This window comes from Dipodomys merriami, unplaced genomic scaffold (genome assembly GCF_024711535.1).
Source record: "Dipodomys merriami isolate MVZ:Mamm:240054 unplaced genomic scaffold, mDipMer1.0.p SCAF_6, whole genome shotgun sequence".
Classification (NCBI taxonomy): Eukaryota; Metazoa; Chordata; class Mammalia; order Rodentia; family Heteromyidae; genus Dipodomys; species Dipodomys merriami.
Window position 1 is genome coordinate 10,683,876 of NW_027206179.1, and position 67,584 is coordinate 10,751,459.

Consider the following 67,584-nt stretch of genomic DNA (forward strand, 5'->3'; position numbering starts at 1 on the left):
CCCTGTCCAAGCCAGGCCGACCAGATAATGATGCTCCTGACCCCCCCTCTCGGTTCCCCACGCGACTCCCATGCCTCTGTGTTCCAGGCGGAGATCGTGAAGCGGCTGAACGGGATCTGCGCCCAGGTCCTTCCCTACCTGTCTCAGGAGGTGAGCAGAGCCCGCCTCGCCTGGGCCAGCCCGCCCCTTCCCATTCGGGCTTTCTTTTGAGAATGAGCTTCCTGGTAGCCCAGGCAATAAAGGGAGATGGGTGGATCCCGGGAAGGCAGGTGTTGAGAGAGGACTGTGCCAAAAGAGTCCATCTTGTGAGCGCTGATGGGCGCCCTGCCCGCCGGGCGGGTGTGGGGTGTGGGGGCGCCCCACAGGGTCCCCTTTCTTTTCTTCCCCTCCTTCCCGCCCGCCAGCACCAGCAGCAGGTTCTGGGAGCCATCGAGAGGGCCAAGCAGGTCACGGCGCCGGAGCTGAACTCCATCATCCGAGTAGGTGGCGGGGGTGCGGGGTGCGGGGGGGGGGGGTGCGGGGGGGGGGGTGAGGGGGTGAGGGGGTGCGGGGTGAGGGGGTGCGGGGTGGGGTGGGGGGTGCCGGGGGGGGCTCTGGCGCCCCGGGCGGCGGCTGACCCCCCTCTCTGCCCCCCCTCTCCCCCCCCCCCCCCGCCTCCGAGCAGCAGCAGCTGCAGGCGCACCAGCTCTCGCAGCTGCAGGCGCTGGCGCTGCCGCTGACGCCGCTGCCCGTGGGGCTGCAGCCGCCCGCGCTGCCGGCCGTGGGCGCGGGCTCGGGGCTGCTGTCGCTGTCGGCGCTGGGCTCGCAGGCGCACCTGTCCAAGGAGGACAAGAACGGCCACGACGGCGACGCGCACCCCGACGACGACGGCGACAAGTCCGACTAGCGGGGCGCGGGGACCCCGGGGCGGGGCGGCGGGGGCACCCCGCATCCACACTCCCGCCGCCGGCCCAGGGCGCCCCCGGCCCAGGCCCTGCATGGAAGCCGCGGAGCTGCCACCCCGACCCCCTGCACCCCCCCCCCCGCACCCCACCCCCCTCTGCCAGCTTCTGACGCAGCGCCCCTCCCCCGCCCCCCCAAAACAAAAGGGATCGGGGCGCCCAGCCCCGCGCCCTGCCCCCCAATAAAATGAGGGTTCTGAAGGTCTCGGTTTCGTTGGTGGTTTGTCTCTCTCCGTGTCCCGCACTCGCCCGCCTTGCCCAGACACGCTGTCCTGTTTTCTTTCGAAGTGAACCCCACAAGCCCCCCAGCCTCCCCGAGCCCGTCCCGGTGCCGAGCGCCCCGTGGCTGCCACGTGGAAGTCTGTACTGCCGGCGGGCTTCGCTGTGCCTTGCAAATAAACATCCAGAAGGTTGGCCTCCGTGTGTCTGTTGAGGGGACCCCTTCCCCGGGTGGGGGGCTCCCGCTGCCCGGCACCCTCCAGGACACAGCACCCCCCCCAGGCTTCAGCGCCTGGTCTCCTTTGCCTTTGATACCTCACCCAGAGGAGGTGTTCTGGAGCCAGGGTCGGCCACACAGCACCAAGTTCAGCCAGACTTTTTCTTGCCTTTTTTTGTCGGTCGTGGGGCTTGAACTCTGGGCCTGGGCGCTGTCCCTCAGCTCTTCAGCTCAAGGCGAGCGCTCTACCACTTGAGCCACAGCGCCACTTCTGGTTTTCTGGTGGTTTACTGGAGATAGGAGTCTCATGGATTCTCCTTCTTAGGCTGGCTTTGAACTGTGATCCTCAGATCTTAGCCTTCCTGAGTAGCAGCTAAGATTTCAGGCGTGAGCCACCAGTTCCTGGCTTTTTGTTATTTGCTGGTTAATTAACGAGATGATGGAGAGTCTTCAGAACTGTCCTGTCCACGCTGGCTTCCAACCTCAGTCCTCCAGATCTCAGCCTCCTGAGTCACAAGGATTACCGATGTGTGTAAGAGACCCAGCCTCCAAAACCAGCCCAGGCTGACATGCCACACATCTGCGCAGCCTCCCGGCGCTGGATTACAGATGTGCACGGCCACACCTGGCTCTAGGTGACCCGGTGTTTTTAGAGGCAACTCCTGCATCTGTTTCTCCCAAGGGCACAGCCTGCCTGCGATTCATTCCAGCGGCCCACCCTGGAGGGAGCCCCACAACACCCCTGTGGCCCGGGCCGCTGGACCCGAGGCTGCCCATCCGGGGAACAGGCGAGGGCGCAGGGCCTCGGAGCCCCTGCCATGGTGGTTGGGCATCAGACTGGACTGAGACCTGGGGGGTATGCGCCCCCCCACAGCCCAAACACGTGAACCGCGTGGGACGCCCAATGAACCACCAGAAAACAGGACGTGGGGCTGTGGCTCAAGTGGTGGAGCGCTCGCCTTGAGCTGAGGAGCTGAGGGACAGCGCCCAGGCCCAGAGTTCAAGGCCCACGACCGACAAAAATAAGCAGCAGCTGAGCCGCTGTGTGTGAGGCCCTGGGTCCCATCCCCAGCACAGGCCTAGATGGCCGCGTGGCCTGGCCCTGCGGGTCAGGGTCCGGCTCTGACCAGCTGTCATGACCAGCTGATTCCATCAGGAAGAAGCTGCTCACGTTCTAATAATCCACACGCTCTGCAAGTTGCTCATCCATCTTTTTCCCCTCCAGTCTGAGCCCTTGGCCTGGCGCCGTCCCTCAGATTTTCCCCTCAAGGCTGGTGCGCCACCACTTGAACCGGGGCGCCACTTTGGCTTTTTGGTGGTTCAATGGAGATGAGAGTCTCACGGGCTTCCCTGCCTGGGCTGGCTTCCAACCGCGATCCTCGGGCCTCAGCCCCTGCGCACGAGCTGGGGTGACAGCGTGCGCCCCGGCCCCTGGGTCCCTGCACAGCGCGGGTGGGCCGCGACCTGCCCAGCGCCTCCCTGGCCAGCGTGGGTTCGGATCCTGCTCTGCTTTGACGCGGGTGGCGTGGGGGGCCGTTGGGGGGCACCCAGGACGCCCCTCTGTGAGGCTCTGACCCCTGCAGACCCTTGCCCCTTCCCCCCTGCCCCTCCCGCCCCCCTCTGCCCCCCCCCAGCCCAGCGGGCCCTGCAGGGACAGCGCCTAATTGATGCGCTAATGAGCCTGTGGTGCAGCCTAATGAGGCGGTGGGAGGAGGGGAGGGGAGGGCAGGGAGGAGGGGGGAGGCCTGGGAGGAGGGGGGAGGCCTGGGAGGGGGGAGGCCTGGGGGGGGCCTGGCAGGGGGGGAGGGGGAAGGAGATCTGGGAGGGGGGAGAGCTGGGGGAGACCTGGGAGGAGAAAGGCCTGGGAGGGGGAGGGCTGGGGGAGAGGGCTGGGAAGGGGGGGCTGGGGGGGATGGTCTGGGAGGGGGGAAGGAGGTTTGGGAGGGGAGGGCTGGGGGGGATGGTCTGGGAGGGGGGAAGGAGGTTTGGGAGGGGGAGGGCTGGGGGGGATGGTCTGGGAGGGGGGAAGGAGGTTTGGGAGGGGGGGGGGCTGGGGGGATGGTCTGGGAGGGGGAGGGGGAACTCCCGCCCCCTTCCCCGGTTCCCACCGCGACTGGCAGAGGGGAGGGCACATCCGGGGCCCAGGCCCCGCCCACTCCCTGGGCCCCGCCCACTCCCTGGGCCCCGCCCCGCCCCAGCTCCCGCCCCGCCGCTCCCCCCACACCCGCCAGGGGCGCCTCAGGGCGTCCAGGCCACAGCCCTTCCCTCCCCGAGGCCCCACGCGGGCAGCACGGCCTCGGCTGGGGGGCCACCCTCTGCTCAGGGGCTGCTGTCCGCCTGTCGCCTCCTAGACAGACTGGGGCGTCCAGGCCGATCTCCAGAAAGAAGAAGAGCCGGCGGGCACGGCCCGCGCCCGCTAGGATTAGTAATGATTTATTATGACATTATGAACGGAAGCCCAGAGATGCCACGCAACTTGTGAAAGGTCACACAGCCTCGCCGTCGGGATCCAATGAAGATAAGACCAGTCGGTGTACAAGAACACGAGAGTTTGTGTACCCAGTGATGGACAGAAGAGGGAGGACTTGGAGGTCAGGGGGCCAGCCAAACAGGGGTGAGGCTGGGGCGCCCTGCCCTGCCCTTCTCTTGGCCTCTTTGTTCCTGACTGTGGCCCGTGACCCGGTGGACCAGGCCTTCTGGCTGGAACGCACTGTTCCTGCAGCCCGCGCTCCTCCCCTCCAGCCCCGGCCTGCAGTCTTTTCTCTCTCCCGTGGTGCCGCTTTCTGCACAAAACAGTCAAACTTTCATTGCTTTGAGCTCCCCCGTGGCTCACGCCTGTCACCAGCTACTCAGGAGGCTGAGAGCTGAGGATCGCAGTTCAAGGCCAGCCCGGGGAAGGAAAGTCCGTGAGACTCTTATCTCCAACGAACCACCAGAAAACTGGAAGTGGTGCTGTGGCTCAAGTGGTAGAGCGCTGGCCTTGAGCTGAAGAGCTGAGGGACAGCGCCCAGGCCCAGAGTTCAGGCCCCAGGACTGGCACACACGCACACACACACACATGCACACACACACATGCGCACACACACGTGCACACACACATGCACACACACACATGCACACACACACACACATGCACACACACACACACATGCACACACACATGCACACACACACACGCACACACAGGGCCTGACTATTGACTGCCTGGCAGGGCAGCTCAGTCTCTCTCTTGTGGACCCGGCCTTTCCCTTCTCTCTCCTCCCTCCGCCCTTCATTGAAGGGCTGTTTCTCCCCTGTCTGTCTGCTCCCCCCCTCCCCTCTCCCCCCTCCCCTCCCCTCCCCCCCCTAGGCCTCCTGGGCCACGTTTGCTGGCTGGCTGCCAGGCCAGATTGTGCCCTTGAACTTGGCCCATTGCCTCCTCCTCCTTCCAGCCTCTCCCATCTCCTCTCTGCCCTGTGCCTCCGCCCCCTCAGTACCCATCACCCCCATTCCCTCCTCCCTCCTCCCCGCCCAGCATCCAGCTCGGCTCCTCTCCTCTGTCTTGCCTGGGCCTGTTGGGTAACTCAGTGGGCGGGCATCCTCGTGGTGAATGGCCCGCTTCCCAGCTGTGGCTTGGGAGAAGTGGATGGGTGACTTGGCACTGGGCCTGGGATGTGGCCACAGCAGCTTTTGAACCACAGCCACAAACCCACCACCCTCAGGACTTTGCTGTGTGACCCCAGGCAGCTCGCTAGGTGTCTCTGGGCCTGGAAAAGATTTGCCTAGCTACTGGACCTACCTGCAGGGGGAGGAGGGAGGGGGGGCAAAGGCTCAATATTTTATTATCAGGCTGCTGTGTGTCAGGCTAGAGTTAGGTACCAGGGACCTCCCCCCCCTTTTCCCTTCAACCCATTGACCTTTGGAGAGAGAAACAAGAAAAATTAATATAGCAAACACCAGCTCACACCAGCCATTCTAGCTACTCAGGAGGCTGAGGTCTGAGGATTATGGTTCAAAGCCAGCCCGGGCAGAACAGTCTGGGAGACTCTTGCCTCCAATTAACCACTAAAAAGGCAGGAAATGGAGCTGTGGCTCAAGTGGTAGGGCAGCAACTGTGAGTGAAAAAGCCAGTGAGAGTGAGACCCTAATTCTAGTCACACACACACACCCCAAACAACCAAAAAAGTCTGAGCAGAGGGATTAGCACGTGTGCAAAGGCCCTGGGGTTAGACCTAGACCAAGGCTAGACAATAGAGTGTTCTGGGATGTCACTGAGCCGGAGAGGAATGGGATTTGGTTCACATCATTTCAGTGGATGAGCAAAGATATGGGAAGAACCGAGGTGTGGCCGTGCACACCTGTAATCCCAGTGGTCTAGGACCCCTGTCTGAGGCCCAGAGAGGTCAGAGGGAGACTCAAGGGGCTCCCTGCTATTGATCGGTTACCAGGAATGGGCCCTGATTTGGGCGAGAATTCTGGTGCCAGGCCTGTTTTCCAGGTGAGGAGACCTGGCTGTGTGAGCATGCTTGGCATCTGGTCCCTGGGCTCACGGGGAAGCCCTTTCTCTGCCCAGATGCCCTGTTTCTGTCCAACATGACACTGGTACCCCGACAATGCTCAGGACTCCCCTCAGTTAGTGGCTGTGGGTTCCGACACCTGTGGATTTAGGACCAAAGACAAGAGAGGCTTGGCCATTCATGTGTCCAAATCCTGCCCGCTCCTGCCATTCCCAGCACAAGAATGCTGAGACTCCCCCAAGCCAAATCCCCTTGTCAAACCAGGACCTAAGCTTACGCCCTATCTTCCTCTCCTGAGGATGATGTACATCTTGCTTGACTCAAAACAGACAAGGCAACTCCTACACGCTCTGTAGAACCCCAGCTGAAACACCCACGGAGGGGGCCCAACATCTACAACGTGTGGCTTCCCAAGCAGGGCTGTCACCCTTGGTTCAGCTGGCCTCCAGGTCTCCCCTCCCAGGGCATGACCTCAGGAGGTTCCTTCCCCCCCCACTCCCAGATTTGGGGTCCCTCTTGGCCCAGACTCCTGGGCCTTGGACGGCTGGGGCCGGAAGCACCGGCCAGGAGTACTGAACCCACCATCCTCATCCTGTACAGTGGGTACACTGAGGCTCAGGTGTCCAGCTTGGAGGAAGAGGGGACCCCCCCCCCGTTCCAGACACAGGCATGGGGGGGCGAGGCCCAGGGTCACCGTGAGGGGGGGGTGAGGGGGGCCGAGGCCCAGGGTCACCGTGAGCGGGGGGGGCAGGGTCACCGTGAGGGGGGGGCCAGGCCCAGGGTCACCGTGAGGGGGGGTGAGGGGGGGCCGAGGCCCAGGGTCACCGTGAGCGGGGGGGGGGGGGCCCAGGGTCACCGTGAGGGGGGGAGGGGGGCCGAGGCCCAGGGTCACCGTGAGCGGGGGGGGGCGCCCAGGGTCACCGTGAGCCCGGAGGGGGGCCAGGGTCACCGTGAGCCGGGGGGGGGGCCAGGGTCACCGTGAGCCGGGGGGGGGGTGCAGGGTCACCGTGAGCCCGGGGTGGGTGAGGCCCAGGGTCACCGTGAGCCGGGGGGGGGGGGGGGGGCCCAGGGTCACCGTGAGCCCCAGGGGGGGGGGCGAGGCCCAGGGTCACCGTGAGCCCCGGGGGGGGGGGGCCAGGGTCACCGTGAGCCCCGGGGGGGGGCCCAGGGTCACCGTGAGCCCCGGGGGGTGGCGAGGCCCAGGGTCTCCGTGAGCCCCGGGGGGGGGGGGGCGAGGCCCAGGGTCACCGTGAGCCCCGGGGGGGGGGCCCAGGGTCACCGTGAGCCCGGGGGGGGGGGGGCGAGGCCCAGGGTCACCGTGAGCCCGGGGGGGGGGGGGGGCGAGGCCCAGGGTCACCGTGAGCCCCGGGGGGGGGCCCAGGGTCACCGTGAGCCCGGGGGGGGGGGGGCGAGGCCCAGGGTCACCGTGAGCCCGGGGGGGGGGGGGGGGGGCGAGGCCCAGGGTCACCGTGAGCCCGGGGGCCGAGGCCCAGGGTCACCGTGAGCCCCGGGGGGGGCCCCAGGGTCACCGTGAGCCCGGGGTGGGCGAGGCCCAGGGTCACCGTGAGCCCGGGGTGGGTGAGGCCCAGGGTCTCCGTGAGCCCCGGGGGGGGGGGGCGAGGCCCAGGGTCTCCGTGAGCCCCGGGGGGGGGGGGCCCAGGGTCTCCGTGAGCCCCGGGGGCGAGGCCCAGGGTCACCGTGAGCCCCGGGGGGGGGGGGCCCAGGGTCTCCGTGAGCCCCGGGGGGGGGGCCCAGGGTCACCGTGAGCCCGGGGTGGGTGAGGCCCAGGGTCACCGTGAGCCCGGGGTGGGCGAGGCCCAGGGTCTCCGTGAGCCCCGGGGGGGGGGCCCAGGGTCTCCGTGAGTCCCGGGGGGGGGCCCAGGGTCTCCGTGAGTCCCGGGGGGGGGGGCCCAGGGTCTCCGTGAGCCCCGGGGGGGGCTGGCTGCGGCCCCGCAGCTCGGCGGGGGGCGCGGGAGGCCGGGGTTGGCGGTGTCGGAAGCCAAAGGCTTGGCCTCCCCCGAGGGAGCCGCTTTCCCGGCCCGGGTCGGATCAATGGGCTGTAATTATACCGCGCCGGGCCCGGAGCCGGCGGGGAGGGAGCGGGAGCTGGCAGCAGGGCCGCGCGGGCGGGCGCGGGCGGCGGGCGGGCGGGCGCGGGCGGCGGGGACCCCACGTTACTTTGATTGACAGCCCGCCCCGAGGCCGCGCGCGCAGGCGCACGCCCGCGCAGAGCCTGCTGGGACTTGTAGTCCTGTTCGGAGCAGACGCTCAGTTCCGGTCTCCCTCGGCCCTACGCGCTGGGGAAACTGAGGCACACCCTTCTAGCATTATTTCACCCCCGTCCCCCGCCTCGGTCCTCCCCCTCATCTCCTCCCATCTCCTTGGAGTCCTCCCTCGCCCGACCCCGTGTCTAGGACCCCCGGGACTGGAGGGGAGAATCTCAAGCTCTTCCCTGAGGCCTGCAGGAGACTTCGTGGCTCCTGCCTCCGTTTACCTATCTGTAAAATAGGGCGATCCCCGCCCCCCAAGGCTAGCCGGGCTGTGAGAAGGGAGCAGGTTGAGCAGGGGACTCTTGCTTTTGAGGGGTGACCTGGCGGGCTGAGAGGAGGGCTCGCTCCCCCCAGGTGGTGGATAACGGGTGAGCCGAGCCCCCGCCCGCGCCGGGCCTGCCCACCCAGGCCGGGGTGTCCACGAGGGTCCCTGAGTCTCCCGGCGCGGGGGGCGGAGCGGCTCTTGCCTCCCACCGCCACCCCCGCGCCCGGAACGCCGAGCCGCCTTGCGATTGGCTCAGCCGAGCCCACGGCCTCACGCCATTGGTTGCCGGTATCTTGTTCTCTATTGGCCGGTTGCCGTTCTGACATCACGGACCCATGTGGGAGCTCGGCGAGCTGATTGGCTGGCGCCCCCAGCCAACCACCGCCGAGAAAGGAATTTCCACAGTAGCAGGGGCGGCGAGGCTGATTTAAGGTGGTCTGAGCAATCCCGAGTCCCAGCGCTGCTTCTCGGCTTTTCCTTTCCTTTTTTTTTTTTCCTTTCCTTTTTTTTTTTTTTAAACCCACACGCACATCATAAAAACTCAGCCAGAAACCAGCGGCTGAGCCTTTGCTGTAGAGTTGGGAGGAGAGATTGGAAGGAGCTCAACCTCTTTCATTTTTTTTTTCAAACCCCTTCCCCCATTTTGCAAATGGGGAAACTGAGCCTCCCAGCAATCCAGTCAAGGGTGTGTGTGTGTGTGTGTGTGTGAGTGTGAGGCTGGGGATTCCCCAACATCTCAGCTGCACCCCACCCCTCCCCCAGATCCCAGCTCACTGTTGGGGTGCTGTAGTTGAGAGTATGACAGTGTGCCACCTTCTCCCAGCTCTACTAGTGAAACCCCAGAGCCAGGGTTTGTGGGGTGTGTGTGTGTGTGTGTGTGTGTGTGTGTGTGTGTGTGGTCTTGTAGCTTCCCAGATTCTCTGGCTGGGAAAAGACCCCCTCTTCCAGGAAGCCTCCTCAGGGGATTCCCACAGCCTTGGCTTTTCTCCTTTTGACCTGGGAGATCTGTTCTTAGGGTGTCCTTCCCTCCCCTAGCCATCCTGGAAACCCCTTTCTGGCCTGGGCCCAGCTCTCCACATCCTACAACAGAAGGTAGATCTAGAAGTATTTGCATTCAGGGTGCTGGTGGAAAGCAACCCCGAAAGCCCGGGAGAATTGGGCCTGGTCCTTGAAATGCCAAGCTAAAAAGGAAGGGGAGGAATTCCAGGAAGAGAGAGATAAGACACCAAAGAAAAGCCCTCCCCATCCCCATGAGAAAGAAAGCGAATTAGATCATCTCGTGAAGGCCACTGGGGCTGTGGGGTGGGGTTTTCTAGGGGTGCAGGGAAGCTGGCTGGGCCTAATAGGGCTCCCACCCCTCTCAACTACACTGAACTGAGTTGCTAATGTATCCCCAGGGCAATAGGAAACCAGGGGAGAGTTTTAAAAGAGGGATTAAACTAAAATTAAAGGGGGAAGTCACCTCCTAGAGATGAAATGATTTGTGGCCTGGCAGGCAGGGGAGGAAGGGAAGGGCTTGTGTGTGTGTGTGTGTGTGTGAGAGAGAGAGAGAGAGAGAGAGAGAGAGAGAGAGAGAGAGAGAGAGAGAGAGAGAGAGAGAGAGAGAGAGAGAGAGAGACCAGGCCCAGAGATGGTCAGGAAAACTTGTCCATTTGTCCATCTGAGCAGAGCCTGGAACTGAGGGCTGAGAAATGGGCCCTGAGTTTGAGGTCAGGGGCTTTGGCAAGAGAAGGCTCACTCACAGAAGGGGTTTAGGGGTGAACTGATTAGAGGTGTCATTATGTGTTCCAAGAAGGAGTGACACTGGAGTCCCTAGCAATGGTGTAGACTGGGGATTTCCCAGACACCAAGGGACCTGGGACCACAAACTTGTTACTGGGGACTCAAGTGGGAAACCCCGTTTCTTAGATTGACAGGACATTCAGAGAAGAGAGCTGTCTGGGGATTTCTTGTTTTAGCTAGAGAAGCCAGGTTCTTGTCAGCTCTCCAGGTTCAGACCCTACAGAGCATGGACTGAGGGGACAGAGACATCCTGTGAATAAATATAGTTAAAATATCATTAAAAAAAAAAGATCTCTGGGCTGGGAAGGTGGCTTACTGCTAGAATGCTTGCCTTCATGAAGTCCTGGGTTCGATTCTTCAGTGCCACATACGCAGAAAAGGCCAGAAGTGGCTCTGTGGCTCAAGTGGTAGAGTGACAGCCATGAGCAAAAGAAGCTCAGGCCCCAGGACCAGCACCCTGTATAAACTCAGGAGGCTGAGATCTGAGGATTGCAGTTTGAAGCCAGCCTGGCCAGGAAGTTCTATGAGACTCCAATTAACCACTTAACAACCAGAAGTGGAGCGTTGCTCAAAGTGGTAGAACACTAGCCTTGGGGGGCGGGGCTCAAAAACAGCACCCAGGCCCTGAGTTCAAGCCCCACTACTGACTCCCCCCCCCCAAAAAAAGATGAAGTGTTTTAGAAGAATAAGGTGAGCCTGGCACTGATGGCTCACGCCTGTCACCCCAGCTACTCAGAAGGCTGAGATCTGAGGATTGCAGTTCAAAGCCAGCCCAAGCAGGAAAGTCTATGACACTCTTATTTCCGATGAACCACCAAAAAACTGGAAGTGGTGCTGTAGCTCAAGTGGTAGAGCACTGGTCTTGAGCTGAAGAGCACAGGGACAGCGCCCAGGTCCAGAGTTCAAGCCCCATGAACAACAAGAAAGAAAGAAAGAAAGAAAGAAAGAAAGAAAGAAAGAAAGAAAGAAAGAAAGAAAGAAAGAAAGAAAGAAAGAAAGAAAGAAAGGAAGAAAGAGAAAAAAGGCGGAGAGTACAAGGGTGCAAGTTACTTAAAGGGGTGACCAGGAGGGGAATAAGAAACAAGGGACGAGAGATCCGGGAAAAGGGAACAGCATGTGGAAAGACCCCGAGGTTGAGCCCAGCTTAGCGTGTTGGAATCTCTCTGTGACACATAGAACTAAAAGTAAGTGTTATGGAGAGGAAGAAAGAACGAGGGTTCATGTTTTTAAAGAGTCTCTTGGGAAGAGAGAGGCAGTTGAATGTTATTTGCAATACAAGGGAATGGACCGTAGAACCTCATGTGTATTATGCAAGTATTCCATGAACTCCACCTCCAGCTCTAGATTTGATTTCTTCTTAATTATTTTTATTGGTACTGGTCCTGGGATTTGAACTCAAGGCTCGAAAGACAGCCCCACGTCCAGCTTTTTCTGAGTACTTTATTGGAGATGAAGAATCTCATGGACTTTCCTGCCTGGGCTGGCTTTGAACTGTGATCCTCAGATCTCAGCCTCCTGACTAGCTGGGCTTTATAGGCATGAGCCACCAGCGCCCAGCTTTAGATTTGATTTCTGTGGCAAGAAGAAGCCATTGAATCCTCTAGCATACCCCTGCCCCCCACCCCCACCCCCAGTGACCAACCTCAGCATCTTGCTTCCTCTGATTCTTCTTACAGCTGCTCATCTCCAACCTGCTCAGAGAAGACCCCTTTCCTGGCTGCACAGGAATGAGGATCCCATTTGGTGATCTCTACCACAACTCCCCTCCATTCTTCATGTTTTTGTTTTTGCTTTTTGTCGGTCATGGGGTCTGAACTCTGGGCGCTGTCCCTCAGCTCTTCAGCTCAAGGCTAGCGCTCTACCACTTGAGCCACAGTGCCACTTGCGACTTTTTTTCTGCTTATGTGGTGCTGAGGAATCGAACCCAGGGCCTCATGCATGCAAGGCAACCACTCTACCACTGAGCCACCTTCCCAGACTCAGTTCTTCTAGTACACAAATAACTGTAGTAGGCCTGGGGCTCCTCTCCCCTGAGCCTGATCTCCCAGCTCTCCTTGGATCCTGTGGGATAGTGGTAGGAGTGGTGTTGAAACTGGTGTGTGTGTGTGTGTGTGTGTGTGTGTGTGTGTGTCTAAGAGCCTTGTACCCTTTGGCTTACCTACCTGCTGACATCCAGTTGTGGCCACAGTGGCTGAAATTGCCCTGCTTTTTTTTGGCCTCTGTGCTCAGTCCCAGCCCTAGGCATCCCTGGTGTTTGCTGACTGGCTTGGTGACTGGCTCTGGGGCTTCTCCTTGCAAGATGGGAACAAGAACTCCCCTGTGTGGGTGGCAGGCTGGCCTTCAAAAGCCAGGCCCTGGTCCAGCCAGCCCGTAATCGCAGATCTGAAGATGGAAGTTTCCAGCCAGTTCTGGCAGGAAAATCTGAGTTTGAACTCCACTGGCAAGAAAAGCCCGAAGTGGAGCTGTGGCTCAACTGGTAGAGCGCCAGCCTTGAGTGAAAAAGCTCAGAGACAGCAGCACCCAGGACTTGAGTTCGAGCCCCTGGCCTGGTGTTACACACACACTCTGCCCATAGTCTGAGAGAGGAGGCTTGCCCAGTCTGCTGGTGGTGGCGGCCACTCACCCACCGAGGGGACTGACCACAAGCCCAGGGTCTCCTCCTGACAGGTGGCCCTGCTTGCATTTCCCAAGCGGCTACCTGCCGACCCTTCCACGGCCGCCCAATGTCACCGGCTGGGGGGAAGCCACGGCCGACCCCTCCCCAGCCCCCCGGTGTGAGGCGGCAGTGGCCCGGTGTGGGGGAGCCTCAGTTTCCCCGGTGGTCAGGGGGCGCGGCGCGGAGGTGCAGGGGAGGGGGGGGGTGTGCGTGCGTGGAGCGGGGGCGGGGCGGGGCGGGGGCGGCGGCGCCACCTTAAGGCGGCTCAGCCCGCGGCTCCCGGCCGAGCCCCGCCGGAGGGAGGCGGCTCCGCGCGGGGTCCGCCGCCCGCCCGCCCGCCCGCGCGCGCCCGCGCGCCCGCCCGCACCGAACCCCGGCCCGGCCGCCCCCGCCGCGCCGCGCCCCGCGCCTGCGCCTCCCGGGCCCGGGGAAGCGGGGACCCCGCGACCCGAGCGCGCCCGCCCCGCCGGGCGGGGAGTGCGGTGGAGGGAGGGGGACGGCGGGGACCCCCGCCCCGGGTCTCCTGCCCCGCGCCCGCCCGCCTCTTTCTTCGGGCCCCATCCGCCCCCTCCCACGCGAGCGCGCCCCCCGCACTCTGCGCCCCCGTGTGCAGCTCTTCCCTCCAATTCCACCCCGCCCCACTTCCAGCCTCCCGCACCCCGCGGGGGGGCTCCCGGATCGGCAGGATGTACCCCCAAGGAAGGCACCCGGTGAGTAGAGGGGCCCGGGGCTGCAGGGGGCTGGCAGGGACCCCCCTACTTTTTCTCTCCCAGCGTCCTGGGGCACTCACCCCGGTGTGCCCCCCGGGCCCCCCGCACCCCCCCCCCAGACCCCGCTTCAGTCCGGTCAGCCCTTCAAGTTCTCGATCTTGGAGATCTGCGACCGCATCAAGGAGGAATTCCAGTTTCTTCAGGCTCAGTACCACAGGTGAGGGCGGCGGGGTGGGGGGACCCCGCCCGGGGCAGCGCACCTGGAGCCCGGGAGGGGCGTGGCCTGGGGCGCGGGGCGGGGCCTCGGGCCAGGGGCGGGGCCTCGGGCCAGGGGCGGGGCCTGGGGCGCGGGGCGGGGCCTGGGCCTGGGGCGGGGCCTCGGGCCAGGGGCGGGGCCTGGGGCGCGGGGCGGGGCCTCGGGCCAGGGGCCAGCGTCCGGCTGGAGACCCAAGTGGGAGGAAGGTGGGGACTCTGGGGGGGACCTTTCCGTGTGGGGCGTTTTGAACCCCGGAAATGTGGAAGGCATTGGTGGGTGTGGGAAGGAACCATGGGATCTTGGAGGTGTGAGAAGACGAGACCCCCCCAGACTGTCACTTTGTGCACCCCGTTTTACACCTTCTCTCCCCCTCCACCCCCCAAGCTTGAAGCTGGAATGTGAGAAGCTGGCCAGCGAGAAGACGGAGATGCAGCGACACTATGTTATGGTCAGGCCCGAGAGCCGCTGCCCCTGCTCAGATTCCCCCCCACCCCGGATCCCCCCCCCCCACCCCTTTGAGCCTCATTTTTCCTGCCTGGAAGCCAGGCTGGCTGGGATTCCAGGCTCCCAGCCCCTGTGGGCCAAGCCCCACCCCTCCCGGGGACGCCTGCTGTGTTGACCTAGGTCTGTCTCCACTCCCCTTGCTGGGCTCCCTTTCTGGGACCCCTTGGAGCTGGGGGGGATGTTCTATGTCTTGTTGGGATGGATCCCCAGTCCCTCAGCATCTACCTGTCCTTAGGACATTCTAATGGCCTTTCCTTCGCAGTACTACGAGATGTCCTACGGACTGAACATTGAGATGCACAAACAGGTAACCGGGAGAGGGGTGCGGGGAGCTGTGGATGGGGTGAGCCTAGGTCTCTGGAAGCAGGCAAACCCAAGGCATGGGAGAGGGGGCGTCTTAATCTGGAATTTCCATCGAGGTCCCATTGGGCCAATCTGGAGGACAGAAGCCACTCAGCACAGGCTGGGGAAGTGACTGGTGTCTTCGGAGGAGGGGGTGGGTGGGCAGTCTTGGAGAGATCCCTTCCAACCTGGAGACTGGGAATTGGATGACCGAGGCCCAAGATTCTCTTGCAGTTTTGTTTTTGTTTTGTTTTGTGCGGGTATTGTGGCTTGAACTCAGGACCTGGGCTTTTTGGCTCAAGGTTAGCACTCTAACCACTCAAGCCACAGCTCTACTTGTGGTTTTTTTGGTGGTTAGTTGGAGAGGAGAGCCTCACACATCCCCACCCTGGCTGGCTTTGAACTGCAATCCTCAGATCTCAGCCTCCGAAGTAGCTAGGATTACAGGCATGAGTCACTGGCACCCAGCTTTCTTGCAATTTGGAAAGTTTTGGAGATTGGTCTTGGTGGGACGGGCCTACTCTGAGTCTGATGCTGTGATTCAGAACGCAAGCTTCTGAGTCTGTTCCCAGTCTCAGAGATTGACTCAAAGACTGGACAGTTCTGAAGTTCTTCCCAGCTTTCTCTCTCTCTGTTTCCTCTCTCTCTCTTTCTCTCTCTGTCCCTGTGTCTGTCTGTCTGTCTGTCTCTCTTTCATGCCAGTACTGGATCTTGAACTCAGGGTCTGGGTGCTGTTCATTAGCTTTTTCACTCAAGGCTGGCACTCTGCCACATGAGCCACAGCTCTACTTCCTGCTTTTTGGTGGCTCATTGGAGATGAGAGTCTCACTGATTTTCCTGCCCTGGCTAGCTTAAACCATGATCCTCAGATCTCAGCCTTCCAAGTAGCTAGGATTATGGGCATGTGCTACTGGTGCCCAGTTATTCCTAGTTTTCTGAAGTAGATCCTCAGGGCTCTCAGATTGACTAGCATGCTGGGTGGTTCCCAGGCTCTGCTTAGGGTTCTGAGTATCACCCCGGGTTCTGAGATAGACTCAAAGGAGTCTGAGATAGACCCCTATCAGACTCATAGATTCTTCTCTTTGGAATATTAGAATCAGTGGCAGAGTGTCATGCTGAGGGTCCCGGGGGGTGTGGAGAAGAAGGGTGGGCTAGGAGTGTGGGTACTTGGGGTACCGGGCCTGGCATGATTTTCAGGGGATGTGTGGGCTTTGTAGGTAATCCTCCTCCTCCTCCTCTTCCTCTTCCCTCCTCCTTCTTCTTCTCCTTCTCCTCCTCTTCCTCCTCCTCCTCCTTCTCCTCCTTCTCCTCCTCCATCTCTTCCTCCTCCTTCTCTTCTTCCTCCTCCTCCTCCTTCTCCTCCTCCTCCTTCTCCTCCTCCATCTCTTCCTCCTCCTTCTCCTCCTCCTCCTTTTCTTCCTCCTCCTCCTCCTTCTTTTTCTTGATTGGTGTGGGGGGGCTTGAACTCAGGGCCTGGGCTCTGTCCCTGGGCTCTTGCACAAGACTTCACTCCATTATGTGGAGCCTCAGTGCCACTTCCAGTTTCTGGTGGTTAACTGGAGAGTCTCACAGACTTTCCTCCTCAGCCTGGCTTTGAACTGCCATCCTCGATTCTCAGCTTCCTGAGTAGTTAGGATTACGGGCATCAGTTACCAGCCTCTCCATTTCCTCCCTTCTTTCCTCCCTCTGTCCTCTGTCCTCTCTTCCTCCCTTCTTCCCCTCACCCCCCCCATCCCTTTTATTATTTTTTTTGACCAGTCCTGGGGTTTGAACTTAGGGCCTGGGCACTGTTCCTAAACTTCTTTTGCTCAAGACCAGCACTCTACCACTTGAGCCACTTCCTGCTTTTTCTGTGTATGTGGTATTAAGGAACCAAACCCAGCGCTTCCTCCATGCTAGGCAAGCGCTCCACACCTAAGCCACATTCCCAGACCCTCCCTCCCTTCCCCCTCCCTCTCCCTCTTCTGTTTCCTTCCTTTCTTCCCTCCCTCCCTCCCTCCCTCCCTCCCTTCCTTCCTTCCTCCCTCCCTCCCTCCCTCCCTCCCTCCCTCCCTCCCTTCCTTCCTTCCTCCCTCCCTCCCTCCCTCCCTCCCTCCCTCCCTCCCTCCCTCCCTCCCTCCCTCCCTCCCTCCCTCCCTTCCTTCCTTCCTTCCTTCCTTCCTGTCCTGGAGTTTGAACTCAGGATGCTTTTATGTTCAAGGCTTGCACGCTACCACTTGAGCCACAACTCTACTTCCTTCCCTTTTGATACTTGACATAAGAGTCTCAAGGACTTACCAGCCCGGGCTGGCTTTGAACCCTGATCCTCAGATCTCAATATCTAGCTCTGAATAGTGAGGATGATAGACATGAGCCAGTGGCGCCCAGCTTACCGGGAGGGTGTTTGGTGTGGAGCATGGTTTGGTATCATGGATGTGGGCAACAGACCTGCTTGCAGGGGGGGGGGCGGGCAGAGGGCACGGGCCAGGGCCCCACCCCTGGGAGCCTGGCTGTGTGCCGCACTCTGCTGGGGCGACATGCAGACCCTGCACATGCACCGAGCGCACCTGTCCTGGGCGGGCCGAGCACGGGCCCTTCACAGTGAGTAGTTTTGCTTGGCCTGTGTGGGTGCCCAGCACAGACCCCTCATTGTTTGGACGGCCCTGCGCCTCGGCACGGGTGGCTTTGCAGCTGCAGCCTGCGGCCTCACTCCTGGCTCCCGGCCTTGCCCCGGGCAGCCTCACTCCCGGCCTCCATTTCCTCACCCCATAGATTTGCAAATGCTTCTTTAATCTATCTGTCAAACCTTTAAGTTGTACGCAGGCCCTCAACAAATAAGTTTATAATGAATACAGCGAGCCAGGCACCGGAGGCTCCCGCCTGGCATCCCAGCGACGCAGGAGGCTGAGAGCTGAGGATCGCAGTTCAAAGCCAGCCTGGGCAGGGAAGTCCGTGAGACTCTCATCTCCCTTGAACCCCCAGACACCCAGAAGTGGTAGCGCGCTCGCCTTGAGCACCAAGAGGCTCAGCGCCCAGGCCCCGAGTTCAAGCCCCAGGGCCGACAAACGATAAAATCCATTTTGATTGATGTCACCCCTGTCATCTTTCTCCTCTTGCAGATGCTTCTTACCATTTGGGGGTACGGGTGGATGGAGGGTCTTCTGTTCTCTCTTCAGCCCCTGACTCATCTCCTTGTTTCCCCACCAGGCTGAGATTGTGAAGCGGCTCAGTGGGATCTGCGCTCAGATTATTCCATTCCTCACCCAGGAGGTGAGTGGCGCCCGGAAGGCCAGGGCGGTCCTTGGGAAGAGGGGCGGGGCGTGGACGCGGTGGGCGTGGCACAGGTGGAGGGGGCGGGGCGTGGGCACGGTGGGCGTGGTGAAGCGGAGGGGGCGGGGCATGCGCATAGTGGGCGGGGTGTAAGCAGAGAGCAGGCGTGGGTATAGTGGGCGTGGTATAAGCGAGGAGTGGGCGTGGTGTGAATGGAGGGGGCGGGGCGTGTGCATAGTGGGCGTGGTGTGAATGGAGGGGGCGGGGCGTGTTTGGGGGCAGCTGAAGGCCGGCCCTCGGGCCAGGGATGGAGAGGTAAAGGGACATGGCCGCCGGGGTAGAGCTCCTGTGAGCGTATTCTGCAGGCAGCAGTGGGGTGCGGGGTCTCAGGTGCTAGGCCTCAGGGGGCTCGGTCAGGGCAGAGCAGGGCCCAGCCACCGCGGACGGGGAGGGGGGGACTGTGGACTCCACCCTCAGTCCTGGGAGCCACAGACACAGCCACTCAGAGCCACAGAGGCAGAAGTGCGCGGCCTGGAAGCTCGATCCTGAGCTTCGCCTCCTGAGTAGCCAGGCTTACCCCCGCAGGAGAGGGAAACCAGCGACTGGGCCCAGCCTATCTTGTTTTTGCCGGTCCTGGGGCTTGAACTCAGGGCCTGGGCGCTGTCCCTGAGCCTCTTTGTGCTCAAGGCTAGTGCCCTGTCTCCTGAGCCACAGCGTCATTTCCAGCTCTGTGTGTATGTGTGCGTGTGCGTGTGTGTGTGTGTGTGTGTGTGTAGTTTATTGGAGATGAGAGTCTCACAGGGACTTTTCTTCCCTGGCTGGCTTCAAACCACGATCCTCAGATCTCAGCCTCCTGAGTAGCTAGGATGACAGGTGTGAGCTATTGGCACCTGGCCCCAGCCTATTTTTAAATTCATATTCCATGGATCCAGTGAGTGTTTGCCTAGAATGTAGGAAGCTCTGTATTACAACACAAGTACCAACCAAGGGAGAAGTTGGGGGGGGGTGAGGGAAGTGGAAGAGGAGGGAAGGAGAGGGAGAGAGGATGGAGAAGGTACCCGTGGCCATTCCTGTAATCCTAGCTATTCAAGAGGCTGGGATTCAGAGCCAGCCCAGGGCAGGAAAATCCAGGAGACTTATCTCCAGTGAACCAGCAAAAAGCCAGAAGTAGAGCTGTGGCTCAAGTGATAGAGTGTCCCCTTGAGCAAAAAAAAAAAAAAAAAAGCTCAGGGACAGTGGCGCCCATGCCATGAATTCAAGCCTGAATACTGGCACAGAAAGAAAGGGAGACAGAGGCCAGGCGCTGGTGGCTCACGCCTGCCATCCTAGCTACTCAGGAGCCTGAGATTTGAGGATTGAGGTTCAAAGCCAGCCCAGGCAGCAAAGTCCTTGAGACTCTTTATCTCCAATAAACCACTAGAAAACCGGAAGTGGTGCTGTGGCTCAAGTGGTAGAGCACTCGCCTTGAGCTGAAGAGCTGAGAGACAGCGCCTAGGTTCAGAGTTCAAGCCCCACGACTGACAAAAAGAGGGGTGGGGGGAATGGAGCAGGGATTAGAGTGAAGACATGGGCAGGCTGGGCGCTGTTGGCTTGTGCTGAGGGTCCAGAGATCAAGCCCCAGGACTAGCAAAGAAAAAAACTTGACAAAGATATGGATGGAGCAGAGCGCAGGGTAGGGAAGGGGGGCGCGGGGGGGGGGGGCGCCCTCTAGTGTGGGTTCTGTGTTCCAGCACCAGCAGCAGGTGTTGCAGGCGGTGGAGCGGGCCAAGCAGGTGACGGTGGGCGAGCTGAACAGCCTCATTGGGGTGAGTGTCCTGACACCCCACAAGCGCTAAACGGCGTGGTGGGCGTTCGAGGCCCTGGCGACCCTGCAGACCCTCTGCTCACACTGATCCTGACCAATCTGTGTGCCAGCCTGGGGTGCCCGGTGGGTGCCTGGCCTGCTCGCCCTGGCCCATCCTTTCTCCCCTCTAGCAGCAGCAGTTCCAGCCCTTATCCCATCATGCCCCGCCGGTGCCCCTCACCCCGCGGCCGGCCGGGCTGGTGGGGGGCAGTGCCACTGGGCTGCTCGCTCTGTCGGGAGCACTGGCTGCACAGGCCCAGCTAGCAGCCGCTGCCAAAGAGGACCGCGCAGGGGTGGAGGCCGAGGGATCAGGGGGTGAGTGGGGTGATCCCGGGGGCGGGGGGCTTTGGTAGAGGGCTGGGGGACACTGGCCGTGGCCGTGTGGTGGCTGTACTTAATCCCTAGTGCTGTGTGTCCTTGGGGAGTTTGCTAGCCTTCTCTGGGCATGAATGGATTCAGTGCACTACTTGCAGGGATAAATATAGGAGATTCTTTGTTTGTTTGTTTTGTTGGTTGTGGGGCTTGAACTCAGGGCCTGGCACCGTCCCCTGGCACCGTCCCTCAGCTCTTCAGCTCAAGGTTAGCGCTCTACCACTTGAGCCACAGTGCCGTTTCTGGCTTTTTCTGCTTATGTGGTGTTGAGGAATCAAACCCAGGGCCTCATGCATGCAAAGCAAGCGCTCTACCACTGAGCCACCTTCCCAGCCCACCCCCTTGTTTGTTTATTTATTTATTTATTTATTTATTTTGGTGCCTGTCCAGGGTCTTGAACTCAAGGTCCAAGCACTGATGTTGAACTTTTTTTCTGCTCAACACTGGCATTCTAACCACTTAAGCCACAGCTCTACTTCTGGTTTATTTTTTTGGTGGTTCATTGGAGATAGGAGTCATGTGCATTTTTCCTTCCCTGCGCTGGCTTCGAACTGTGATCCTCAGATCTCAACCTCCTGAGTGGCTGGGATGACAGGCGTGAGCCACTGGGGGTATCTGGACTTGGATGAGAGATTCTCAGCTGGGAAGGTGGCTCAGTGGTAGAGCGCTTGCCTTGCATGCTTGAGACCCTGGGTTCGATTCCTCAGCACCACATAAACAAAAAAGAAAAAAGCCGGAAGTGGCGCTGTGGCTCAAGTGGTAGAGTGCTAGCCTTGAGCTGAAGAGCTGAGGGACAGCACCCAGGCTGAGTTCAGGCCCCCACCCCAAAAAAAAAAAAAGAGAGAGAAAGATTCTCAGCTGGGAGGAAGGTTTTATGAACTGGGTTGTACTCTGTACTCCACGAGTATGAAACCTTCATATTCTCTCTCTCTCTCTCTGTCTGTCTGTCTCTCTGCCTCCTACCATCCTCCAGTGGAGAGAACTGCAAGCAGGGTACGTTGAGGCCTAGCAGCCAAAGCTGCTGCTTGTCCTGAGTCTGGGGGTACAGTGGGGGGAGAGCCCTGGGGTCTAGAGAGACTGCAGTTCTGACTTTCACACTGGGAGTCCCGGGGGCTTTATGGTGAGCGAGATGCCCAAGGCATCGGAATTTGCTTTACTCAGTCTTGGCTGGGAAGGTGGCTCAGTGGTAGAGCGCTTGCCTAGCATGCATGAAGCCCTGAGTTCGATTCCTCAGCACCACATAAAGAGAAAAAGCCAGAAGTGGCGCTGTGGCTCAAGTGGTAGAGCGCTAGCCTTGAGCAAAAGCAGCTCAGGGACAGCGCCCAGGCCCTGAGTTCAAGCCCCAGGACTTGGGAGGGCGGTTGTGGGGGGAAGAATTCCAACCTACAGTTGGTGGCCGGTGGCTCACGCCTGTCATCCTACTGACTCAGGAGGCTGAGCTCTGAGGATCGCAGTCAGAGCCGGCCTGGTCTGGAGTCCGGGTTGGGAGCCGGGGCTCTGACCTTTCACCCGCACCTGTCCCTTCTCCCTGCAGAGCGCGTCCCCCTCGCCCCCTGAGAGCCTGGTGGAAGAGGAGCCGCCCAGCGTCCCCGGGGGCCCTGGCAAGCAGAGGACCCAGGACAAGGAGCTGTCTGGACCTTATGTGAGTCAGGGCCTGGCCCGGCCCGAGCCTCACTCAAGAACCTTGCCTCCGTCCCGTGGCTCGCGGAGCACTGGCCAATCAGAAGAGACTCTGCTAGCAGGCTGGAGTCTGTAACGGCTCTGATCCCAGGAGCCCCTCCGCTGTGCAAGCATTGGACCTCCCTCCTCCCTCCCTCCCTCCCTCCATCTCTCCTTCCTTCCTTCCTTCCTTCCTTCCTTCCTTCCTTCCTTCCTCATCCTGGGGCTTTTACTCAGGACTCCGGCCTCCATCTCCCACCCCTCTCCCAAAACAGAGGGGGGTGTCCTGGGGCTGGGAAGGGGTGTGCAGAGGCGGGAGGCAGGGCGTGACCGCGGCGGCTCCCCCGCCCCATGTTTCTCCCAGGAAAGCGATGAGGACAAAAGCGACTACAACCTGGTGGTGGACGAGGTAGGTGTGCGCCCACGCGCCCGCCCCCAGCACAGGGCATGCGGGTGGGGCTGGGGAGGGGAGCCCAGACCCCCTAGCGTGGGTCCACACAGGCCAGGAAAAGTGGGGGTCGCCAGGCTGATTTCTCTTAGGGTACAGGAGGGGAAACTGAGGCCTTACCCTTATGCAGCTGTCGTCAGACTTTTAGGCCCGGATCTGAGCCACTGGGAGGTTTATTCCAGGTCCCCAAGGCCATCCAGGGTGCCCGGCTGGAGGGTGACGTGGGAAGAGAACACACAGACCGATTTCTTCCAACCACCCCCCTCCTCGAACCCAGGACCAGCCCTCAGAGCCCCCCAGCCCGGCCACCACCCCATGTGGGAAGGCGCCCATCTGTGTCCCCGCACGGCGGGACCTGGTGGACAGTCCAGCCTCCCTGGCCTCTAGCCTTGGCTCACCGCTCCCCAGAGGCAAAGAGATTGGCCTGGTAAGGAAGAGCACGGGTTGGGGGAGCCTTGAAACTCATTTTATAAACCATCCTGCAGGACGGGAAGGGGGGGGCCTGGAAACGGACACAGGACAATGAGAATTCAGCGTGGCTGGAGCAGTGTACTTTTTCTGTCCTGATTCTTCGGCCCCTTGGTTTTTTTCCTGCACTCTGTGGAAAGTCAGTAAATATTAAAAAGGTAACTTTGTCACAAAGCTTAGAAAATACAGAGGAGGCTGGCTGGCTGCCCTACATGGAGACCGAAGAGCTCTTGAAATAAATAGGAAATAAACACTGGGAAGGAAAGAGAGGGAAAAGCCGGGGAATGGAAGGGAAAGGGGGCTGGACCCGAGAGACCCTGATCATGTAAAAAGTACCCACAATGCAGCTGCACTGGGGACCTCTCCCCGCCCCCCAGGGCTGCCCCGCCCCTGCCTGGCACTTACCAGCAGAGACCATCAGTTTCCAGGCTCCTCTTCTCCCTCCCTCCCTCCCTTCCTCCCCAGCTCCGTTGCCATGGTAACCGCCAGAGGTTAGAGCTCAGACTCTAGTGGGGTTTTTGTTGTTGTTGTTTTAAATTTTACTTTAGAGGGCTTTGTTTATTTATTTTATTTTTTTGCCCATCCTGGGGCTTGAACTCAAGGCCTGGGCGCTGTCCCTGGACTTCTTTTGTTCAAGGCCAGCGCTCTTCCACTTTGAGCCACAGCGCCACTTCTGGTTTTCTAGTGGTTCACTGGAGATAAGAGTCTCACAGACTTATCTGCCCGGGCTGGCTTTGAACCGCGATCCTCAGATCTCAGCCTCCTGAGTAGCTAGGATGACAGGCGGGAGCCGCCGGCGCCCATCTAGTGTCTTCTCTTCTCCGGGGATATGTTGGGTGAAGGTGCACAGGGCAGCTTTGTTCTGAAGCACGCAGAGGTCTCCCCACTCTCCTGGGGTGCCTTCCAGCCTCTTGGCATATGACTCTGCAAAGATGGTGACACCCAGAGAAAAACGTGGGGCGTGGGGGAATTGAACTCAGGGCCTAAGTGTTATCCCTTAGCTTTGTTCCCCCTCGAGGTTGGAATGCTACCGCTTGAGCCACGCCTCCAGTCCAGCATCTTGCTGGTTACTTAGAGATAAGACTCTCACCAAGGACTTTCTGTGCCCTGGCTGGTTTTTCAGAAACTATCTGGTTTCTGAGCAGCAACCTGGGCTGCTGGGTGCCCCCCATGCTGGGGTTCAGCCCCGGCCCCCCTGCCCCCATGCTGGGGTTCAGCCTGGCCCTGGCCCCCCGCACCCCCGCACCCCCAGTGCCGGGGTTCAGCCTGGCCCTGGCCCCCCCACCCCCCCCACCCTCATGCTGGGGTTCAGCCTGGCCCTGGCCCCCCGCACCCCCCCACCCCCGGTGCCGAGGTTCAGCCTGGCCCTGGCCCCCTGCACCCCCACACCCCCAGTGCCGGGGTTCAGCCTGGCGGTCAGCCCTGGCCCCCCCTGCCCCCATGTTGGGGTTCAGTCTGGCCCTGGCCCCCCCCACCCCCCCCACCCCCGGTGCTGGCGTTCAGCCTGGCCCTGGCCCCCCGCACCCCCCCCCCCGTGCCGAGGTTCAGCCTGGCCCTGGCCCCCCGCACCCCCCCACCCCCGGTGCCGGGGTTCAGCCTGGCGGTCAGCCCTGGACTCTCTCCTCCGCAGAGTGACCTTCCCACCGGGACCTCCACCTGCAAGTCCTCTGACTCCTCCCCCCCCCAGGACGCCTCCACGCCCGGGCCCAGCTCCGCCAGCCACCTCTGCCAGCTGGCCGCCAAGCCTGCGCCGTCCACAGACAGCATCGGTGAGCCCCCGTCCATCCCAGGGACCCTCTTCCTTCTGGCTTGCAGAAAATAGTGGAGAAACTTGAGGCCCAGATAGACAGTCAGAGTGACTCCCTCTACTTAGTACCCAGAAAAGAAAGAGTCATACTTGGCCATTGGCTAGCTATGCCACCTTGGGCTGGTGACCCAACCTCTCTGAGCTTCACTTTCCTCCCTGCAAAGCTGAGTGAGGGGGGGTGGGGGGCGGGGCTCTGTGACCCCTGAAACAAGTTGGCTTCAGGACATGTCCTCTACCAAGTGGTGGAAATGACTAGACCTCATTATCTGCCCCCCCCCCAATAGGATCAGGGCTAGAGGAGGAGGGACTCAACACTAGGGTGTGGGTTTTGAAGGATGTGTAGGAGTTCGCCAATTGAAGGCAAGGAAAGGCATGTCAGTCACAGGAACGGAATGTGTGGAGCTCTGGGTATGCTGAGGTAGAGGGCTGCTGTGGGCAGCGGGATCTGGGTACAGAGGTCTGAGGCCTATCCTGTCCCCTGTTGCTCAGCTCTGCGGAGCCCCCTGACTCTGTCCAGCCCCTTCACCACGTCCTTCAGCCTGGGCTCCCACAGCACCCTCAATGGGGACCTCTCCATGCCCAGCTCCTATGTCAGCCTCCACCTGTCCCCCCAAGTCAGCAGCTCGGTGGTCTATGGACGGTCTCCCATGGTGAGTGTTCAGGGTGAGGGGGGGCCCCCAGCAGGAGACTAGGGGTGTGTTTGGGGAAGTAAACCAGGAGGAGTGGGAATGGGGAAGGTTGCTTCACACTGCAGGAGGGAAGACAATCTGATGGTCTCAGCACCCCCATGCCTGTAATCCCAGCACTGGGGAGGCTGAGGCAGGAGGATCTCAAGTGTCAGGCCAGAAAACCGGAAGTGGTGCTGTGGCTCAAGTGGTAGAGCGCTAGCCTTGAGCTGAAGAGCTGAGGGACAGCGCCCAGGCCCAGAGTTCAAGCCCCATGACCACCACCACCACCAACAACAAAAAGCAAAAGGCTTAGTCCCTGGGAAGTTATTTCCAAAGAGCAGGAGTGGGAGGCTGGATTTGTTCTGGGGGCTTTGCAAACCCCTGGTCTGTAGCAAGTCTGGAATTCTAGACTCGCTGGTTAGATCCTCTGGGGTTCCCTGCAGTGCAAACCTCTGCTCTTGTCTCTGCTTCCTGACACAGATCCGGTCTTCTGATAAATGTGTGTGTGTGGGGGGGGGGTCAGGACCAGTGAGCCTGGGAGGAGACGGGAGGGAACAGGACCCGGGTGGCTGGGAGAGAACTTTTTTGTCCTTTCTGGCAGATGGTATTTGAGTCGCACCCACATCTCCGGGGGTCGTCCATCTCCTCCTCTCTGCCCAGCATCCCTGGTGGAAAGCCGTGAGTACTGGGGAGGGTCTCCCCACTCGGACCCAGCTGTCCTCCCACCCTCCTGAGGGATTGGTGTGGGGTGGACCTGGGGGTTTCCTAGTTCCTGACCCTTCCTGAAAGTCCCTTCTATGGGGTAATGGGGGTTCTCTGATGAGTTTCAGGGGGAAAACAGCAAATGCAGGCTGGTAGTTTTATGGGGAGTGTGTGTGTAGTGGAGGGTGGATACTGCCCTAGGGGACACTGGCCATCTCCTGTGGCCGTCAGGACTGAGGGGCTCCTGGCGCGAGGCGGGGAGATGACCCTAGAAAACAACCTAGTGGCAAGTATCACTACAACTTTCTGCAGTCGGAGTATTTGTTGTTGGTGGTGGTCGTGGCGCCTGAACTCAGGGCCTGGGCGCTGTCCCTCAGCTCTTCTGCTCAAGGCCGGTGCTCTAACACTTGAGCCACAGCGCCACTTCTGGTGCTTCATTGGAGATAAGAGTTTCGCGGATTTTCCTGTACTGGCTGGCTTCCAACCACCATCCTCAGATCTCAACTTGCTGAGTAACTAGGATTACAGGTGTGAGCCACCTGCACCTGGCGTCTGAGAATATTCTAGACTTAGCATGGTCCTCTCGGGTTGCCTGCAAGCGTGTGTGGTCTGAGCACTCACTGGCCCCGGTAGCTCAACTGACCTTTTAGCTGTTCACGGTCGGGTTAGGTACCGGATGCTAATGGCTCACGAAATCCTAGCTGGCTCAGGAGGCTGAGATCTGAAGATGACGGTTCGAAGCCATCCCAGGCAGAAAAGTCGGTGACATTCTTATCTCCCACGAAGCGCCAAAAAGGCAGAGGTGGAGCTGTGGCTCAGAGTGGTTAGAGCGCCAGCCTTGAATGGAACAGCTAAGGGACAGCGCCCAGTCCTAGTCCTAGCGCTGGCACCAAAAGAGACAGGAGGAAGTTGGGCTATTTAAGTGGGCTCCGGGCTACCGTCCCCCGGCGGGGCCCTGCGCCCCTGCCCGGCCCGGGCTCCGCTCGCCGGGGATCAGCCTGCCCGGCCCGGGGCTCCGCTCGCTGGGGATCAGCCTGCCCGGCCCCCGGGGCTCCGCTCGCCGGGGATCAGCCTGCCCGGCCCCCGGGGCTCCGCTCGCTGGGGATCAGCCTGCCCGGCCCCCGGGGCTCCGCTCGCCGGGGATCAGCCTGCCCGGCCCCCGGGGCTCTGCTCGCTGGGGATCAGCCTGCCCGGCCCCGGGGCTCTGCTCGCTGGGGATCAGCCTGCCCGGCCCGGGCTCCGCTCGCTGGGGATCAGCCTGCCCGGCCCCGGCGCCCGCCCCGGGCTCCGCTCGCTGGGGATCGGAGGCGCCCACGGGCGGGAGGAGGGCGGGGGGCGCGCGCCGCGGCCACCCGGGTCAGGCCCCCCGCTTTGCAGGGCCTACTCCTTCCACGTGTCCGCCGACGGCCAGATGCAGCCGGTGCCCTTCCCCTCGGACGCGCTGGTGGGCACGGGCATCCCGCGGCACGCGCGCCAGCTGCACACGCTGGCGCACGGCGAGGTGGTCTGCGCCGTCACCATCAGCGGCTCCACGCAGCACGTGTACACGGGCGGCAAGGGCTGCGTGAAGGTGTGGGACGTGGGCCAGCCCGGCACCAAGACGCCCGTGGCCCAGCTCGACTGCCTGGTGAGGGCGGGGCTTTGTCCCGGGAGGGGCGGGGCTCAGGCCTGGAGCCAGTCAGGAAAGAGTTACAAGGTGGCAGGGGCGGGGCTTAGGGTAATGGGTGGGGCTTACGATGCTAATGTAGGCGAGCCTTCCGTGTAAGCCAATTGGTGCCTGTAGCCCTCTCGGGGGTGGGGCCTAATGGTCTTTCGGCCCACAGTGGGTGGGGTCACCGCTAAACTGGGGTAGAAACGGTAGTAAACCAAGGCCGGATGTGCAGGTTGTAGGCCGAGGGGGGGCGGGGTTCCAGACCGTGGGGGTGGGACTTTCAGGCTGATGGGTGGGGCTTGTGAGTGGATGGACAGACTTGCAGGCTAATGGGCAGGGCTTGAAGGTCGGTGGGGCGGGACTATATGCCCATGGGGTGGGACTTGCAGGCCAAGTGGGTGGGCTTTGCAGCTGTGGGTGGGGTTTGCAGGCCGATGGGTGGGGCTTGCAGCTGATGGGTGGGGTTTGCAGCTGTGGGTGGGGTTTGCAGCTGATGGGTGGGGTTTGCAGCGGATGGGTGGGGTTTGCAGCGGATGGGTGGGGCTTGCAGGCCAATGGGTGGGGTTTGCAGCTGTGGGTGGGGCTTGCAGCTGTGGGTGGGGTTTGCAGCTGTGGGTGGGGTTTGCAGGGCCAGGCCCTGGGGCGGTGCTGGATCGAGGCGGGGTGGATGGCACCCCGCAGGCCGGCCTGCGGGCCGGGCCCAGCCCTGCCCTTGCTTCTGTCCTCTGCCGGCTGCAGAACCGGGACAACTACATTCGCTCCTGCAAGCTGCTGCCCGACGGCCGCAGCCTGATCGTGGGCGGAGAGGCCAGCACCTTGTCCATCTGGGACCTGGCGGCGCCCACGCCGCGCATCAAGGCCGAGCTGACCTCCTCGGCCCCGGCCTGCTACGCCCTGGCCGTCAGCCCCGACGCCAAGGTCTGCTTCTCCTGCTGCAGCGACGGCAACATCGTGGTGTGGGACCTGCAGAACCAGACCATGGTCAGGTGGGTGGCGTGGCCCGGCCCAGGGCGGACGGGGACCCCGGGGGTGGACACCGGGCCCCTTCTCCCCTTCTCCCTTCCCCAGGCAGTTCCAGGGCCACACCGACGGGGCCAGCTGCATCGACATCTCTGACTACGGCACCCGGCTGTGGACGGGAGGCCTGGACAGCACCGTGCGCTGCTGGGACCTGCGGGAGGGCCGCCAGCTCCAGCAGCACAACTTCAGTTCCCAGGTGGGGCCGCGGGGCAGGGGGCGGGGGGCAGAGGGCAGGGGCCGGGGGGCAGAGGGCAGGGGCCGGGGGGCAGGGGCAGGGGCCGGGGGGCAGGGGGCAGGGGCAGGGGCAGGGGGGCAGGGACAGGAGGTGGGGGACAGGGCAGGGGCGGGGGGCAGGGGCAGGGGGTGGGGGGCAGGGGCCAGGGGTGGGGGGGGCAGGAGGCAGGGGGCAGGGGCTGGGGCTGGGGGGCAGGGGCGGGGGCAGGGGCAGGGGGGGCAGGACAGGAGGTGGGTGACAGGGGGCAGGGGCAGGGGCAGGGGCAGGGGTACAGGGGCAGGGACAGGCTGGGAGCCAGGGGGCAGGGGTGGGGGGGGCAGGAGGCAGGGGGCGGGGGCTGAGGCTGGGGGGCAGGGGCAGGGGCCGGGAGCCAGGGGACAGGGGCCGGGAGGGCAGGGGCAGGGGCAGGGGTTGTCCCCCAGATGCAGGAGTCCAGCAACGATGCCAAAGGAAGGCCAAGGCTAGATCTTCAGGTTTTATACATTGGGTTTGTCAGCTCTTGGACCTGCTGTTCAGGGTTTCTATAGTTGGTCTGTCTGTCTGCCTGCCTGCCTGCCTGCTTGTCTGTCTGACACACACACACAGTTGCCCCAGGGTACCTTGAGATTTCTGCTCCTAGTGGTCTTCAGACAAAAGGCACTTCCTGTGTGTCTTCCTTTTTTCCAATTGACAAACTCCTACTCATCCTTTTTTTTTTTTGGGGTCCAGTCGTGGGGCCTGAACTCTGGGCCTGGGCGCTGTCCCTCAGCTCTTCAGCTCAAGGCTAGCGCTCTACCACTAGAGTCACAGCACCACTTCCGGCTTTTTTTTCTTATGTGGTGCTGAGGAATCGAACCCAGGGCCTCAGGCATGCAAGGCAAGCGCTCTACCACTGAGCCACCTTCCCAGCCCTCCTCCTCATCCTTAAAGGCCCATCTGTGGTTTGCCCTTCCTCCTGAAAACCTGAGGCCAACCAGACTCTGTCATCTCTCTGCTTACTTTTGGCTTCAAGATTTCTTTGATGGGGAAATAGGGGTGCAGGTGGACATACCTGTCCATCCCTGTTCCTCAAGTTAACTGGGTTGCAAGTTCCACTGGCTGGTCCCACTTTTTTTTTTTTTGTCAGTTGTGGGGCTTGAACTCTGGGCCTGGGCAGTGTCCCTGTGCTCTTCAGCTCAAGGTGAGCGCTCTACTACTTGAGCCATAGCGCCACTTCTGGTTTTCTGGTGGTTTATTGGAAATAAGAGTTTGAAGGACTTTCTTGCCCGGGCTGGCTTTGAACTGAGATCCTCAGATCTCAGTCTCCTGAGTAGCTAGGATTACAGTCATGAGCCACTAGCGCCTGGCTATGGTCCCACTTTGTGTGGGAACATTTCCTAGTGGTGCACGCTTTGGTTTAGTTGTTTTTCTTTTTTTTTCTTACCAGTTCTGGGGCTTAAACTCAGGGGCTAGGCACTGTCCCTGAGCTTGCTTCTTCTGCTCAAGGCTAGCACTCTACCACTTGAGCCACAGAGTCACTTTCGATTTTTTTCTGTGTATGTGGTACTGAGTAATCGACCCAGGACTTCATGCTTGCTAGGCAAGCACTCTACCACTGAGCCACATTCCTAGCTTATACACTTTGGTTCTTAGTAGTTCAGAGCTTCACCCTTGCTCAGCTTGTTTGGCTGGACTGGTGCTATACCCCTTGAACCATACGTCCTTCCTGCTTGTTGGTTATTGGAGATGGAATCTCATGGACTTTTCTGTTCAAGCTGGCTTCAAATATCAGTCCTCCGCTCTCAGCTTCTGAGTAACTGGGATTATGGGTGTGAGCACCATTACCGGGCAGGAAGATGCATAAAGCCCTTCACACTTCTCTACTATAAATGTATTTATTTATTTGGTGTGTGGGCCCATCCCAGGGCTTGAACTCAGGGCCTGGACGCTGTCCCTGAGCTTTGGCTCAAGGCCAATGATATACTACTTGAGCCACAGCGCCACTTCCAAACTTTTTTTGGGGGGGGTCTGGTCTTGGGCCTGAACTCTGGGCCTGGGCGCTGTCCCTCAGCTCTTCAGCACAAGGCTAGCGCTCTACCACTTGAGCCACAGCGCCACTTCTGACTTTTTTTCTTTTTGCTTATGTGGTGCTGAGGAATCGAACCCAGGGCCTCATGCATGCAAGGCAAGTGCTCTACCACTGAGCCACCTTCCCAGCCCAACAATTCCAGCTTTTTTTCAGTGGTTTGGTGGCATCTCACGGACTTTCCCACCATGATCCTCAGACCTCAGCCTTCCGAGTAGCTGGGATTTCAGGCGTGAGCCACCGGTGCCCGGCTCTGCAGTACATTCTTGGCTTCCACTGGAGCCTTGTCTGTCAGTGAGACTTGGCGAGGTTGGCACGGGGCAGAGCGTCTGTCCTCAGGGTGCCTAGTGCGGGGTACAGCACAGAACGACGAGGAGAACACTTTGTGCTTTTCCAATCCAAACAAACCCGGAGCCCTGGCAAAGCTCCAAGCTGGGTCTCCAAAGTTCTGGCTCCCAGACCTCTTTCATGGTCTCCCGTGACCTTGAGCGTGCACAGTGACCTTGAGCCCAGGCTTCCTCAGCCTCTACCATCTGCTCAAGGGGGAGGGGGGGCGACCATGGCCCTCCCCACACTTCCTCTCCTCCCTCCCTGCTTCCCCCCTCATCCCCCCACCCCCATCCACAGCCCTGTGCACTCACAGTAGAAAATGGATGTGCGGCCCCGGGGTTCTGTGTAATTCTGATTAATATTAATGACTCAACACGCACTGGGCCCGCTGTGCACCCGGCCCTGGGCCAGCTGCCTGTCTCCTGACTGCGGGGGCCTGCGGGGAAGAATGGGGGAATGCTACTGATGTGTTGCTCCTGAGGATCTCCCCTCCAGCTCCCCCCAAAGAGAGTCTGGATTCGCCACTGCTCTCTCTTCCCTTTAGATCTTCTCCCTCGGCCACTGTCCCAACCAGGACTGGCTGGCTGTGGGCATGGAGAGCAGCAACGTGGAGGTGCTGCACGTGCGGAAGCCCGAGAAGTACCAGCTACACCTGCACGACAGCTGCGTGCTCTCGCTCAAATTCGCCTCCTGTGGTACGGTGCCTGCGCTGCCCGGGGGCTCCCTACACCTCCTCCGTCATCCCGGGTTGTTTCTGGGCCAGGCAGGGCTGTCTTCCTCCTCCCCACCTTCTCCCCTCCCCTCTCCCCCCGAAAAAGTGAAGTTTGGTGACTATCAGATGGTTTGTGAGCATAAGTATATCAAAAGCATATAATCTGCTGGGCACTGGTGCCCACACCTGTAATCCCAGCTACTCAGGAGGCTGAGATCTGAGGATCATGGTGTGAAGCCAGCCTGGGCAGGAAAGTCCAGTTATCTCCAATAAACCACCAGAAAACCAGAACGGGAGCTGTGGTTCAATGTGGTAGAGAGCCAGCCTGGAGCAGAAAAGCTCAGGGACAGTGTCCAGGCTCTGAGTTCAAGCCCCATGGCCGACAAAATAATAAAAAAGACCAGCTAACATTTCAAATATTACCTGGATTACACTAAAAAGCCAATACTTAATGAAGTTGGGCACCAGTGGCTCACGCCTGTAAATCGCAGCCACCCAGGAGGCTGAGATCTGAGGATCATGGTGTGAAGCCAGTTCAGCCAACAAAAGTGTGTGAGACTCTTCTCTCCAATTAACTGAGGAAGACAAAACAAAAACCCAGAAATGGAGCGGTGGTGGCTCAAGTGGTACAGTGCTAGCTTGAAGCAAAAACAAAAACTGGGACAGTGCCCAGGCAACAAGTTGAAGCCCCAGGACTGACCCAAAACAAAAAATGAAACAAAATTCTTGAGGCTTGGAGTAACCGAGTTGGGCAGCCTGTACGTGGCTCAGCCAGGGTCCCCTAGAATGCTCACTGGACCATGTGCACACAAAGGAAGACGCTGAGCCCCAGGCCCAGGCCGCAGGCTGCCCTGTATCTCACGCCTCTGTTCTCGGCCCTCCCCAAACAGGGCGCTGGTTCGTGAGCACGGGCAAGGACAACCTACTGAACGCCTGGAGGACACCCTACGGAGCCAGCATCTTTCAGGTACACTGAAGGGGACGGGGCAAGAGCGCACCGCCCATGTTTGAACCCCCTCCGAGAGTCCCGCTTCCTCCCTCTGGATCCACCTATTCTAGACATTTCCTCTCATGCGTCTGCTTCTCGCCCTGGGCATGATTGCCTCCATGTAGTATGGTCAAAGCTTGCTTTTTCATGGCTGAGTAATACTCCAGTGTGAGGCTGGAGCGTGCTGGGTGTCTACCTGTCCATGTCCACTTGTTAGCTACTGTGCATCCTGCTGCTCTGGATGGCTGAGGGCAGGTCTCCTGTGAGAGGATTTTCACGCTTTTCCAGAGACCTTTAGGATGGTGGGTTCTGGTAAACCTGTTGGACCCGTCAAGCACAGACAGCCTGAGCCTGTAATTCTAGCTCATCAGGAGGCTGAGATCTGAGGATCACTGTTAGAGGCCAACCCGGGCAATGAAACTGTGCAGCTGTTTTTATTTTCAATGGGATAACCAAAAAGCTGGAAATGGAGGTAGAGCTCCAGTGGTAGAGCACCAGCCTTGAGCAGAAAAGCCAAGTCGGATCATGAAACCCTGAGTTCAAGCCATAGTACCAGTGCATGCATGTACACGCACACACACACACACACACACATACACATGCCATTGTTTGATACATACTAAACGTACTTACCCTGTCTTACACACAGCACACACATTACCTGAGGAAAATCATTTCTTGCAACCTGTTTTACCCTAAAGTGCTGCGTGCTAGTAGACAAGGAAAGCATTTGTACTTGTGGCTCCTTTTGTGAATCGGTTGGAGGTGTCTCATGGACTTTCCTGCCCAGGCTGGCTTTGAACCGGGATCCTCAGATCTCAGCCTCCTGCGCAGCCGGGATGGCAGGCGTGAGCCGCCAGCGCCCGGCCTCACACTATCTTTTGGTCAAACCACTGTAAGTGGCGCTGCTGTAAATCAGACGTCCCAGGAGCGTGTGGCGTTTCCGGCGCACCATGGCGGTGGTCCTCTCCTCACCTCCCCTCTTCCTGTTTCTTCTCCCCACCCCACCCCCTCCCGGTTGGCAGTCCAAGGAGTCATCCTCCGTCCTGAGCTGTGACATCTCCAAAAACAACAAATACATCGTGACGGGCTCCGGGGACAAGAAAGCCACCGTGTATGAGGTGGTGTACTGAGGCCACCTTCCCCTGCGCCCAGTCTGGCTCCCTGGGGTGACCGGGATGGGGACCTGGGCGTCCCCACCCCCACCCCCTGGCCTTCCCTGCGGAGGTGGGGCGTGGCTCAGGGGAATAAATGTTCTTCTCACACCTGCCTCTGTCTCGGGGTGGGGAACTGGCTGTGTGGTTACCCTCCTTCGTCACTGCCAGAAGACCCAGCCACATCCTAGTCCTGCCAGAACTTCTGCAGGGCTGGGCCCCAGGGGCTCACGCCTGTCATCCTAGCCACCCAGGAGGCTGAGATCTGAGGATCACGGTTCAAAGCCACACTGGACAAGAAAGGCCCCGAGACTGTTCTCTTCAATGAACTACCAGAAAACCGGAAGTGGCTCAAAGTGATAGTGCGCTGGCCTTGAGCGGAAGAGCTCAGGGACTGCGCCAGGCCCTGAGATCAAGCCCCACAAAAACGCCCAAAGTTTCTACGTGAGACAAGGAGGTCTGTCCATCTTGGTAAAGGCCCCTCCCGCCCCCCAGATGCCTCTGGTCCCCACTTCCTGTACCCTGGGGCTGGTGATAAACTTACAAAGGGCAAAAGTGTATGTGGACTTGGGGATTTGAGGTTCCCATCTGTGGCTGGCTGCTCTCAGGACCTCAGATCTGGAGGTGACACTGCCAGATCCCACTCTCCTGGCCAGAGGGTAAAGAGCCTGGGGCTGAGGTCCCATGAGCCCCTGCGGGAGGGCACGCCCCCAATGACACCCCCCCCCTTTATCTCCCATCCATGTACTAACCGGGCCCGACCCTGCTTAGCTTCCGAGATCAGACGAGATGGGGCGCGTTCAGGGTGGTATGGCCGTGGACCCCACCTCCCTTTATCACCGCGGCCAATCCTCGCCATCATGAGTCTTTTGGGGGGTCCCCTAAACCACATCCAAACAGGAGCCCAGGCCACACCTGGAGAGGGTCCAAGTGTCGGGAACTGGGGTGGGTCTGCCCGGCCTGCTCTACCCCGGTGGCTCCCCGGGCCCGGCCCACAGTCACTGTCCCCAAACCAGGGGTCATGGGCCACGCTGATAGGAATCATTCATTCCGTTCATTCATTCCTTGGTTCAGGAGATCAAGGTCTGGGGGGGGGTGGGCAGTGGTCATTCTCCAGGGGCTCGGGCCCGCTATAAGCTCCTATGGCTGCAGGGCTGGGTGGTTTTCTACCCGAGGGTGGGGTCCTCCCTCCCTGCACAACACCCCTATTTTCACAGGATCTGCCCCCCACACACACACACACTCAGGCCCCAGGAACCCTAGGCCTAAATTTGGCTGGAAAGCACAGGAAGCCTTCAAACCGTGCCGCACCGCAGCTGTACAGCCCCGGTCAGAGCCGCACCCCACCTTCGCCCCCGCCCCTCAGCGGGGACAGATGCCCACGTGGCCTTTTCACATGCTTTATTACCAGTGACAAAGATCAGAGACTGTGGGACCCCCCCAACACTCCTTCCCCTCCCCCACATCCTCCAGAGAGCAGGGAACCCCAGCTGGAGCTGGGTGGGTGCTGGGGGGCGGGGGGGGCGAGGCGGGGCCTGGGCGCTCAGTAGGTGACCTGGTACACCGTGGCGTGGTGCTGGGAGCCGGTGACCACCAGACGGTTGCTGGAGGACACGGCGCAGCAGTTGATGCCGGAAGTCTCGGGGACCTGGGAGGGTGCGGCCGTCTCATGAGACGCGTTGGGGACACCCCAGGGAACACAGGTCCCCCACGGTCACTCATGTCCCCTCCCGCAGCCACCGTGGTACCTGGAAGACCTTGGCTCCCGTGGGCATGGCGTGGATGGTCACCATGTCGTCCATGCCGACGCTGGCCCACCACTGCCCTGGAACCAAGCATGGGTCATGGCAGCAGCCCCGCCCCCCCTGCCCACACCAGCAAAGGCCCTGGGGCAGCCTGGCAGGGTTGGGCAGGGTCTGGGGCTGCCTTGGGGGGAGGGGAGGGGGAATCCTCGGCGGAACTTCTGCCTGGTCACTTACCATACGGGGAGAATGTCACCCCGAGAATGAGTTCCCCCTTACTCCCCGCCATGTGTGCTGGGGTCTCGGCGGAGGGCTGCAGCCAGTGCTGGCCGTTGGCCAGGCCCAGAATCAGCTGGTCATCCTGGGGGCTCTGGCACAGGCTCATGATCTGGGGGGGGGGGGGAGGGATGTGATCAGACCCTGAGAGGGGGAGAGGGGGACGGGCGCAGGGTCCAGCCCCAAGGCCTGCTGTCTGCCTGGGCACTTCCGGTTGCCATGGTCTGTGGAACACACGCACAGGGTTTGCAGCTCCTGGGTTTAGAGCAGGAGCACCTGAAGCTTCTGTGCCGGTGCTGGGGCTTGAACTCGGGACGCGGGCGCTGTCCCTGAGCCTCGCCACTGAATGCTTGCACTCTACCACTTCAGCCACAGCCCCATTTCCAGCTTTTTGTTGGTTACCTGGAGATAAGAGTCTCACTGAGGGGCTGGGAAGGTGGCTCAGTGGTAGAGCGCTTGCCTTGCATGCCTGAGGCCCTGGGTTCAATTCCTGAGCACCACATAAGCAAAAAGAAAAAAGTTGGAAGTGGTGCTGTGGCTCAAGTGGTAGAGCAGTAGCCTTGAGCTGAAGAGCTGAGGGACAGCGCCCAGGCCCAGAGTTCAAGCCCCATGACCGGACCCCCCCCCCCCCAAAAAAAAAAAAGTTTCATTGAGCCAGGCGCTGGTGGCTCACGCCTGTCGTCATAGCTACTCAGGAGGCTGAGACCTGAGGATCTGGGTTCAAAGCCAGCCCAGGCAGTAAAGTCCCTGTAAGACTCTTATCTCCAATGAACCACCAGAAATCCAGAAGCGGCGCTGTGGTTCAAGTGGTAGAGCACTAGCCTTGAGCTGAAGAGCTGAGGGACAGTGCCAGGCCCAGAGTTCAGGCCCCATGACCAACAAAAACAAAAAGTCTCATGGAATTTCTTGCCCAGGTTGGCTTCAAACTGCGATCCTTAGCTCTCTTCCTCCCAAGTGGCTGGATTTACAGTGGTGAGCCACTAGCACTGGACTCCTTTCCTTTGAGGGTTGTGCTGTAGATGCCAGGAAGTTGTAAAACTGGCTTTCCTCCTCCTCTGCCCAGCTTTGGCAGGACAGGCCGCCATGGCTTGGCTCATGTCCCTGTCCCTTGGGATGACTTGGGAAGACGCGGCCACCCCGAATGACTGCCCACGCGGAACCCAGTCTGTCCCCGCCACGCACCTGAGAGTTGAATGGGAATTTCCTTAACTCCTTAGCCATCCGCAGGTCCCAGCAGCGCAGACACGCGTCCAGGCCCCCCGCCCACACCTTGTGGCTCTTCACCGCCAGGCTTCGCGCTCCGTTGAGGGGGCAGGAGATGTCCCTGGAGGGGCGGCCGCGGGGAGGGGGTGACGACGCCAAGCACGTGCCCCGGACACCACTGCCCGCTGGCCCATGGCCTCGCAAGGGGGTCAGCCACATAATGGAAGCCTAGGAAGGGGACTTCGGAGGCCCGAGCTGCCCCCATGCCCTCGACTCCATCCTCCCTGCGATCCTGAGCCTCAGTCTACCCACACTGCCAAGTGGGCCCACAGAAAGCCCTCACCACCAAGTCATGCTGGCATCTTCCAGAAACATCTATGCGAGCATGTGCCACAAAACAAAACAGCACTCCTTCTGGGAGTTCAAATCCCAGTACCACCAAAAAAAAGGGGGCCTGGGAGCCAGTGGCTCATGCCTGTCATCCTAGCTACTCAGGAGGCTGAGATCTGAGTATTGCAGTTCAAAGCCAGCCCGGGCAGAAAAGTCTGAGACTCTGATCTCCAATAAACCACTAGAAAACCAGAAGTGGTGCTGTGGCTCAAGTGTTAGAGCGCTAGCCTTGAGCTGAAGAGATGAGGGACAGCGCCCAGGCCCAGAGTTCAAGCCCCACGACCAACAGCAACAAAAAAAAGTTGTTTGGGAAGAGAGCAGAGGGCAGGGAAGAGACAGGCAGTGGGGAAGAGACAGGCAGTGGGGAAGAGACAGGCAGTGGGGAAGAGACAGGCAGTGGGGAAGAGACAGGCAGTGGGGAAGAGACAGGCAGTGGGGAAGAGACAGGCAGTGGGGAAGAGACAGGCAGTGGGGAAGAGACAGGCAGTGGGGAAGAGACAGGCAGTGGGGAAGAGACAGGCAGTGGGGAAGAGACAGGCAGTGGGGAAGAGACAGGCAGTGGGGAAGAGACAGGCAGTGGGGAAGAGACAGGCAGTGGGGAAGAGACAGGCAGTGGGGAAGAGACAGGCAGTGGGGAAGAGACAGGCAGTGGGGAAGAGACAGGCAGTGGGGAAGAGACAGGCAGTGGGGAAGAGACAGGCAGTGGGGAAGAGACAGGCAGTGGGGAAGAGACAGGCAGTGGGGAAGAGACAGGCAGTGGGGAAGAGACAGGCAGTGGGGAAGAGACAGGCAGTGGGGAAGAGACAGGCAGTGGGGAAGAGACAGGCAGTGGGGAAGAGACAGGCAGGGAAGAATTTGAGAGCAGGGAGGAGGGGCGGGGAGGAGGGAGGGGGCGGGGCGGGGAGGAGGGAGGGGGCGGGGCGGGGAGGAGGGAGGGGGCGGGGCGGGGAGGAGGGAGGGGGCGGGGCGGGGAGGAGGGAGGGGGCGGGGCGGGGAGGAGGGAGGGGGCGGGGCGGGGAGGAGGGAGGGGGCGGGGGGGCGGGGCGGGGAGGAGGGAGGCGGAGGAGGGGCGGGGGGAGGGACCCTGCCCCGCACCTGATCACGCTGTGAACCCGCAGGTCCCACACCCGGACGATCCCTTCACTGAAGCCGGCCAGGACCAAGTTTTCCTCCACCTTGGCGGCCAGGGACTGGCAGGAGAGGGCGGGGCAGGGCAGCTCGTTCTTCACGTACAGCGAGGACGCCGACAGGTCCCACAGCTTCACGCCGGCCAGGTGGCGGCCGCCCGCCAGCAGCGTGCTGTTGTCGGAGGCCAGCAGGCAGGTGCGCAGGTAGGAGCCGCGGGCCGGGGACACCTGGGTGGGCGGGGCCGCGGGCCGGCTGAGCCCCGCCCCGAGGGCTGGCCACGCCCAACTCCGCCCGCCGCCGGCCACGCCCTCTGCAGCCAGCCCCACCCCTAGTACCAGCCCTGCTCACCACTCCTTATGCCTGGCCCCGCCCTCGAGCCCGTGGCCCCGCCCCCGCGAGGCCGGCCCCGCCCCCGCGAGGCCGGCCCCGCCCCCGAGCCCGTGGCCCCGCCCCCGCGAGGCCGGCCCCACCCTCAAGCCCGTGGCCCCGCCCCCGCGAGGCCGGCCCCGCCCTCGAGCCCGTGGCCCCGCCCCGCGAGGCCGGCCCCGCCCCCGAGCCCGTGGCCCCGCCCCCGCGAGGCCGGCCCCGCCCCCGAGCCCGTGGCCCCGCCCCGCGAGGCCGGCCCCGCCCCTCACCTGGGCCTGGGCCCGCAGGTGGCTCTCCGGGAGCCCGTCCTCCGCCACCTGGCCAGCCAGGCTCCACACCTTGACGCCGCCCTTGCTGCAGGTGAAGGCGTGGCGCGAGAAGCTGCTCACCGCCGCGGACAGCACGGGCTCCCCGTGGTTCAGCACCCGCACCTTCTCCACGCGGTGCGGGACCGCGAACCGCTTGGACCGCCCGGGCTCTGCCGCCGTCCTGTCCCACGTGTCCTCGAAGTCCTCGGGGTCCCAGGTTCTCGGGAGGGGAGAGTTCGGAGATCACCCCCCTGCCTTCCAAACCCCGGGGGCTCTCAAGTCTTGCTCCACCCCCACCTCGACCCCTGCACCCGTCCTGCTTGGAATGCTTCGCCTTGGGAGGGCAAACTCCTACTCGTCCTTCAAGGCCCTAACCATGATGCCCCTTCTTCCAGGAAGTCAAACCAACACCTCTGGTCCCACTTCCTTCCCCTTATGGACTACAGGAGAGTCAGCTACCCCTCCTCCCCGAAATCACCTTCTCTCGGGGCGGCAAGCTGCAGGATACTTACAGGGGCTTCAGAAATGGACCCGTGGCATCAGGCAGCTCCTGTGGGGTGAAAAGCGCTCAGAGGCCGGGGCCATGCTCTCCTCCCAGCCCAGTCCTCGCGGTGAGTGCTCACCTGGGACTCGGGGGGCTGGGTGCTGTCTTTTGGGGGACACAGGATAGACTTGGTCACCATGGAAACCGGCTGGTGACTATGGAACTGGCCAGTTTGGAAGCGGACTCTTTTCCCCAGGGTCATCGTCTCCTCCTCCTCTTCCTCCTCCTCCTCTTCCTCTTCTGCTTCCGCTTCCTTTTCCCATTCACCCAGGTCACTGCGTTCCAGCACCTCGTTCCCCTGTGCCCAGGGCCAGGGAGCAGTCAAGGGGACCCCTAGGTCCCCCCTGAGCCTGGGGACGGGGTTAACCCCATGCAGCCCGCCCAGGGCTCCAGCCTGGGATCCCCCCGGGTCAATGGGGGGGGGCAAGCTGCAGGTGCTGAGCACCCCGGTCCTCCAGTGGGGCGCCCCTCCCCAGGGACCAGGCAGGAAGAGGCCCCTCAGCCCACACCGGGTGACCACAGCCCCCCCAGGCCGGCCGCCACTCACCCCAACCTGTGCGGTCACTGTGGCCACGGCCAAGGCGAGCATGGAGAAAAAAAGCAGGGGTTTGTGAGCTGCCCCCCCTGCACCCCAACACTGCCTAAGCGCCCTCCCCCGTCCCGCCCCCTCTCCCCATGAGTTACCTTCCGAGTGAGAGGCCTGGAGGAAGAGACGCCACAGCTCCTGCGTGAGCGCGTCCTGCCAGAACCGGGGTTTGGCGTCGCGGGGCAGGGGCCGCTCATCCCCCCGCAGGGCCTGGGGCAGCCGGTCCGAAGACTTGGGGTCCGCCGTGTCTGGGGGATCCTGTGGGCTCCTGGCTGGGGCACACTGGGGGAGTTTGGGGCTGGCTAGCTCTTTTGCAACCCAGCCCAGGTCCAGCTGGAAGTACAGGAGGGATGTGTGAGGTCCATGTGGGGGACCCCTTCCCTGAGCGACCCCCCACAGCCAGCAGGACCCCGAGACTCACCTCTGTGGTCTGCTTCTTCAGGAGTTTATTACACTTCTCCATCTGCTGCAAGAAACTGTTTACCTGGGGGGGGGGGAGCCTGGGATGAGTGACGGCCTGGACAATGAAGCCGACCCCCCCCAGCAGCTGGGTGTTGGGGTTCACACCTATCATCCCAACTAAACTGGAGGCCAACGATCTGGCGGGGGGCCGGGGGGGGGGGACAGGAAACAAGACCAGTCCTGGGGCTTGAACTCAGGACCTGGGCACTGTCTTTTTTTTTTGCTCAAGGATGGCGCTGTACCATTAGAGTCACGGCCCCACTTCCGGCCTTCTGGTGGTTAATTGGAGCTTTTAAGAGTCTCGTGGAGCCGGGCGCCGGTGGCTCACACCTGTCACCCTAGCTACTCGGGAGGCTGAGATCTGAGATCACCGCTCAAAGCCATCCTGGGCAGGAAAGATCGTGAGACTCTTCTCTCCAAGGAACCACCAGAAAACCAGAAGTGGCGCTGTGGCTCAAGTGGTAGAGCGCTCGCCTTGAGCTGAAGAGCTGATGGACAGCGCCCAGGCCCAGAGTTCAAGCCCCAGGACTGACAACAAAACACACAAGCCAGGCACCTCTTGTGGGGAGCCAGGGGTCTCACGGGAGGGCCCCCAGCCAGGCCCCTCCTTCCTCTGCCGACAGCCCGGCATGGCCCCCACCTGCCCCAAGGTCACAGCCCCAGGGTCCCCCAGTCCTGAGGGATGGACTCCGGCCCCTCCTGGATCCCCATGCTTTGTGTTCCCAAGAGGAGGAATCTCAGCCCCCTGTACCCCTACTTTCCCTCCCCACCTCCTGCCCCCCACTCACCTGATTGTGATGTTCTTGGATATTGTGCTGGACTTCCTTGAGCTGAAACCAAGACATGGCTCATGCTGTGTGACCCTGAAAAAGCTGCTTTCCCTCTCTGGTCCTCTCAAATAGGATACGTCCACCACACTCACACTCATGCCAATTTAGGTCACCTCTGTTCTCTCTTCCTCCTCCTCCTCCTCCTCCTCCTCCTCCTCCTCCTCCCAGATCTCCCAACACAGTGGCCTCCAGATATTGGCTCCATTCAGGGACACTGGGTTCTACCTCAGACATTTGCACAGGCTCTACCACCCGTCAATCTCTGCAGGACCTTAACCATTCCTCAGGAGCACCTCCCTGGGAAAGTCACTTCCTGTGGGATCGCATGCCAGGGACCCCGGCTGCTGGCAGGTCCTTGTCCCTTGCCTGTGCCCCGGACCTCTCAGGTGGCCACAAACATGGCCACTCACTGACCTTAAATCAAGTTAAAAACAATTCATGCCAGGCACCGGCAGCTCACGCCTGTCATCCTAGCTACTCTGGAGGCTGAGATCTGAGGATCTTGGTTCAAAGCCAGCCCGGGCAGGAAAGATGGTGAGACTCTTATCTCCAATGAACCACCAGAAAACCGGAAGTGGTGCTGTGGCTCAAATGGTAGAGCGCTCGCCTTGAGCAAAAGGAGCTCGGGGATAGAACCGAGGTCCCCGAGTTCAAGCCCCAGGACTGAACAATAAAACCCCCACCAGCAGAAGGACCAGCGGCCGAAGGGCGGCGGCCAGCACTGCCCCAGGGCGCTGCTCACCAGGAGGTTGAGAATCCCCAGCTGCTTCATGAGGTGCTCCGGGAGGAGCTCTAGAAGATGCTCCGGGAACCTGAGGGAAGAAAGGCTTGGAGACCCGGAAGCCCAGCCCTGGGCCGCTCCACCGGGAGACCGCGAGTCCTTTGTTTTTTGTGCAGGCCTCCTTCTGCAGCCCAGCCTGGCCCCAACTCCAGAGCCACAGCACCGGTGGCTCACGCCTGTAATCCCAGCTACTCAGGAGGCTGAGATCTGAGGGTGGCAACTGGAAGCCAACCTGGGGAAAAACCACCCCCACAAAGCCAGAGGCGGAGCTGTGGCTCAAGTGGTAGAGCGCCAGCCTTGCTCAGGGACACACAGGCGGGCACTGCCACGCTACCTAAGGTTCTGTAAGTGGGGGTGACCTCTGGACCTGGGGTCACGTGAGGCCCATGTCCTTCCCCCCAGCCACACCCCGGCCACATGCCGTGCTCCCCTCAAATGAGACGCATGCATCAGATACGCGTGGAAGGGGAAAGCAACCTTTCCATCGGTGTTAATCAAGCTGCGGGTGACTGCTTACTTGGCCTTGGGGACTGGGCTTGGTTGTTTTTTGGGGGGAAGGGGTTCAGAGTCCCAGGGGAGTTGATGGAGCCAATTCCTGCCCTCTGGGCAGGGCGGGCAGGCCCAGAACCGCCTTCACCTGTGGGCATCCTTACCCGTGGAAGCAGGACTTGAGCTGGACCTGGATGAGGGGGAAGGGAGGAGGCTGAAACCAGGGGGGAGGGGGAGGGGGGAGCAGCACCCCCCAACCCCCCACGGTACCCTAAATGTGGTCACTTTTTTTTGTTTTTTTTTTCTTTTTTTTTGCCATTCCTGGGACCTGAACTCTGGGCCTGGGCGCTGTCCCTCAGCTCTTCAGCTCAAGGCTAGCGCTCTACCACTTGAGCCACAGCGCCACTTCCGGCTTTTTTTTGTTTATGTGGTGCCGAGGAATCGAACCCAGGGCTTCGTGCATGCTAGGCAAGCACTCTACCACGAGCCACATTCCCAGCCCCTCATTCTTCTACTTGTTCTATTTTACCTCTTGTTATTGTTGCTTGTCTTACACGGCTTGTTTATAAATTAAATTTATAAATTAAACCTTGTTTTTCTTTGTGATTTTGTGTGTGCTGGTTCTAGAACTTGAATGCAAGGCCTGGGTGCTGGGTCTCTACCAGCTGAGCCACAGCTCCACCTCTGGCTTTTGGGGTTACTGGAGATACAAGTCTCCTGGACTTTCCTGCCTGGACTGGCTTTGGGTTATGATCCTCTGATCTTGGCCTCCTCAGTAGCTGGGCTCATAGGCTTGAGCCACAGAGCCCATCCATCCGCCTTTCATTTTTCTTTTTTTTTGGGGGGGTTCCTGGGGTGGGAACTCAGGGCCTCACACAGGTTAGGTACACGCTCTACCACTGTGCTACATGCCCAAGTCCTGCAAATTAAACTTTCTCAGTATGTTCATAAGTAGGAGTTCGGTCATATTTATGCAGGGGCCTTGGAAGGGATTTCTGGATCAGGGAGCAGGATTGTTCTATTTTGCAGATTGTCAGAAAAAAAAATAAAACCTCAGATATTTACCATCTGGTCCTTCCAGCCCTGGCGGTGGGGGTGGGGGTGTCGGGAAGTTAAAATATTAACTGAATAGCCAGGTGCTGGCGGCTCACGCCTGTATCCCGGCTCCTCAGGAGGCTGAGATCTGAGGATCATGGTTTGAAGCCAGTTAGGGCAGAAAAGTCCCCGTGAGTCTCTCATCTCCAATGAGCCACCAAAAGAAGCCGGAAGTGGCGTGGTGGCTCAAAATGGTTGTAGGGCTACTCTTGAGCAAAAAAGAGTTCAGCGACAGTGCCTGGGCCCAGAGTTCAGGTCCCACAATTGACCAAAAACAAATAACTGACTCAGGACGTTTAAGAGGAGTCACCTGCCCCACTGCCGGCCAGCTCAACTTTCAGAAAGCAGCTGGGGCTGGGGGCTGGGGGCCCGGCCTGCCTCACCAGCGATGGGTCATTGCTTCCAGCTGCCCACGCCTGGTCCCCTGTTCCCAAGACAGGGGGACTGGCACCTGGGCGCTCTCCCACCTGCCCTTCTCACCGGAGTCTCCATGATGGCGGAACTCTTGGGGAGCTGGTCCTCAGAGGTCATCTGAAAGCAAACGCACGCAGGACTCTGGTCAGAGATGCACAACACGGAGACCGCAGGTCCAGAAGTGACCCACAAACCGCAGCCCCGTCCCCCAACCCCACCCTGGAGCCGGGCTGCCAGCACCTGGGGGTATTTGGGGGCCTGCATCACATGTTGGTGCTGGTGAGGTGGCAAGGGATGTCCCAAGCCTTGCACCCCCAGGTCTCCCCCCTCTGCCATGGGACACCCACATACTCCCTGGGGGAACAGTCAGGGATGGTGAGGCCGGAGAGCCCCCCAAAAGGGAAATCTTAAGATTTGAGACAACTTCCTGAGGGCAAAAAAGCCAAGGGTTGTGTAGGATGAGTAAGAGTTTGCCAGGTAGAATTTATGAGAAAAGAGACAGACAGACAGACGGACCCTGGCCCACCCATCCACTCCCGTCCCTCCCCCGGGGCTGCCCCCCCAGCCCCCCCAGGCCCGGACCCCCCCAGCGCCCCTCCAGGAAGCAGGCCTGCCAGCCACGCACCGCCCTCCACCCCCGGGCGGGGCCGGAGAGCCGCGCAGAGCGGAAGCCGCCGGGTCAACCAAGTTCAGGGCAGGAGGCGGTGCCTCCGCCCCCACGCGGGGGGCCATTTGACCCGTCTGGCCCCGCCCCGCCCCGCCCCTCCCGCGTCCCGGCCCCGCCCACCACCACCACCACCACCTGGGCCCCGCGGTCCATCACTGACGGAGCCGCAGCTGCACGTGGGCCCGGGCTCGCTCCGGAGCGGCCGCTGGCAGCGCCAGCCAATCACGAGGCGGGCGTCCCACGTGCATCACGTTTCCGCGTCGCTGATTGGCCGGCTCTGCCGGGACTGTCCGTCAACGAGTCCCGAGCGCTTCCTTAACCCTTTGGATCCCGCTGAGGGAAGGAAGGTGGGACGCCGAGCTGCGGGCCGCGGGGAGGTCGCGCCGGAGTGGAGGCCGGGGCCGGGCCGCGTTAGGAGCGCGGCGGCCTTGCTGGGTGGGAAGCCTGTGTGTCGCCTGCCTGGCTCCTCCGCCCCAGGCCTCAGCCAGTGCACCCTGCAGTTTGGGGAAGTTGGTTTTCACTTTTCTTTTCTTTTGTTGGTCCTGGGGCCTGAACTCTGGGCCTGGGCGCTGTTGTCTGGTGGATAACTGGAGAGAAGAGTCTCACAGGCCGGGCGTCCTAGCTACTCAGGAGGCTGAGATCTGAGGATCGCGGTTCAAAGCCAGCCCGGGCAGGAGAGACCGTGAGACTCCTATCTCCAATAAACCACCAGAAAGCCGGAAGTGGCGCTGTGGCTCAAGTGGTAGAGCGCTCGCCTTGAGCTGAGGAGCTGAGGGACAGCGCCCAGACCCAGAGTTCAGGCCCCACGACCGACAAAAAAAGAGTCTCACAGAATTTCCAGCCCAGGCTCGTTTTGAACCGTGATCCTCAGCCCTCAGCCTCCTGAGTAGCTGGGATGTCAGGCGTGAGCCACCAGTGCCCAGCTCAAAAGCCCTGGTTTTATTCCCAGCAAATAAAACCCCAAACACCCCTAAACTCAAGATAGAAACCCCAACTAGGACCTGAGATGAGAAGTTACCCCGCTGTGCAGGTGTCCAGTGGCCTAGAAACATGAAGGAGTAAGATGCGGACAGGCCAGGGGCCCTGGGACACACTGGTGGGCCTGGGGGACACTGTCCCCCATTCCGAGGCTCCTCCTGTCCCCCCAGGGAATGTCTCCAATAACCTAGCATTAGGCCAGGCTGTCCTTGTGCCCCCTGGTGGACACATGCTGCCATTGCACTCCCGATGGCTGTGGTGATTTGTGTGGATCTGGGTGGCCTAGTGTTTCCCAGGGCTCTGGGGACAAGACCGGGGTTTGAACTCATGCCTCTCTGTGGAACTGCCCCCCCCTTCTCCAGGGAGGTTCCAGGAAGCGCCTCTCCTGCCTCTCTCAGGTCTAGTGGAGGTGAAGTCTTGGATGTCTTGCTTTGGGCAAGCATCAGCTCTCTCTGTCTCCATCTCTGTTTCTAGGTGGCTGTGTGTCTTTCTTTTTTTTTTTTTTTGGTCAGTTGTGGGTCTTGAACTCTGGGCCTGGGAAGGGGAGGCAGACTCCTCCCTCCTTTTGGCTAAGTCTCCACCCAGTACCTGGGTCACCTAGGCAACTGGCATACCTGGTGGTCACATCTTGGGCCACCCAGTCAAGCTTCCCGGAGGACCAGGGGAGGGTCCCAGACCTGAGGTCACATCCACATCCAGTGTGACACACCTTCCCTCTGGCTTCCCTCTGGCTTTCTTTTTTCTTTTTCTGCACTGGGGCTTGAATTCAGGATTTTGCACTTACCTTTGTGTGTTTTTTAAATTTTTTTATTTTGGCCCAATGAATGGCTGGGACTGTACCACTTGAGTCCAGGCTCCAGTCCCAACATTTTAGTGGTTACTTGGAGATAAGAGAATCTCACGGAGTTTAGTTTCAAGCATTGATCCTCAGATCCCTGTCTCCTGGGCCGCCAGCACCAGCCTGGCCTATTTATTTATTTATTTATTTATTTATTGAGCCCTGTGTTGCCTAAGATGGCCTGGAAATTTGTAGATTCCTGCCTCCATTTCTCAAGTGCTGGGATTACAGGAATGCATTACTGTGCCTGGCTCCTCATGACCCTTTTACTAATCACCTTCCCATTTATCCAATCATTTGAGGCTCCATCTCAAATGCCATCAATGGAAGAGTTTTGGGAATGACTTTTCCACTTTGAAACCACAGCGCCTAGTCAGGACCACACAGCTGCTAAATGGTTAAGCAAGGGTTTGAGCCCAGGCCCTCTAGCTTCCAGACTTGCGCTGCTTTTTCTTTTTCTTTTTTTTTTTTGTCAGTCATGGGGCTTGATCTCTGGGCCTGGGTGCTGTCCCTGAGTTCTTCAGCTCAAGGCAAGTGCTCTACCACTTGAGCCACAGCACCACTACTGGTTTTCTGAAGGTTAATAGGAGATAAGAGTTTCATGGACTTTCCTGCACAGGCTGGCTTTGAACCACGATCCTCAGCTCTCAGTTTCTGAGTAGCTAGGATTACAGGCGTGAGCCACCAGCACCCAGCTAGTCATTACATTTTTTTATTATTATTATAAAGCTGATGTACAGGCTGGGAATGTGGCTTAGTGGTAGAGTGCTTGCCTAATATGCACAAAAGCCTGGGTTCGATTCCTCAGCACCACATAAACTGAAAAAGCCAGAAGTGGCGCTGTGGCTCAAGTGGTAGAGTGCTAGCCTTGAGCAAAACTCAGTGCCCCAAGACTGGCCAAAAAAAAAAAAAAAAAGTGATGTACAGAGTAGTTACAGTTACATAAGTTAGGTAGAATATATTTCGTTTTCTTTTCTTTTTGCCAGTTCTGGGGCTTGAACTCAGGATCTAGGCACTATCCCTGACCTTCTTTTACTCAAGGCTAGCACTCTACCACTTGAGCCATAGCTCTACTTTTGGCCTTTTGGTATTTTTAATTAGAGATAAGAGTCTCATGGACTTTCTTGTCCAGGTTGGCTTTGAACCCTAATGTTCAGATCTTAGCCCTGTGAACAGTTAGGTGTACAGTCATGAGCCATCAGTGCCTTAACACAGATTATACACACACACACACACACACACACACATTTTACAGGGTTTTGTTTTTTTTTGCAGTCCTGACATTTAAATTCAGGGCCTTTTGCATTTATTAAGCAGGTGTTCTACCACTTGAACCAGGCCTCAAGTCTGGTTAATTAGAGATAGAGTCTTACAGTTTTGTTTTTTGTTTTATTTATTTATGTATATATGTATGTATGTATTTATTTATTTATGTATTTATTTATTTTGGTCATGGGGCTTGAACTCTGGGCTTCGGTGCTGTCCCTCAGCTCTTCAGCTCTAGGCTAGCACTCTACCACTTGAGCCACAGTACCACTTCCAGCTTTTTTCTTTTGGCTTATGTGGTGCTGAGGAATCCAACCCAGGGCCTCAGGCATGCAAGGAAAGCGCTCTACCACTGAGCTACCTTCCCAGCCCCCCACTTCCATTTTCTGAGCATTCTTTTTTTTTGGGGGGGGGTCTGGTCGTGGGGCCTGAACTCTGGGCCCAGGCACTGTCCCTCAGCTCTTCAGCTCAAGGCTAGCGCTCTACCACTTAAGCCACAGCACCACTTCTGGCTTTCTTCTTTTTGCTTATGTGGTGCTGAGGAATTGAACCCAGGGCCTCCAGCATGCAAGGCAAGCACTCTACCACTGAGCCACCTTCCTAGCCCTCTGAGCAGTTTCTTGGAGATAAGAGTCTCACAGCCTTTCTTGCACAGGCTGGCTTTGAACCCTGATCCTCAGATCTCAGCCTCCTGACTAGCTAGGATTACAGGTTTAAGTCACTAATGCCTGACTTCATTATTTTTCTAATAAAGTCTTAGTTGTATGCTCCACCTGGCCTGGACTTCAATCCTCTTATTTATACTTTCTACATAGCTGGAATGACAGGTCTGCACTGCTGTAGTCCAACTATCTATTGCGATAGCATTTTATGTGTCTGCCTCAAACCTTGATCCTCTCAATCTCTGGTTTTTGATTATTACAGTACAGACATAAGTAATTGACACACAGCTATTTATTTGTGTGCATGCACATACACACACACACACACACACACATTGAGCCACATCAAGGCCCAACTCACACATCTAAACCATGGGGTTGTCTTTGTCCCGCAGTGAGTCCAGGGATGGAAAGGCAGTGGAGTACGTTCATTTTTGGGGAAAATGTCTAATTTCTACCTTGTATGCTTTACTCAGAGCTGAACTCATGGTCTCTGGTGCCATCTATGGGTACAACCTTTCATTGCAGATTTAAAATATTCCCTACCAGTCTTAAAATACTCTAATGTGTGGGCCAGGCAACAGTAGCTCATGCCTGTCATCTTAGCTACTCAGGAGGCTGAGATATAAGGATCACCGTTCAAAGCCAGCCGGGACAGGAAAGTCCATGAGACTTTTATCTTCAATAAGCGACTAGAAGCTGGAAGTGGTGCTGTGGTTCAAGGGGTAGAGTGCTGGCCTTGAGCTAAAGAGCTGAGGGACAGCGCCCAGGCCCAGAGTTCAAGCCCCAGGACCGACAAAAACAAAACAAAACCAAAAACCCTAATGTGTTACCAGGCTCTTCTCTTTCCCTCCTCTCCCCCTGTCCCTTTCTCTCTTTTTTGTTAGGCAGGCGCTGTTCCATAACACCTTAGGTTAAGTGCCCATCACTGAATCACTCCCCCAATGATTTTGCTCCTCCAATATTGTGTCTAGGAAGGTTTGGGATCATGATTCAGTTACCTCTGCCCCCTCAGCGTCTGGGATTATAGGCCTGAGCCACCACACCCGTTTGGTCTTTTACATGGGCCTTCAAAGAGCAAATGTGAAATGTTCTCACGGTTGATCGATGTGTGTGTGTGTGTGTGTGTGTGTGTGATTGCTGTATTGTGTCCAACTTACGAAACTTTCGCTTAGCCCAAAGGGTGACAACAACTCCGATTTCGTCTTCGGTGGTTTGCCCCCAGGGTGACGGTGGTCGGCTCTGGGTGATGGCGATGGTGCACACTCTGAGCCCGCGGCCCTGTCCTGGCGGGGGAGCCCGGGCCGGCGCTGCGCCCAGCCGGCGAGCACGGAGCTGGGAGCTGGGGGTCCCCCCGGTGAGCACGGGGAGCCTCGGGCCGGGCCGCCGGGGCTGCTCCGTGAGCGCCCACGCCCGCGACCGCGCGGGGAGACCCGGGCGAGGGGAGCGGCGTCGCCACCTCGCGGCCGCGACGGGGCATCGCAGCGGCGCGGGGACGGCGGCGTGACGTCACCTCGGTCATGACCACGACGTAAGCTGAGTTCCCATCACCAGGAAAAAGAACTGCCCCCACAGACACCAGCGAGGACCGCCGGAAACGGGGATTTGTGGCTCTCGTCCCCACCCATTCGGCTTCAGAGCAACCGCGGGACAGACCCCGCCCCAGCCGCTCCACCAGGCCCAGTTAGGGCCTTGAGCACGCCCACATCCGGTCCCGCCCACAGGACCCTTCTTGCCTTAGACCCGCCCCAGAGGGGGCGGATCCAGTGATAGGGCCGAATCGCGTCTCGGAAAAGGCCCGGCGTAACGAGGCTCTGGTCACCGATTGGGTAAAGCAATATGTCCCGCCCAACCGGGAGTGTGCACCAATCCCACGCGCGGGTTTCCTCCTCTCTTCCGTTTCCAGGAGACCCGGAGGCGGAAGCGGGCTGTCGCTCCGTCGCCGGACGGGGCCCGCCGCGGTGCTCAGGCTGCTGTCCGTCCTTCCGGTCGGCTGTTTTTCTTCACGGCAGCGCCCGCCGGTCGCGGCGGACGGGGAGCTTGGCTCGGGCGGCCGGCGCCTCGGGACGTAGGCTCAAAGGGCACTTTCCAGCGCGCTCCTCCCTGGATCCGCGGGTGAGCCGCGCCGTGGCTTTTCCTGGCGGGCGAGAGGGCCGGACTTGGGTGGGGGACGCCGGGCAGGGCGGCCCCGTGGACTGGGGACCCGAGCGGGCCTGACAGGATTGGGGGGCTGCTTTGGAACCCCCAAACGATCTTGATAGGGCTTGGGCGGAGGAGGAGGGTTGAGTGAGTTTGCAGAGCTGCCTGCTTGCTGGGAGCCACGTGCACGGGGTCGCGGCCGGCCGGGCGTGGGAGGGGGTCCCGGGCGGAGGAGGCGCGTGTATGTTTCTGCCAGCCCTGGGGCCAGAACCCAGGGCCTGGGCGCTGTCCCTGAGGGGTTTTGCTCAAGACCGGCGCTCTTCCACTTGAGCCACAGCGCCGCGTCCAGACTTATACCACATAGTGGGAGATAGGAGCCTAATGAAATTTCCTGCCTAGGCTGGCTTCGAACCGTGATCCTCAGATCTCAGCCTCCTGAGTAGCTAAGATTACAGGCGTGAGCCACTTGAGCCCGGCACACCTGTGTTCTTAGCTACTCAGGAGGCTGAGATGTGAGGGTCGCGGTTCAAAGCCAGCCCGGGCAGGAAAGTCGGTGAGACTCTTATCTCCCGATTAACCAGCTGAAAACCAGAAGTGGCGCTGTGGCTCAAAGTGGTAGAGTGCCAGCCTTGAGCAAAAGAATTCAGAGACAGCGCCCAGGCCCTGAGTTCAAGCCCCACAAGCGACCAAAACCAAACAAAAAGAACCTGCACTCTGAGTCTTCAACTCTCATCTCCTTCATGGGGAGCAAGAGATATTTCTCTTTCTGCTTCTATTTCCACAGTGTTATATTGAAATAAATCCTTGCTAAAACTTTGACCTGTGAGACCTTTCCTTTTTTGGCCAGCCCTGGGGCTTGAACTCCAGGACTTGGGCACTGTTCCTGAGCTGCTTTTGCTCTACCACTTGAGCCACAGCGCCACTTCTGGCTTTTTCTGTGTATGTGGTACTGGGGAATCCAACCCAGGGCTTCATGCTTGCAAGGCAAGCACTCTACCACTGAGCCACCTTCCCAGCTGAGACTCTTTTCTTGGCGCCGGTGGCTCACGCCTGTCATCCTAGCTACTCAGGAGGCTGAGATCTGAGGATCATGGTTCAAAGCCAGCCTTAGCAGTAAAGTCCATGAGACTTTGATCTCCAATGAACCACCAGAAAACCGGAAGTGGTTCTGTGGCTCAGGGGGTAGCGCTAGCTTTGAGCTGAAGAGCTCAGGGACAGCGCCCAGGCCCAGAGTTCAAGCTCAACGACTGACACCCCCAAACCCCCTCACACCCTTCCACCCCCGTCTTTGGGCTTGAACTCAAGGCCTGGGCGCTACCCCTGAGCCTCTTTGTGATCAAAGCTAGAAGGTAGTTTAATTGGAGACAGTTCACAGGCCTTCCTGCAGGGCTTCCTTTCAACTGCAACCCTCAGATCTCAGCCTCCTAAATAGCTAGTGAGCACGGGATACTTGTTCTTCAAGAGTTCATTTGCTCGAGTGACCTCGCGGCCTGGGCTGAACCCCCACTGCGGGACCCCAGGGCCCCAATCCTCTGCCCAGTCCTGTCCCTTTACAGTGGTGGGCATAGTGGAAAGAAGCTGAGTCCGGAGTTCCGATGCACACCTAGCCCCTCCGTCCGCGGAGGACACGGAGGGACACGCGTTGTCCTCCCACTGACCAGGCCAGCTGGGCTCATCCCCGGGGAGTGAGCCGGCCAACCACGCATGCTCCAGGTGCTCTTGTCACTCAGGCTGCAGGGGGCGGGGTCAGCCAGGCGCGCTCGTCACTCAGGCTGCAGGGGGCGGGGTCAGCCAGGCGCGCTCGTCACTCAGGCTGCAGGGGGTGGGGTCAGCCAGGCACGCTCGTCACTCAGGCTGCAGGGGGCGGGGTCAGCCAGGCGCGCTCGTCACTCAGGCTGCAGGGGGCGGGGTCAGCCAGGCGCGCTCGTCGCTCAGGCTGCAGGGGGCGGGGTCAGCCAGGCGCGCTCGTCACTCAGGCTGCAGGGGGCGGGGTCAGCCAGGCGCGCTCGTCACTCAGGCTGCAGGGGGCGGGGTCAGCCAGGCGCGCTCGTCGCTCAGGCTGCAGGGGGCGGGGTCAGCCACGCGCGTTCCCAGCGCGCTCGTTGCTCAGGCTGCGGGGCGGGCAGGTTCCCTCTCGGGGCCCGGCACCGGGCAAGGAGCGGCCTGGGGACACGGGAGGTCCCGGGGTTCGGTCCCTTGGGCTCCAGCTGTTCAACTCTTGGAGAACCGCCCAATCACGGCGCTTGTCCAATCAGAGTTTCCGGGGATTGAGCCTGGCAGTCCAGCCGTGAGCGCCGCCGTCCGCAGCCCTGTCCAATCGGGGCGCGGGGCGGGGCGTCGCTGCACGGGGATCTCGCGCGCCTCCCGCCTGGCTGCCGTCGGGTCCCCGCGCTGGCCGGCGCCGGCCGTGGGGTCGCGGGGAGCACGGCCCCGGACACCCCAGAGCAGGCGGAGGGTGGAGAGTGCGGGGCGGGAGCCGAGCCTGGGCCGACCGCGGCGGGGAGCGGGTCTGGGTCTCCGCGAGACCCGTGGTCCACGGTCAGGAGAACCCCGGGTCCGGGGCAGCCTCGCCGCGGCAGCCTGGGCGGGCTGGGGTCCCGTTGGAGGACTCTGGGCAGCAGGGGGACAGCTTGGGGGTTGCCCAGGGCTGTAGTGGCTCGCACGGTAAACGGGCCACGCCAGGCCTGATTCCTGTGATAATCAAATGTGTACTTAGACCCTGTTCAAAAAGACTTTTGCCCGCACAGCACTGGGGTCTCCACACGTCTCCAAAATCAAGCGAGAGGGTCTCTGGGGTACACACGCAGGGATCAGAGGGGAGGAGGGCTAATCTGGGGGGACCCTGATAGGAAATTATCCACCTGGCAGCAAAAGGGGGGGGTGTCTGTTCATTTTTGTGTTGGCTTAGATTAGGGATGGACAGGTTCTGAGGAATGATGGGTTGGGAAACAGGGGACTGGGTTGCTGGGTCCTGCTTGTGTGAAATACAACAGCCAAACGTAGTAAGGAAATGCTTAAAAAGGATTGCTGAGCCGGGTGTGGTGGTGCAGGCCTGTAGTCCCAGCACTCAGAAGGCAGGAGGTAGGAGAATCAAACGTTCCAGTCCATCCTGAGCTGCACAGGAGGTACTCTGTCTCAAAGCACAAAAAATATAAAGGAAGGAGAGGAAGGTAAGAGAGGAAGGTAAGAGAGGAGAGGAGAGAAGGGGAGGAAGGATTAATTGGTTAGTGGAGAGTTTGAACCCTCTGCCACGGGGTCAGCAAGTACCTGAGACCTGGGAAGGAACCATTCTCTTCCTCAGGGAGCGATAAAGACAAGAAAGAGCCTAGTAGGACTCTCTCTGGGAAACTGAGGCAAGCTGAACCCAAGACTTGAATATCACATTTTGTTGGTGGGCTCCCAAGGGAGGCATGCAGGTGGGTAGAGGGGGGTCCTCCTCATCCAGAGCGCAGAGGTGGGGTGGGTGAGAGGAATCCTTTAATTTATCCTTTTCCAGGAGTAAATTCAACAGGAGCACGTGCCAGCTGTGCCAGGCTGCCATCTGTCTATCCCAATCACAGTGTTTTCTCAAGTCTCAGCTTTCCAGCAACATAAATGACTGTGTGTGTGTGTGAGTGAGTGAGTGAGTGAACTGGGGCTTGAAGTCAGCGCCTCATTCTCTCACTTGGCTTTTTTTTTTTCCACTCACAGCTAATGCTGTACCATTTGAGCTACACGTCCACATCTAGCTTCTTGCTGGTTAGTTGGAAATCAGAATGTCATATATGGACTCTGTCCTGTCCTGGCTAGCTCTCTCCTTCAAGTAGTCTCTGCCTTGAGACTTTGCCTGGCAAACAGTAACTTTAGAGTGGACCATGTCTCAGTTTCTGCTCAGCCACCTGAGTAGCAGCTTCAGTGTCCTGTGTCAGAAGGGTCGATCTTGTTGCTGTGTCAGGCCTCCAAAGCCCTTTTCGTCACCAGTGGTGCTGTGTGGCTTTTGTCCTCTTGCTGTGTGGGGGGACGCGGCATTGGGATGACACCGTCTGTAGCATGGCTGCAGGACTTTTGGTCTTTGAGGACGTGGCAGTGACGTTCACCCAGAAGAGTGTGCCTGTCTGGACGCAGCTCAGAGGCACAGTGCTGGGAGGTGATTGGTGCTGGGCACCTGCAGGAACCTGGCTGCTGTGGGTAAGCGGCCTCCTTTTTTCCCTTCCCTCGCTGCGTCCTGGACTTTCTTCCTCAGGCCAAGAAGTCAGAATAGATTTGAACAGTGTTGCCTCTTTTCAAATCACCATCTTAACCCTCATGGAGTCAGAAGTTCCCTCAGGACACAGACTTCCTGGATCATTGGTATTTGGTTTTACTTGGTCACCAGTGTTTTTTTGTTTGTTTGTTTGGTCAGCCATAGGGCTTGAACTCAGGGCCTGGGTGCTGCCCCCGACTTTTTTTTGCTCAAGGCTAGTGCTCTACAACTTTGAGCCACATGTGACTTCCAGTTTTCTGGTGATTAATTGGAAAGAACAGTCTCACCAGTTTTCCTGTCAGGAATGGCTTTGAACCGAAATTCTCAGATCTCAATCCCCTGAGTAGCTAGGATTACAGGTGTGAGCCATCCACCTGCACCCGGCTCACCAGTCTTTTGTGTGTTTATTTTGTGCTGATACTAGAACTCCAGGCCTTGTATTCTTGCTCACTCAAGGCTTGCACTCTACTCTGTCAGGTCTTTGTCCCTCCAGGAAACACGGACTGGTCTGAGGAAAGGTAGCCCGGGAGACAATCACAGCTGGGAGTCAAGGGAGTCAAGTCCAGCTGGGACTCGTTTATTACCACACAGCAAGCCCTTTTTAAAGCAAAAGACTTCGTGGGAGGGGAGGAAATGGAACCAACCAATCACTGTAAAGGTCACACCCTATCATGCACCTAAGCTTCCACGAGCTGTTTATGCACTGAACGTAAACAAATGGGGCTCTGCCCACTCAACTTCCTCTCAGGGCCGTCTTTGCTGCCTGTGTGCCCCACACTACCCCATGAGCCACAGCTCTATTTTATTTTATTTTTGTGAGTTAATTGGAGATCAAAGAGTCTCGTTTCCTGCCTGGGCTGCTTTCAACCATGGTCCTGAGTCCTCAGCCCCGAGTAGCTACAATTCCAGGCATGAGCCACAGGTGCTCGCCAGCAGCTGCTGATGCCTCTTTCAGCGCATGCAGGGATCCCCCTGCCTGCCTGTGGAAGTATTTCTTGAGAAACAAGTATTTTTTTATGAGCAAATCCAAATTTATTTTAATGTCATCTTAAAAACCTCCTAAGTTAGTGGGAGCCCTAGATCCCTGGGTCAGCATCCAGAAGTATTGAATTTTGTCAGGTCTAAAAACCCCTAGCAACTCATCCAATCCTAAGTCCGCAGCTTCAGAAGGCTAGGAGTTGATTCTTCAGTGTACTCCTCTGGTTTCTGGGTTTTCTTTCCAGGGAGAGAGGTCAAGATAGTTCAAACAGAGTATAAACCACAGTTGAAGTTGCAGCTTAGGTTGTGTAAGAGGGAGCAAGGGAAGCCCCCACTGACTGGAGTAAAGGCTGAACTGGATTATTTCTTTATGCTTTGTGGAAATTAGGGGTTCGTGCACAGAGGGGACATCTTGCAGAACAAAAATGACTAAAAACAAAAACATTCGAACGGGGATCCACTTGATAGATGAGAATCTCTTCATAAAAGGGAGACTTTAGTTCCTAAGGAAGGCCCAAATGGATGCATCTGCCACAGGCAAAAATAATCTGAAGAACAGGTCCTCTTTAGTAATTTTGAGGGCAGACAAAATGCTCAGGCAAAGTGGGAAATAAGGGGGGGGAAGCCCCAAGTAGATGAGAAAATGCTGATATCAGATGGTATAAAAATTTTTTTTTTCAGCTGAAGTTTTAATGGTAGTGGTTAATTTAGCCTCCTCCCTGTTCTGCTGCAGGGCCACACACCTTGACCAAACAGTAGTAGAAAAGGCTAGAAAGAGGATTTGAAGACGATGGACTTTTGACTCCTGATTTTATTATTCCATTTCTTTTTTTCTATTTAAAGTAAGAAATAAGTATGTTATCCTTGTCTGTATTATTGAGAAAATCCTCCATAGCTGAGGCTCCGAAGCTTTTCTAGCTCTGAGCTAGCTCTGTCCTTTCTTCAAGGCCGTAGGGGCGTGGCTCATTCAGTGGAGGGCGTGACCAACACCATGGGGCGTGGCTAATATGACAGGGCGTGGCCAAGGAGGAACTTTGGCTCTACTGGTGGGGGCGTGGCCTCGACAAGGGGGCGTGGCCCAAGCAGAATAGTGCCTGACTGGTAAGAGGTCGGGGTGTTGAACTGAAAACTGTTGCTCTGTGGTTCCATTTCCTGCGTTTTCTCTTTTGTTCATCTGCAGAACTGCGGGTAAACTGCCTCACACACGTGTCAGGCAGTCGCTGTACCCCTGAGCCACTCCCCGCGCCTGCATCTGGGGGCCAGGCTAGCCGGGGTGGGGGCGGGGGTCAGTGGGGTCGCTGGGGTCGCAGGGCGTCGCACTCGAGGTGGAAGCCACAGCAGAACTCGGCCACGGTGAGGCGATGGTAACACTCACCGGAAACCATGCGGGGTCTTTGTGTGGACCCACGTGGAGAGTGGACAAGCCTGGGGCCAGGCCGGGGCCCCAGCAGCGTGGGAGGTGAGCAGCTCCAGGCAGCATGGTGGGGTCTCAGCGGAGTTAGACTCACTGTAGATGAAGGGACACAGCCCCTGCCAAGCAGGGTTCACAGAGTCTGCACCAGAAGGCCTCGGTGCACGTATGTCCACACCGCCCATCAGAGGCCGGGATCCCTAAAGTGGTGAGCGGATTCACACTCGCCCCTGAGACTATACCCAGTCAGGGAAAACCAGCCGGACTCCACATTGCTTCTGGCTCCCCCCAGTAAAGCATTTATTTTTACATCATTTGCAATGTATTATGTGTGTGCAAGCACTGGGGCATGACCTCAGGGGTGCTGTCCCTGAGCGTTTGCCCTCAAGGCTGGTGCTCTATCACTTGTACCACAGCTCCACTTTTGGCTTTTTGGTGGTTTATTGGAGTCTCACAGACTTTGCTTCCCCGGGGCTAGCTTTGGACATTGATCCTATCTCAGCTTCCTGAGTAATTAGAATTACAGGCATGAGCCACCCCGTGCCTCGCTTGTTATTTTTTAGATGAGGTCTCATGAGTTTTTTTGCCCAGGGCTGGTGTTGGAGCTAGATCCTTCTATGTATATGTTTCATGTAGCTGGCATCACAGGTGTGACCCACAATGTCTGGTATTTTGATTGAAATGGGGTTTTGCTAACTTGGCCTGAGCTAACCTTGAACCATGATCCTTCTAATCTTTGCTTCCCAAGTAGCTGGGATTATAGGCATGAGCCACTCTACCTGACTGCATCGTTTTTGTCCACAGTCCTCCTGTGGACAGCCATTGTGAAGGGAATGAAGAGCCGCACGGTGGGGAGGGGGGATCCTACTGTGTGCAAGAACATCGCCCCTGGGGGCACACCCCACGAGCCCAATGGGTGTGGGAGAGCCTGCGCTCATGAACAAAAATCTGTCGTGGGACACAGCCCCAATCCATGTGAGGGATGTGGGGCCTGTTCACCTGCTCAGGTGAAGGATAGCATCACGAACTCCTGTACCCCTGAGCCCCAGAGGAGGGTGTCTAAGGTAGGTGGACAGAATCCCAGTTAAAAAAAAAATCTTTGGAATGGAAGAGACATGGGACAATCTCCTGCCCCTCATCTCCAGAAGAAAATCCATGAGTGTGGCACGTGCAGGAAAGCGTTTCAGACGACACAAGCGCACACACACACACCCACACACAGGGGCGAAACCGTACGTGTGCACCGAGTGTGGGAAAGCCTTCAGCTGCCCTTCCTACTTCCACGACCACGTGAGAACCCACCGTGGGGAGACACACTACTGGTGCGAGCACTGCGGGAGAACCCCAGGCTGCTACTCCTCGTTCTGAGGCCACGTGAGGGTGCACACGGGCAAGAAGCCCCACATGTGTGCGCACTGTGGGAAAGCCTTCAGCTGCTACTCCTCCCTCATTGAGAGAAAGTTTATTTATGCCAGGCATGGGGAAATGGATTATCCACACCATAGATTGTATTTAAGCCCATGAAATCCTTTGGTGTGTCTTTCTCACTGAGCGTCTGCAGCCTGTCTGCTTGTACTGCTCATTTTGATGACTTGTGAGTGGTGTAATAAAAGCCACACGGCCCTTAGCAGAGAACACATTCCCCACATCTGTGTGGGAATACCTTCAGGCATATCCCTCCATTTATTTTGTACATGAATCCTTAGGAGAGTAATTTATTATTCATATGATATTGCCTATTTTTTCCCTTTGTGTGTGTGGGGGGCGTGATTCTGGGGCTTGGACTCAAGTTCAAGTGCTATCCCTTGAACCTGAGCACTGAACCCTGGGTACTATCCTTGAGCATTTTTACTCAAGGCTGGTATTCTGCCACTTGAGCCACAACTCTACTTCTGGCTTTTTGGTGCTTAATTTGAGATAAAGAGTCTCATAGACTTTTCCTGCCCCACTGCTTTGAACTGTGATCCTCAGACCTCAGCCTCCTGAGTAGCTAGGATTACAGGCGTGAGTCATCAGCACCCAGTTGTCCCCCCGCCCCCACTCCCGGCTGTACTGGGTTCTGAACTCAGAGCCTCACACCCCCAGCCCTTTTTTTTTTTTTTTTTGGGTCCGGTCGTGGTTTTCTTATTTTATTGAATAGGTTCTCTGTGCCTTTCACTTATATTTCTTATTTTTCTGTGTCCATGATTCATAGGTCTTTTTTTGGGTTGGTCATGGGGCTTGAACTCTGGGCCTGGGCGCTGTCCCTCAGCTCTTCAGCTCAAGGCTGTTGCTCTACCACTTGAGCCACAGCACCACTTCTAGCTTTTTCTGCTTATATGGTGCTGAGGAACCAAACCCAGGGCCTCAAGCATGCAAGACAAGCACTCAACCACTGAGCCACCTTCCCAGCCCCAGGCTTTGTCTTTTGATGGAATTGAGAGGTCCTGTAAATTTTTTTTTTTTTTTTGGTTGGTTGTGGGGCTTTAACTCTGGGCTTGGGCACTATCCCTCAGCTCTTCAGCTCAAGGTGAGCACTCTACCACTTGAGCCACAGCTCCACTTCCAGTTTTCTGGTGGTTTATTGGAGATAAGAGTCTCACAGTCTTTCCTGCCCGGGCTGGCTTTGAACCGCGATCCTCAGATCTCAGCCTCCTGATAGGATGACAGGCGTGAGCTATGGGCGCCTGGCTTCCCCAACACTCTTAAAGTTACTTTTCCTAATAGGAGTTTATAGTCAAAGCCAGAAGTGGCACTGTTTGTTGTTTGTTTTTGGCCAGGGGTCAGCCTTGACCATGGTCCTTGTACCTAATAGCTGGGGTGACAAGTCTGCACTACCATCCCCAACTATTCTTTGAGATGGGGTTTTACTACTCTCAAACTGATCCTCCCAGTTTCCACTTCCCAAGTAGCTACCATGCTGGTTTGTTTTTGTTTTTGTTTTTTTGGTCCGGTCGTGGGGCCTGAACTCTGGGCCTGGGCGCTGTCCCTCAGCTCTTCAGCTCAAGGCTAGTGCTCTGCGACTTGAGCCACAGCGCCACTTCCAGCTTTTTTTTTTTTCTGCTTATGTGGTGCTGAGGAATTGAACCCAGGGCCTCAGGCATGCAAGGCAAGCGCTCTACCACTGAGCCACCTTCCCAGCCCCCACGCTGGTTTTGTCATTCGTGGGGCCTGAACTCCGGGCCTGGGCGCCATCCCTCAGCTCTTCAGCTCAAGGCTAACCCTCTACCACTTGAGCCACAGCGCCACTTTTGGGTTTTTCTGTTTATGTGGTACTGAGGAATTGAACCCAGGGCCTCATGCATGTGAGTCAAGCACTAGACCACTGAGCCACCTCCCAGCCCCACACTAGGTCTTTACTTTCAACTTGCAACGTTTTCAATTTGTTGTGGGTTTACTGGGATATAACCTCATAAATCAAGACACATATGTGGACAGCTTATTTGAAAACATAGGTAACAGATTATTTCTGAAAAACAGAAATTCTTACAAATGCACATCATTAAAACAATCACAGAACAGCACCGAGGGCGGGCCACCGTGGCAGCGCTGCGCAGAGCTCGGTACAGCAGCTGCGGTTCAGGGCCTCTCATCTCATTGTGGCACAAGCCGGGGCTGAGGGGGTTCATAGCTACGTTCCTGTGTCTGTGGGGGTGCCATCAGGACATAAAGCAAGAGAAGGGGGCGGGGTCACCGGAAGGGCAGTCCTGGTGGAGAGCGCAGGCCATGCCGGGAAATCCGAGTTGAATATCTGAGCCTGGGGCACCCCAGGAAGGGAAAATGGGGCTGTGTATCAGACAAATGAAGTCTAGCAGCTGATGCTTGTCACGCAAATGCTTTTAATATTTTGTAGCAACTTCTAACTGTATAGCCCACACCGGCCTCAAACTCCCAGCTCTGCTTCAGCCTCCCAGGTACTGAGATTACAGGTGTATGCTCCCATGACTGGCTTGAAGATACTTTTTTGTTGTTGGTGGTCATGGGGTTTGAACTCAGGGCCTGGTGCTGTTCCTGAGCTCTTTTGCTCAAGGCTAGCGCTCTACCACTTTGAGCCACAGGGCCACTTCCAGTTTTCTGGTGATTCATTGGAGATAAGAATTTCTCCAGACTTTCCTGCCTAGGCTGGTTTGGAGCAGTCCTTAAATCTCAGCTTCTTGAGTAGCTAGGATGACAGGTTTGAGCCATCCGCGCCTGGCTTGGCTTGAAGATACTTTTGAAAGGAACTGGAATTCTTTTTTGGTGGGACTGAGGAGTCAGGACAAGAAATTGGCCCCTGGAGTCACCTATCTAGGCAGCCACGTTTCCCTGTGCAGACTCAATGAAGGGATCATTACTTGCTCCATTGTGTACACTTCCAGTAAGGAACCACACAGAGAAGGCATGCTGGGTTATGTAGTCCTAGCTTTACCAACCTTAGCACAGGACAGCCCAGCAGAACCCTCTCCACTAGATGCCACTTGTCAGGCCGGGCATCTCTCATTTCATACACTGCCCAAGGCCTGGCCCCAAGCAAGGTCTGAGAGCAAGCAGCAGCACATGAAACACTTCCTAGGCGATGATGCTCCAACCTATGGGTACTAACAAATGTATGCCAACTCTTAATGAGCCAGTCGTCAAAATGCAATTACAATCTTCCGGCCAACACTTAACTATCAGAGATTATATACCTATATATAAAAAAAGTGTTAACCAAAAAAAAGGTTGTTGGGGATGGAAGTATGGTGCACGTGCCGGGGGCGTGGTCAAGTGGTAGAGTACTTGTCTAGCAAGTCCCTGAGTTCAAACCCCAGTGAATGTAGTTTCCTCAGTGGACATAAAGGTGATGTGACATCCTGTTTGGACGCACAAGCCACTAAGAACTGAATCAGAACCACTTAACGACCCCACTGTTGTTACAGAACAACAAAAAAAACCTATACTACATGCATATTAGAATGCACTTCAGATCACCCTGCATGCAAGACACTTCAACGTGGGAAAGTTAGCCCCTCGATTATTCTCACCTCAGAGTCCATTTGCAGAACCCAAAACAAGCTGGAGACCGGCTGGCGGGGTGGCTCTGGGCGGGCTGCGCGGCCTCTCGGGCTTGCCTGGGCCCGGGCCGTCGCCGTGGCCTGCGCCCGGAAGCCGCGCCTGGCCGTCTTTGCTTTAGCTACTTTTCAGGCCGGGTCCGGGGTCCTCACCGGGGCCGGCCTCCGGGCCGCCGCCTCCCGCGTGGCGGGGGTCCCAGGCGGGCGCCCGGCCGCCCGGCTCCTCGGCCTGGTCTGGGCCGCTTTCGTTGCCGGTGTGACTTCCCAGCCGGTCCTGCACGGATTCGGGGCGGCCGGACTCTTGCGCGCGGGGCTCCCCGGGGGCCTGCGCGCCGAGCGCTGCGCAGGGGCCGAGCGCCGGCGCCGGCTGCTCGGGGCGGCCCGCGGCCCCCGGCCGCTCCAGGCCGTGCGTCCGCGTGTGCCGGCGCAGCGACGAGCGCTGGGCGAAGGCTTTCCCGCACGTTGCGCACGCGCGCGCCTCCTGGCGGGCCTGCGCAGGCGCAGGCGCGGGCCGCACCGGCCGCGCTCCCGCCCGGGCTCCGCTCGCCCACGCCTTCCGGGCGTGCGCGCGCGCGTGCTTGTGCAAGGACGAGGGCCAGCCGAAGGCCTTGCCGCAGCGCGTGCACGAGTAGGGCTTCTCCCCGTCGTGGACGCGCACGTGCTTCTGGAGCGAGGCGAGCCAGCCGTAGGCCTTGCCGCAGCGCGCGCACTCGTGCAGGCGCTCGCCCGCGTGCAGGCGGGCGTGCACGCGCGCCGAGCGGGGGCAGCGGTAGGCCTTGCCGCACTGCGCGCAGCGGTACGGCTTCCCCGCCGTGTGCGCCAGCACGTGCGCGCGGAACGACTTGGGGCAGCTGAAGGGCCGCCCGCAGCGCGCGCACTCGAAGGGCTTCTCCCCGGTGTGCACGCGCGCGTGCACCGTCAGCGAGTAGGGCCGCAGGAAGGCCTTCCCGCACACCCCGCACGCGTGCGGCTTCTCCCCGCTGTGGGTCTTCTCGTGGGTTCTGAGGTACGAGGGCCGGCTGAAGGCCTTCCCGCACACCCCGCACTTGTGCGGCTTCTGGCCCGTGTGGATGCGGATGTGCCGCTGCAGCGAGGAGGGGTGCGTGAACACGTTCCCGCACCGCCCGCACTCGTAGCGCCGCCCCGGCCCGGCCGGCGCCCCGCGCGGCCTCCGGTCGGGCCCGCGGCCCCCGGCGCGCCGGCTCCTCTTCACCGAGACCCTGCAACGACAGCAGCGGTGCCGCGTCACCGCGGGCTCTCCCGGGGCTTCGCTGTTTTTCCGCTAGGAGACCAGGACTCGAACTCGGGACCCGATGCCCTCGCTCACCACCTGAGCCACGCCTCCAACCCCAGCGGGGCTGCATTTCTAGCTGGGATGCGAAGTGAGGCCGAGGGGAACACAGCGCCCCCCGGGATGGCAGGCAAGGCCCGGCTCCATTCCCGCGCAATCAAAACGGCATCCAGGTGTGCCTCGTCAAATTAAGGTAACTGCAAGATGGAATCGGCTGAACAGGAAGCCAGTGTACACAATGGGACGGGAAACTGTCTTCCGGAGGAGACAGCACCCACAGGATCCGCACGTAATATGGAAATTCGGCTGGGGGCGGGGCTCGACGGTTGTGGGCGGGGCCAGAACAGGGGCGTGGTTAGATCAGCGAGCGCAGCTCCAGCGTTGGCGCGTGGCTCAACGGGCTCAGCTCCAGCGTTAGGGGCGTGGCCCAACGGGCTCAGCTCAAGCGTTAGGGGCGTGGCTCAACGGGCTCAGCTCAAGCGTTAGGGGCGTGGCGAGCGGCCAGGGCGGAGTTCAAGCGGTGGGGGCGGGGCTCAACTGACCGGTGAGACCGAAGTGGTAGAGCAACTGCCTAGTAACTGCAGGGCCCTAAATCCAAACCTCACCACCACCAAAACACTGAACAAAAGAAAAGAAAGCAAACTGGAAATTCGTTTGCTTTTAGGATGAAACACCTAAGCAGTTTATATTTTCCGTACAAGTGTGTGAGGTCTGTCTGGTTTGGATTATTTCACAGCAAAGTTAACCATAGTAACCCATTAATCATTTGTGGCTTCCTATGACTGTTTTCAACTAAATTATCTTCCAGACACAATGTCTAAGGCATACTGAGGAAAAAGTCTGGAAACCTGTGAATAAATTTGAAGCTAGGTGTGTGTGTGTGTCTGCGCACACGCACACTGCTACCAGGCCTTGAACTCAGGACCTGGGCGCTGTCCCTAAGCGTTGTACTTTTTTTGTTTTTGTTGGTCATGGAGCTTGAACTCTGGGCCTGGGCGCTGTCCCTGCGCTCTTCAGCTCAAGGCTAATGCTCTACCACTTTATCCACAGTGCCACTTCCAGTTTTCTGGTGGTTTACTGGCAGTAAGAGTCTCACAGACTTTCCTGCCTGGGCTGGCTTTGAACTGCAATCCTCAGATCTCAGCCTCCTGAGTCACTAGGATTACAGGTGTGAGCCACCGGCGCCGGGCCCTAAGCGTTTTTGTTCACGGCTCTACCACTTATAGCATTTGAGTGATTAGTTGGAAATAGGAATCTCATGGATTTTTCTGCCCAGGCTGGCTTAGAACCATAAGCCTCAGATCTCAGCTTCCTAAGTAGCTGGGATTATAAGCAGGAGCCACCAGTGTGTTTTAGTTAGTTCATTATAGAAGCAAGCCTGTCTCCTGGGAGAGTTCTGTTTGCTTCTAAGAACCACTAACCTCAAATATCTCCTCTGTTTTTTGTGTTTACCTCTGTAATGCTCTTCCCAATTTTCTCCTACAAGAGAGGCCCATGTATCATTTCTGATGAACCTTGCTATTTTCTGCTTATTGGATAATTTTTCGGCAAGGAAATCCTGCTGAGAACTGAGTTGCTTCTGGTCACCTGGAAGAAGAAAGCGCACAAGTGTCAGGTAACAGACACCAGCGTGGACACACCGACTCAGGCCTGGTGCACACAGGAGTGGATGTGTGGAGTGTGCTGTCCGTGACCTCACTACTAACAGCACTCACACTTGCAATGGAACTCAGAAATATCACAAGACAGCAGACAACTGGTCTCTCTGAGACAGTTTGCTATTGGTGTAAGAGGGTGCCTGAGACGAGGTGATTTATAAAGAGGTTTGCCTAGGCTCATGGTTCTGGAGCAGGGGAGGCAGGACAGGGCTCCTGCATCTGACTGCATCTGCAGGGGTTGAAGAGCGCAGGGCCAATCTAGGGCAGGGGAGGAGAAAGAGGAAGCAGGTGGAGGCAAGGAGGGAAGCAGAGCTGTGTGTGTGTGGTACTGGGGTTCGAATTTAGGGCTTCATACTCGCTAGGCAGGTGTCTACAGCAAAGCTTGCAGCTCTCTTCCCCTATCTAATCTCTCCATCATCTCTCATCTCTCATCTATCAATCCTCTGTCTCTACTTCTGTCTTCTTTATGCATATCTAATCTCTCCATCTGTCTCACAAATCATCTATCAAGTTTATCCACCACCTCTAATTATCTATCACCTATCTACATATCAATCTAAGTATCTCTCCTGTATCTCTACCACCTACCTCGTCTACTACCCATAGTCTACCACCTATCCGTCTATAATCTACCTATCTCCACCTGTTTATCATTTATCCATCTATTTATCTCTGTACCCATCTAGGTATCCTTCAGCTAGAATCAATAATCTGTCTGTCAGGAGGATTGAACGCAGGACCTTCTTCGAACAAACACAGGCCCGAGCTCTAACACTGGATTCCCACCCCCAGCTCTGCTTAAGTCCTTTATCACAAAGGGTCTGGTGCTTTTGCCAGAGCTGGTCTTGAACTGCATGCAGTCCTCCCAATCTCTACATTCCAAATAGCTCAGAATGCAGTCTGAGCTACCACACCCCTGTCCATTCATGAACTTTGAGACAAAAACCATACCATCGCATATTCTGGCCCACAGGTATAAACTCATGAAGACATAGGAACAGTTACTCTGCTCCTATGTCTGCATGGAGATGCCATGTTGCCCTTACCTATGGAGGCCAGAGCCTGAAAGATGTCCAGCACCACCTCTCTGTAGAGTCTTCTCTGGGCTGGGGTGAGCAGAGCCCACTCCCTCGGGCTGAAGTCCACGGCCACATCCTCAAAGGCCACAGAATCCTGCAGCAAGCCATATGTGTGAGTGGAAGGCCACAGGAAGAGGACTAGACTCTATTCTTTGGGGGACCCCACCAGATCCTGGCATCTCCCAGCACCCCGTCTTGACTCTTCCTCTCTCACCCTACTCTTCCTGTATCCAAATGGCTTTCTAGGCTTTTATTATTGTTGTTGTGGGCCTTAAACTCTGGGCCTGGGTGCTGTCCCTCAGCTCTTCAGCTCAAGGCGAGTGCTCTACCACTTGATCCACAGTGCCACTTCTTGTTTTCTAGAGGTTTATTGGAGATAAGAGTCTCACGGACTTTTCTGCCTGGGCTGGCTTTGAACTGCAATCCTGAGATCTCAGCCCCCTGAGTAGCTAGGATTACAGGTATGAGCCAGCAGCGCCCAGCTTCACTATTTTTTTTTTTTGGGGGGTCGGTCATGGGGCCTGAACTCTGAGCCTGGGCGCTGTCCCTCAGCTCTTCAGTTCAAGGGTAGCGCTCTACCACTTGAGCGGCAGCCCCACTTCCGGCTTTTTCTGCTTATATGGTGCTGAGGAATTGAACCCAGGGCCTCATGCATGCAAGGTGGCAGGAAACATTTAGGATCTGTATTCTTGGCATATGCCAAACATAGCATTATTCCTGCCTCCCCCATCCCCCAGCCAGCGCCCCTAATTTTCTATCGCTTC

At 58.6% G+C, this 67,584-nt stretch overlaps 4 protein-coding genes across 5 annotated transcripts in view; 2 read left to right on the forward strand and 2 right to left on the reverse strand.

The window, feature by feature from the left end:
- Tle5 (TLE family member 5, transcriptional modulator) overlaps positions 1-1,142 on the forward strand; it is a 6,966-nt gene extending 5,824 nt beyond the window's left edge. The window contains exons 5-7 of the mRNA XM_070002519.1: positions 88-150; positions 405-479; positions 665-1,142. Of these exons, the coding sequence (XP_069858620.1) occupies positions 88-150; positions 405-479; positions 665-886 (360 nt within the window). The 3' untranslated portion in view covers positions 887-1,142. The remainder of the gene's footprint in view (positions 1-87; positions 151-404; positions 480-664) is intronic.
- A 12,076-nt stretch (positions 1,143-13,218) lies between these two features.
- Positions 13,219-34,119, forward strand: Tle2 (TLE family member 2, transcriptional corepressor). Of its 2 annotated transcripts, none has more exons than XM_070002492.1 (20): positions 13,219-13,556; positions 13,676-13,773; positions 14,197-14,260; positions 14,579-14,623; positions 17,845-17,907; positions 19,638-19,712; positions 19,882-20,065; positions 21,096-21,115; positions 21,657-21,764; positions 22,146-22,190; positions 22,507-22,656; positions 24,328-24,466; positions 24,994-25,154; positions 25,774-25,850; positions 27,252-27,501; positions 28,264-28,511; positions 28,594-28,741; positions 31,699-31,849; positions 32,757-32,833; positions 33,880-34,119. In XM_070002492.1, the coding sequence occupies exons 1-20, from the start codon at positions 13,533-13,535 to the stop codon at positions 33,985-33,987; spliced, it is 2,235 nt and encodes a 744-aa protein (XP_069858593.1). In that variant the 5' UTR covers positions 13,219-13,532; the 3' UTR covers positions 33,988-34,119. The 2 variants fall into 2 exon arrangements, with proteins under 2 accessions (XP_069858593.1, XP_069858594.1); XM_070002493.1 differs by having other exon boundaries at positions 19,885-20,065.
- Positions 34,120-35,392: 1,273 nt separating this feature from the next.
- On the reverse strand, positions 35,393-50,274 carry Tle6 (TLE family member 6, subcortical maternal complex member). The gene is made up of 16 exons (XM_070002505.1): positions 50,194-50,274; positions 44,689-44,739; positions 43,278-43,303; positions 42,586-42,655; positions 41,802-41,843; positions 40,973-41,035; positions 40,650-40,884; positions 40,513-40,529; positions 40,045-40,263; positions 39,934-39,971; positions 39,383-39,641; positions 38,715-38,974; positions 37,209-37,350; positions 35,988-36,138; positions 35,757-35,833; positions 35,393-35,656 (listed from the first exon to the last, which is right to left on the reverse strand). The coding sequence occupies exons 2-16, from the start codon at positions 44,737-44,739 to the stop codon at positions 35,552-35,554; spliced, it is 1,755 nt and encodes a 584-aa protein (XP_069858606.1). The 5' UTR covers positions 50,194-50,274; the 3' UTR covers positions 35,393-35,551.
- Positions 50,275-63,342: 13,068 nt separating this feature from the next.
- The window catches only part of LOC138814296 (zinc finger protein 556-like), a gene marked incomplete at its 3' end in the record, with an annotated part of 7,331 nt that continues 3,089 nt past the window's right edge, over positions 63,343-67,584 (reverse strand). Inside the window, exons 2-4 of the mRNA XM_070003301.1 lie at positions 66,788-66,914; positions 65,501-65,670; positions 63,343-64,047 (exon numbers count right to left, since the gene is read on the reverse strand). Coding sequence (XP_069859402.1) covers positions 63,343-64,047; positions 65,501-65,670; positions 66,788-66,914 — 1,002 coding nt within the window. The remainder of the gene's footprint in view (positions 64,048-65,500; positions 65,671-66,787; positions 66,915-67,584) is intronic.

Excerpts from the sequence above, each read along its gene's own strand:
- Tle2 (XM_070002492.1), top strand. The coding sequence starts at position 13,533 with ATGTACCCCCAAGGAAGGCACCCG. Across the intron at positions 21,765-22,145 it reads AGGAGCTGTCTGGACCTTAT|GAAAGCGATGAGGACAAAAG; the intron begins GTGAGTCAGGGC and ends TGTTTCTCCCAG. Across the intron at positions 32,834-33,879 it reads ACGGAGCCAGCATCTTTCAG|TCCAAGGAGTCATCCTCCGT; the intron begins GTACACTGAAGG and ends CCCGGTTGGCAG.
- Tle6 (XM_070002505.1), bottom strand. The coding sequence starts at position 44,739 with ATGACCTCTGAGGACCAGCTCCCCAAGAGTTCCGCCATCATGGAGACT. Across the intron at positions 43,304-44,688 it reads CCGCCATCATGGAGACTCCG|GTCCAGCTCAAGTCCTGCTT; the intron begins GTGAGAAGGGCA and ends CCCCTCATCCAG. Across the intron at positions 35,834-35,987 it reads GGTGACATTCTCCCCGTATG|GGCAGTGGTGGGCCAGCGTC; the intron begins GTAAGTGACCAG and ends GCTTGGTTCCAG.